Below are 67,722 nucleotides of genomic sequence, written 5' to 3' on the forward strand. Positions count from 1 at the left end.
TTTGGCCAGCAAACCAGCAATGGAGGGTTGGGAGCACAGTGCCATCTCTGGCTTGACAGATTTTCAACAGCTCAGTGTTGAAATGCAGCTGCTTGAAAGGAAGATCCAAGATGCACGTGTTGAATCCTCGGCTTTCAAGATGAGGGATCGAAAGTCTGTTGCAGTTGGAGATGACAGGAGCATCGATGAAGTTGTTGTCATTCATCAAGACAAATTAAACTTTTGTAAGGATGTTGCTGTTGATGCCAAACTTGAGACTCAGTCAGTGGCTGTCAGCGTCACTGAGACTATGCTCGGGGTGGTATCCAACAAGGAAGCAGAAACCGAGCTGCAGCAGCAAACCATTCAGTATTTAAGTGACCGGATTCAGATACTGGAGGCTGAGCTTAAAGAAGCAATGCTCCAGGCAGAAATGGGTCGGCTGAGGAGTGAACTGCGGGAAGCAGAAACGAGAAACCGTGCCGACAAGAGTTCCTCCGCGCACCCACAGGTAAACTGCACTGCCACCCAAACTGGGTCACAAACTCGGACTCTTGGGGTTGGAAACCACACCATCCTTGTGGATTCTGCTGTTGGAGGAGGACTAGAGCGGGTTTCCATTGGTGTTGGAGTTTCCTGCAAACCTGAGGTGAAGGTTGCATCGTCTGGCCCAGATACACCTATGGAAGAGTGGGAAATGCGCAAAAGAGTAGAGCAAAAAGATCAGTGTGTCGGAAGCAAGTGTGTGACAACACGCAGTCAAAGTGTTGGGACAACAACGTGCATGTGTGATGCTGCTACAATTACCTTAGAGACAATGGAGAACAAGAGAAGCATTTACAGCCAAACAGTGGGCTGCGGTTACTCCACTGTTTATGTGGATGTCAGGTCAGTTAAATCACTAATATCCCAAGGAACTGTCACTGACCTAGTACGAAAGGTTGACATGGGTGTAATGGCAATCCCACAGACTGTATCTCAGCGTACCAGCACAGCATTTTGCACCGTCTCGCGCAGCACCAGCACCTTGCAGGCCTGTATCTCTGAAGCCAGCACCAACACAAAGCACACACTCACCAGGGAAAGACATACCAACACAACACATGTAATGACCCGATCTCTGGCAGTTGGCGATAAGAAGGTTTGCAAATGTGTGGCTGCTGTTCAAATGCGCTCTGTTGGAACATCTGCATGCTTGGGTAGAAGTACAAGCACCCCTGCTGTTCCTAATGTTATGACACGTGACATGGGTGTTGGAATGGCAAATATCAATGAGAATCTCCTCATCGGACTCCATACACGCAATATTGCATGTGGTCCATCCCGTCTGCCAGATCCGGTCAAGACACGTAGCATTGGCGTAGAAGTGGGGGACGGGAGAATACGCAACTCCGAGGGAGAGATGTTTGTTCAGAACGAGCCTGGGCTTGACCATTATATAGATCGCATGCAAAAATTACTTAAAGAACAACAGGACCTGTTAACCGACAGTCACCCTGGGTCAAAACATGAGGTCATTCTTCAGTCCCATGGTGTTTTAGATGAACAAATTGGAGGTAATGATGTGTGTATTTTTGTTTCTACCTTTTGAAAGCTTTATGTGGTTTCAACTGATAACTTGCTTTCATTTTCTCGCTAATTCCCAGGCACTGCACAAAACCAAACATCAAATGAGACTTTAAGAGTTAAAGAAAAGAATCAAATGCAGTTGCAGATGTCTGCTGCTCTTCATGGTATGTATTTATTTGTGTCAAAGGCAGCTCAAGTCAGTTAGCAAGCAAAAGTATAGTATCCTGGTCTAAATTACTCCACCCAACGAAGAAATGCATGCAGGAAACTTTTCTTCCAGAGTAATCTTTTTGCAGTGGAATTTAAACGGGAGGTGAAAATAGCACTCTCTGGTTAGTTTTTTGGCTGAATAAACCCTACACTTAGAATTTTTGGGCCGCTGTTGGCTTGAGGAATGCTCTCATATCTTTTGGTATGTGGTCGACACAGGCATGAATACCATCCACACTGGAAGCCTACTCTGCGCATGGTTTCTGAAAGACAGGAATGTTTGCATTTCAGGACTCCTTATTACAGAACAAAAAGAGCCTTTAGCAGGTGTTTGTGGTTTATAAAGGAGGTGTGTGCATGTTTAGGAATAAGAAGGGATGTTTTCTGTGGTTTTTAAGCTTTTTTTCCCGAAAATATGAGGATTCCTTCACAAAGGACTTCATTTCTTATTATTTGTTATTTAAATAGTATGTTGCAAGGAAAGGGAGATTAACATAAACTGTATTTAGCCCAGATTTTATCTGTATGTAGATTTAAATGTAACTGAACTGCACAACCAAAAACAATTCCAAATATAGCTGCAAGCAGCAATTACGGGGCCAAGCACTGCAGCGGCAAATTTAGGAGCTAAGCATGGCATGGAGCATCACACAATGTCCAACAATGAGCAATTAAACCAATTTTAGGATGATTGTAATTGAAATGGCTGAAAAATCATAAATACAACCACTAGTAATAAGATTAAATGGCCTATCACTTTTGACCAACAGGTGGCACTGTAATCAAATAATTTTGGTGTGTTCTGTGTGAGATGACAATAACACACACAAAGTTTGGTGTCAATATGATAAAGCATTGCAAAGATACAACTTGAAGTGTCATTCTGGCATCATGGCTAGAATTCGTCGCTGTGGTATACAAATATAGTTTTGTCTATCGACACGAAATCCATAACATTTTGTCAGCACAGTCTGAAGATCATTTGATTCAAATTTGGTGAAAATCGGACGAACGGATGATGAGGAGTTCGAAAAAGAAGCTTTTCAACATAAATCAAAATGGCGGACCGGAAGTTCAGCTTAATCTGACATATTTGGTATCTATGTTGTCGGAATAAGCCAGGGAATATTTTGAGACCAGTTTCATTACAATAGGCTAAACCATTAAAACGCTATTAGCATTTTTATAAGTGTAATTATTCATGGTTAATGAATGGTTTATAACTCTTGACCAATAGGTGACGCTGTTATCAAATTTATGTGGCATGGTCAGTGTGAGGTGTGGATGACACATACAAAGTTTGGTTCAAATATGTTAAAGCATTGCATAGATACAGCCTCAAATGCATTTTGGCACCCTTCCAGCAAATTCGTTGATGCGCTAAATGAGAACCGTTTCGTATATCGACACGAAATCCATAACTTTTTGCCAGCATGGTCTGAAGATGATCCACGTCAAATTTGGTGAAAATCGGACTAATGGTCTAGGAGGAGTTCGAAAAAGTAGGTTTTCAACATTAATCAAAATGGCGGACAGGAAATATAGACAATTTTTGTATAATTGGCATCAATGCTCTTGGCATGACCCAGAGAATATATGTAGATGATTTTCATTTCAATAGTCTAATTTATTCAAAAGTTATTAGCATTTTTGTGATATTTCATTATAACTCTTGACCACAAGGTGGCGCTGCCACCAAACATTTTGAGTACCTTCATTTTGAGTACCTTGTGATTTTTGGCCAAACCATTCAGAAGTTATAAGCAAAAATATGCATTTTTCATATCTCCTGACCACTAGGTGGCACTGCGTCGAAACACTGCAGGTAGGCTCAGGACATGCTTGTTATAACACTCACCAAGATTGGTCTCAATATGCCAAACCGTTGCCAAGATATAGCCTCACATGCATTTTTGTGTGCTTTTCGTCAAATTTATTCACTTGTCATTCGAGAACGGTTGGACGAATCAATTTGAATTCCATAATTTTTGCCAGCATGGTCTGAAGATGATCTGAGCCAATTTTCGTGAAAATCGGACTAACCGTCTAGGACGAGTTTGAAAAAGAAGGTTTTTCGAAAAATTGAAAATAGCGAAAAAACTAAACCTTACGATTTTTGAATTTTGGGGCTCATTCGACTTGGCTTGAGCCAAGGATTCAGAGGAATTACGGTTCAAAAGTTATTAGCATACAAACATTGAAAGTTTGGACAAGTGGTGGCGCTAGAGAGTAGGAGTTAGAGACTTCAAATTTGCTATAGTTAATGTTGGGACTGTCCTCTATCAGTGTGCCAAATTATACAACTTTCCCGCAATCGGTTCTATGGGCTGCCATAGACTTGCGGCGGAAGAAGAATAATAATAACGCCAACGAAAACAATAGGTGCCTACGCACCTTCGGTGCTTGGCCCCTAATTAAAAAAAAAAAAAAGTCACACATTGTCACATCTTATTATTTTAATTGGAAATATGATATGTCATTTCTTTCAGGTTCACCCAGTGATGATCGCTGTCTCAGGTCCATCATGAAAAGGAAAAGCACCAATCTGAGGTCTATGGATAGCGTGAACCCTAAACCTGCTTCACATGGGTGAATAAAAGCTTTCATTATTTAATCATAACTAATAAATTCTGCTAAGTGTCCCATGATTTTGGGATGCTGAACTGAAAAGTTTAGTTTTTTTTTTACCAAATTGGTTGTGTAGTGCAGGTCTTTTTAGTTTTGGAATGTATGCATTGCTATTTATACATATGCATTTTACATTTAACTGAACCTCTCTCTCTCTCTCTCTCTCTCTCTCTCTCTCTGCATATACACAGAGGTGTGGACCCCCTGTCTCAGGGTGGTGATTCTGAGGATGAAGAGAAGAAAAAAAGAGAAAAGAGGGAGAAAGAGGGGATTATCAAAGATAAAGTGAAGATTTTCAAGAGAAAAGAAAGGTTCATGCTTCTAAGTTTTGTTTTATCAGTGCAAGATGAAACTGTTTAGCCAAAAGTGATCATGGTACGTTTGTTTTCTACTCTGTAGGTATAAATTTAGTGAGAGGATGCTTTCTGCCTGCCAGACTCTGGAGGTTCACCTCAATGGCAGCAAGGTCATATCTAACAGAGAACTGGTGAGTTTCAGAACCGTAACAAGAGATCTGTGTTGTAATGTCAGTTCTTTAATTGTTTCCATGTTTCTCTTCTTCAGTTACTAGTTACTGTATAGTAGATGCTTTCTGACTAGTCTTAGTCTAAAACATTTACAGGTGCTGGTCATATAATTAGAATATAATCACAAAGTTTATTTATTTCACTAATTCCATTAAAAAAGTGAAACTTGTATATTATATTCATTCATTACACATAGACTGATATATTTCAAATGTTTATTTCTTTTAATTTCTATGATTATAACTGATAAGAAAAATCCCAAATTCAGTATATCAGAAAATGTGAATATTGTGAAAAGGTTCAATATTGAAGACACCTGGTGCCACACTCTAATCAGCTAATTAACTCAAAACACCTGCAAAGCCTTTAAATGGTCTCTCAGTCTAGTTCTGTAGGCTACACAGTCATGGGGAAGACTGCTGACTTGACAGTTGTCCAAAAGATGACCATTGACACCTTGGAGGGCAAGACACAAAAGGTAATTGCAAAAGAGGCTGGCTCTTCACAGAGCTCTGTGTCCAAGCACAGTAATAGAGAGGTGAAGGGAAGGAAAAGATGTTGTAGAAAAAAAGTGTACAAGCAATAGGGATAACCGCACCCTGGAGAGGATTGTGAAACAAAACCCATTCAAAAATGTGGGGGAGATTCACAAAGAGTGGACTGCAGCTGGAGTCAGTGCTTCAAGAACCACTACGCACAGACATATGCAAAACATGGGTTTCAGCTGTCGCATTCCTTGTGTCAAGCCACTCTTGAACAACAGACAGCGTCAGAAGCGTCTCGCTTCAAAAAAGGACTGGACCTCTGCTGAGTGGTCATAGGCGTCGATTTCGGGGGGGACGGGGGGACGCGTCCCCCCCAGATTTCGTCATTAGTCATTTTGTACCCACCACTTTTTTTTTTTTTGAAAACCTCGAGTTCTGCTGCTGCGCTGGCTCCACGCTTTTCTGTTCATTAAAACTGCAACAACTGTAACATTGGGATACGTTCTAGGTTGGGGGAAGGGGAGGGGGAGTCATCGTGTCACTGTTATTTTTTTCTCTATATGACTATAGCGCTTCTTTTTTTTAAAGAATGTTTTTCAAATGAGTTGACAGTTTGGAATGAACAGTGAACGAGCGGGAACAAGGCTACCTAGTCTTTGCTGGGATTGGCCAGAATTTCTGGCGAATGTATCATAGACGAGCAAGTCATTTAGCCTTCATACAATATCACAAGGTTGCATCCTAGTGCCATGGACTATAACATATCAAAGTGATAACCTGTAGAACAAATGGATGTTGTTGTACACACAGCATGGGTCTGCAGACCATTGACACAAAGGTAAGACGCGATAACTTATGTTTATTACGATTTGCTGGTATTATGGCTAGGTCTTGTGCATTTGCACACAAGGGATCGGCTGTTTTAATTCTTCTCTTGCAATTAATGTTACGTTAGACTTCCTTAGCCACCAACTTAATTAGCTAGTTACGGTTTGCGTTCATACAGCAAGTATTGGGGGAGATGATTGTTGAGTAGTCAGTATCTTGTTTAATTATTGCTTGAATCTATTGCTGAATTCTGAAATAGTTGTGATGATGATGATGATGATGATGATGAGGAATGGATCAAGTTTTAGTCAAAATGCCTGATGTAGATTGGATGGATGCATGTTGTTGTGAATTGAGAGCAGTCAGATCATGGTGTGATAGTCAATAGTGTTCATGTGCTACACGTATTTTTGCTTTTTCAATCTTGATAAAATTTGTAGTGCTTAAGTTGTGTTGTGTGTAGATATGGTAAATTGTACTGGGAATTAAATCAAATTATTACATGGCTTGGTTGAATTCCACTGTAGAATGAAGTCTGTTATTTCTTGATGATAACACTGTTGCCATGAAAAACAGAGCGTTGCTATGTAGCGGCAGGATTCTAATCGTAGAGACGGAACTATTTTCTTTAGCGGAAGCAATACAATCGTGTTTAAATCAATAAACTCTTTTTTTAAATCAATATTTTGTGTCAAATTATTGATTTATTTGGTGGGTAGCCATGTAATAAGCGGGATAATGTAGAGCGAGGCCCGATTTTGGGTTAGATTTTTTCCCCCGTTTTCAGTGGTTATAACAAAGCAACATGAAGGAGAAATTTGGTAATCATTGTTTAGGTACATTAAACCACGTCATGGCCATGTCATATTGTCAACATGATACTTATATGATGATATGAAGCAGATTAGTGGGTCATATATCATATGTCTAATGCTTTGTACGGCTTTCTTCTTCATAAAACGAGTCGGACATCATCACATTTTTGTATACATTTTTATTTATTTACATTAATAAGATACAGGACGTCTTTCAAAACATGACCTGCGCGAAAGAGAAAAAAAAATGCATCATTGTACCCAGCACTTCTGAAAATGCACTTCTGAATGCGTCTCTGTCCCCACCACATTTCAAACCAAACTGACGCCCATGTGAGTGGTCCAAAGTTATGTTCTCTGATGAAAGTAAATTTTGCATTTCCTTTGGAAATCAGGGTCCCAGCGTCTGGAGGAAGAGATGAGAGGCACACAATCCACGTTGCTTGAGGTCCAGTGTAAAGTTTCCACGGTCAGTGATGGTTTGCGGTGCCCTGTCATCTGCTGGTGTTGGACCACTGTGTTTTCTGAGGTCCAAGGTCAACACAGCCGTATACCAGGAAGTTTTAGAGCACTTCATGCTTCCTGCTGTTGACCAATTTTATGGAGATGCAGATTTCATTTTCCAACAGGACTTGGCACCTGCACACAGTGCCAAAGCTTCCAGTACCTGGTTTAGGGACCATGGTATCCCTGTTCTTAATTTGCCAGCAAAGTCGCCTGACCTTAACCCCATAGAAAATCTATAGGTATTGTGAAGAGGAAGATGTGATATGCCAGACCCAACAATGCAGAAAAGCGGAAGGCCACTATCAGAGCAACCTGAGCTCTCATAACATCTGAGCAGTGCCACAGACTGATCGACTCCACGCCACGCCGCATTGCTGCAGTAATTCAGGCAAAAGGAGCCCCAACTAAGTATTGAGTGCTGTACATGCTCATACTTTTAATTTTCATACTTTTCAGTTGGCCAAGATTTCTAAAAATCCTTTCTTTGTATTGGTCTTAAGTAATATTCTAATTTTCTGAGATACTGAATTTGGATTTTCCTTAGTTGTCAGTTATAATCATCAAAATTAAAAGAAATAAACATTTTAAATATACCAGTCTGTGTGTAATGAATGCATATAAAGTTTCACTTTCTGAATGGAATTAGTGAAATAAATAAACTTTTTGATGATATTCTAAGTATATGACCAGCACCTGTAAAGCCTGTTGAATGAATGTGTTTTGTATATTCTTTATTATCAGAGATAGTTAAATAAGACTTTAAATAATTCTTTACTTAATAGATTGTAGAGGTTTCATTCTTCTTTTTTTTCCTTCTCTCTGGCTTTTGCGGAGTAATCTTTTAACCAACATTGTTAGTGGCTCCTAATGAGTTCAATTACTTTGTCTCCCACAACAACAACAACAGTGTTGAACCCTCTCAGACAGATCTAGCTTTAGTGAGGAAACATGTTTATGAAACTTGTGGGAATGAATTCTCAAGGTGCATAATATATAACTCAACAACAAGACAACAAAAGAAGGGCACACCAAACTTAATTTATGATGTATTGTGGAGCTTTTTCAGTCTGAAAAGCTCAGTTGTTGATGTGTTCTATGTTTACTCACTCTTACACTCATCCCATAATTACCCACTGGCATATAGATCAGATTGTTCAGTAGTCTGTGGGATTTAAAATTATAATGTTGCTGTATTTTATGTCTGTCTTAGAAGTCATTTAAGCCTGCTTCATTTATATGGTGTCATTGTGTTCTTGCTGTAGTATGTCTAAAAAGTGTCTGTGTGGTTTACACAGATACGCTCCTCGAAGCTTTGGCTTGATTTTTTTTTGTATTTGATCTGTTTTTCTTTGTAAAAGCGTTCCTGTGTGAGCACAGTTGAGCAGGAGTGGTTCTGTGTGTCCAGTCAGAAGAGGGCATGCCCACAGATTGTGGAGGACTTCCTCTTCGCTTGTCGCCCTGTCTCGCCAGAGGTCCTGTGCTATGTGGCCAACATGGCTGACCAAAATGGCAACACAGCCCTCCACTACAGTGTGTCACACTCTAACTTCAGTATCGTAAAGATTCTGCTTGCTGCAGGTACCCCTACACCTACAGTATTAACCTATAATCCTAGATTAATCTATTGTGAAGTAGAACACCAGATTAAACTTTTCTGTTAATTCTATTTACCTTTCTTTAGCTGTATTACTATGCTTTTTATATACTTTATGCCTGGTAAATCCATTAAATAAATGGTTTTCTTATAACCTTTTTATTTATCAAAGAATGAATACTTTTTTTCTGAGCACCAAATCAGCATATCTGAATGAATTATTTTCTATTAAAATAGAAAACTTATTGTAATAGAGACTAACTGAGACTTGTTATGGCACTTATATATCATTGCTCTTTTGTTGTTTTTGATTGCTTCCAATGTCCTCATTTGTAAGTCGCTTTGGATAAAGCATCTGCTAAATGACTACACAGTGTCTACACAGTATGTATATATGTGTATATATAGATGGATAGATAGATAGATAGATAGATAGATAGATATAGATGATATCAAGCGATTAAAAAGGGCTCCAATTGTGTTATTGTAGATAATTAATTTGGTCTTGACTGCTTCTCACGCAGGAGTATGTAATGTTGATCATCAGAATAAGGCCGGTTATACTCCCATAATGCTTGCCTCCCTGGCTGCCGTGGAAACGAAAGAAGACATGATGGCGGTGCAAGAACTCTTCAGTAGAGGAGATGTTAATGCCAAGGCCAGCCAGGTATCTGTCTGTCTGTGTTTTTGACTGAATATTGAACTATGGTTTTTCTTTTGAGTAACAGAGAAAACAGTTTCTGCCTAAGAGTATCTGTGTATCCTTTTTGTGTTTGCTGTACTGTTTGCTCAATAGGCTGGTCAGACAGCTCTCATGCTAGCAGTCAGTCATGGGCGTTTAGATATGGTCAGGGCTCTTCTGGCTGCTGGGGCAGAGGTCAACATCCAGGATGATGAGGGGTCAACTGCTCTAATGTGTGCTGGTGAACATGGCCATGCTGACATAGTCAAACTCTTACTGGCCCAGCCAGGCTGTGATGCCTCACTGACTGACAATGTGAGTAACCACATGACTATCTGAGAGAAAAGAAAAGGTTGAAATAATGATTTATTATTGTTTAAATTTGTCTGTGTGCTTTTGCTTGGTATGTTTTGTGTCTGTGTGCCGGTAGGATGAGAGCACTGCTCTGTCCATTGCTCTGGAGGCTGGACACAAAGACATCGCTATGCTTCTCTATGCCCATGTCAACTACTCAAAGGCCCAACCTTGGGTATGACTATTCCTTATCTACATCTGTACTCTCTTATAGCATTTTATTGACTTACTTCCCAAATAACATATTTTACCAATGGCTCACATTAGCTGCACAACAGTTTCTGTTTGTGTGTGTGTGAATGCTCATCCACAGGGATCCCCTCGAAGCAAGACTCCACCTGTTGCACGCATAAGCTCTTCTGACTGATATGACATTTTTTCCATGCTTTCCATCCATTCAGACATCCCATCTGAACTTCCTGTTCAATCATATGACTGAGATGAAGGTTATGTTTTCCATACGGTGTAATAAGAGGTGTAATATAAAAGAGAGCAATCATTTTAAAATTGCAGTGCACTCACTTTTGGCATTATGAGCTGCATCATCTGTTTTCTTCTTTACTGATAGCTACATTTCCCAGATATAAAAATACCAGCTACGCAGACTGAAAGTAATAAAGACTTGTATATTAACTCAAAACTTTTATACTATTATAGTAAACTGCATGTCAAAATAATTGTATGTATTAATTTTAGGTGATCTATAATTTTTTTTTATACATTTAAAAGATTGATTTAATTTCTTGTTATATATATATTTTATCAAGTATACACTATTCATGTCCAAAATCTAGATTTTAAGAACTCTTAATAAAAATGAATGATATGTAAATGTCATGTTCATATATACGTTAATAAATGTGATTAAATCACCACCTTGTTTATTGCAAATATTGCATTACTCTGCTCTCAAATTGTGAAGTATTCTACAGTCGTGGCCAAAAGTTTTGAGAATTACATAAATATTAGTTTCCAAAAAGTTTGCTGCTAAACTGCTTTTAGATCTTTGTTTCAGTTGTTTCTGTGATGTACTGAAATATAATTACAAGCACTTCATACGTTTCAAAGGCTTTTATCGACAATTACGTGACATTTATGCAAAGAGTCAGTATTTGCAGTGTTGGCCCTTCTTTTTCAGGACCTCTGCAATTCGACTGGGCATGCTCTCAATCAACTTCTGGGCCAAATCCTGACTGATAGCAACCCATTCTTTCATAATCACTTCTTGGAGTTTGTCAGAATTAGTGGGTTTTTGTTTGTCCACCCGCCTCTTGAGGATTGACCACAAGTTCTCAATGGGATTAAGATCTGGGGAGTTTCCAGGCCATGGACCCAAAATTTCAACATTCTGGTCCCCGAGCCACTTAGTTATCACTTTTGCCTTATGGCACGGTGCTCCATCGTGCTGGAAAATGCATTGTTCTTCACCAAACTGTTGTTGGAAGAAGTTGCTGTTGGAGGGTGTTTTGGTACCATTATTTATTCATGGCTGTGTTTTTGGGCAGAATTGTGAGTGAGCCCACTCCCTTGGATGAGAAGCAACCCCACACATGAATGGTGTCAGGATGCTTTACTGTTGGCATGACACAGGACTGATGGTAACGCTCACCTTTTCTTCTCCGGACAAGCCTTTTTCCAGATGCCCCAAACAATCGGAAAGGGGCTTCATCGGAGAATATGACTTTGCCCCAGTCCTCAGCAGTCCATTCACTATGCTTTCTGCAGAAGATCAATCTGTCCCTGATGGTTTTTTTTGGAGAGAAGTGGCTTCTTTGCTGCCCTTCTTGACACCAGGCCATCTTCCAAAAGTCTTGGCCTCACTGTGCGTGCAGATGTGCTCACACCTGCCTGCTGCCATTCCTGAGCAAGCTCTGCACTGGTGGCACTCCGATCCCGCAGCTGAATCCTCTTTAGGAGACGATCCTGGCGCTTGCTGGACTTTCTTGGACGCCCTGAAGCCTTCTTTACAAGAATTGAACCTCTTTCCTTGAAGTTCTTGATGATCCTATAAATTGTTGATTTAGGTGCAATCTTAGTAGCCACAATATCCTTGCCTGTGAAGCCATTTTTATGCAACGCAATGATGGCTGCACGCGTTTCTTTGCAGGTCACCATGGTTAACAATGGAAGAACAATGATTTCAAGCATCACCCGCCTTTTAACATGTCAAGTCTGCCATTCTAACCCAATCAGCCTGACATAATGATCTCCAGCCTTGTGCTCGTCAACATTCTCACCTGAGTTAACAAGACGATTACTGAAATGATCTCAGCAGGTCCTTTAATGACAGCAATGAAATGCAGTGGAAAGGTTTTTTTGTGGCAAAGAAGGACTATGCAATTCATCTGATCACTCTTCATAACATTCTGGAGTATATGCAAATTGCTATTATAAAAACTTAAGCAGCAACTTTTCCAATTTCCAATATTTATGTAATTCTCAAAACTTTTGGCCACGACTGTAGATCCGAATTCATATAGTTATAATGCCATCTAATGGTGAAAAGCTAGATTGCAGATGATCAGCAGACATGAAGAAGGTCGTGCTAGTTGCAACTCTGAGGACAAAAATCTTTAAAGGTAACATGAGCAGGGCCGGCCCAGGCTCTGTTGGTGCCCTAGGCGACATTTTAGATTAAAAAAAATCTGAAATTGCTGATTTTTCTAAACTTTACTATAATATAACATAACATAAATACTTGTAAGTATTAACATAAGTAGTAAATAAATTGTGATAATAAATAAAATGGAGATGTTTATGCGCTTTGTAGGTATGAGTGAATCTGTTAAAATTGCCTATTAAGGAGACCAGACATGAGCTTCTATCACAACTATGCCTACCGTGACAAGTATACTTCTTACAATATTGAGAAATATGAGCAATATGAAATGCCTAAAATAGTCTAACAGACAACAAAAGAAACATAATAAAGTCTACATTTTGTAATTTATTTGTACATGTTAGCCAGCAAGTTAGTCTAATTAACATTTCATTTAAATTTTGTGCGTAGGTCAGTGGAAAATGACATAGGCTACTTAGACTTAATTATTTCATTTTATGAATGCCTATGATTTATAGTTCTAGTCATGATCTTTTTCGAAAGACATTTAGACACTCTGGTGAATTAAAAGCAAGCAGTAATGTAACTGATGTTAAAACAACATTAGTGAAGCTTAAAGTTAAAATTAAATAGTAAGCAGTTAACTCAAGCTAAAACGTTTCCACAGTGTCAGTGTTGTCAGTTAAGATGTACTAAAAAGGCTATTTTAAAATACTACATAAACATCACGGGCTAATAACTTGATATCTTCTCGTTAACTTATGATTTTTATCTCTACAGTATATTGATATTTTTTCTGCTCCTCTTCTTTGCGTCACTTCCTGCCTTGTGCCCCTGATAATTTTTTTTTTTTCACTCATTTTTTAGAAATTGTACTTTTAAGAGCACATAAATGGCAAAACTATTTTAACTGTGTTCGCTATGCATAATTAATGCGTTATGATGATGTATTATAATTACATCATGATGCAGAAACTGTTTAAATTAGTCCGACATGATATGTCAAATCTTATGAATTTTTGTTTATTTTATTCTAACATTATTTTTATCAGTTTGATGATCGATCACTATGAAAGTCGTATACTGTCAGAAATTATTTTGCGTCATATATGGGTGTAGGAGCGCACGATGGTCACGAGGGCAATAAAAAAGCACCATGGTAACATGAATATAGTCATAATTAAGTACTTAAATTAAATTTTATCAATTTTACTAGAAGGCCTCTTTACGTTTAATTTTCTTCATGTCTGCTTGAGTCATATATTAATGCTAGAATACTTTCAATGAGGCATTTATAGAAACTGGTCTGGATATGTGAACATGCCATTTGACTGCTCTTCTTAACCCCATAGAGACAGATGGTTAATTACAACCCTGATAAGAAATGCCATGCAGTGTGAAGGGCATTTGATTGTTCAGACATCATCTGAATTTAGAACTTGTCTTGAAGAGGTTAACATTTTGAATTAATTTGTTACAACTGGATATGAAAACATGATGAAACTCCAAAGACTTGCATAGAGCACAAGTAGTAATGGACCACTTTCATGATCCTGCTTTTCAGTGGCTTATCACCAATCTTAGGAGAGGATCTCTTGAAAGCCATAATACATCATACAATTCAAAAATATATGCATCTATGTACATATGTATCAGATGGATGTCTTTCGCCATTGCATCTCGCTATTTTTTTCAGTTCCAAAAAAATACAAAATGTTAGACATCATATTTTGTTATGTAAATAACCACTGGCTAACCTTTTTTTTTTGTATTTTTTAAGCTTAAAAGCTACATTCACCATTCATTGTAAAGGCGCTGAAAAAAGAGCAGCCAGTACATTTTTCAATATTTTGTGTTCCAAAAGGGTCTTACGTTTGGAACGACTCGAGGGCGAGTACCTGATGACGGTTGTTTTCATTACACAAAAAAATTAATCTAATCTTTTAAATGAGATCTTGTTATATCATTACATTCTACTGCATAATGACAATCAGTCTGAGTCCATTCTTGAAGTTACACAATCATGTTTGCAGTTGTTAGCACGACAAAAGACATTCTTCACAAAATGAAGGACATTTTTATTTCAGAATAAGGAAAGCATAGCACATGTAAAGGACAACAGCTGACATTCAATACTTATGTAGAATCAGTGCAGCTGTACTGAAAAAGATGGCTATCAGATAAAAGACACAATATCTTGTGGTGAGAAATTGATTTTAAAGGCTGCATTCATTTAGATTAGCTTAGAAGAGTTGCTTTCTGTGTAGTTTTTATTTTTAAGTTACAGCTATATTTTTGTATTGGAATACTGGTACCTGACACAGTACCTATATAAGATGCATGCATGGACTTTATATTGACATTAAATTGAATAAATCTTCACTGATTATACTTCAGCATGTCTTTGAAATTTTAGCTCATCTTTATGTAGCTCATTGTGTTTGATAATGTTCAGCTCAGTGTGTCTGTACGACAAAATATGTGTCTGTGTTTTGTGATGGAATGCTATAGCATTACAGCTTTGTGCGGTCTGCATCCAGTAATAGGTGGTGTTGCCATGGAAACCGCCTGAGATGTTTTACCAAAATGCCCTTGTCGACCTGATAGCAAAACATGCATATGAAATGTAAAATTATGACAGCATGTAATCATACCACAACACAAGCATAGACTAAAAATTCTTCCGTAATAAAACAATATTGATACTTCTCAGAGGCTTGTCAGAAATATATGATTATTTGATGAAGCAAACAATGGCTTTTGTAATGAAGCTGTTGCCATAGTTAATTTACATGAATTATATTGCACCTTAAAACTGATTTTAAACAGACACTTAAGAGGCATAGTTCATTCATAACTTATGGAAAATATTGAAAGCAGAAATATGACTCATCACATGGATTTCTGATGACAGAAGGCAATTTAGCCTTGTAGAAAATTTTGGCAATTTATCAAACAATTTTCATAATGGATTTAAAACCAAGTTACATAATGCAAAAATAACGCATTACATTATATACATTATATATGATTTTAATTATCACAACCTCTTGTATGTTATTTTGCTGTTCACATGTAGAGGTATTATGGTTTATTGCTGAGATTACTTTTAAGTAGAAATATGATAAACACATGGCCAGTTTTATGTTTATTGGTGTATGTGTCCCTGACACACATTTTTCAGCTTTATCTCAATGTCTGTTTTGTCCATTCTGCTTTTTATTTATTTTAGTTATACAGCACATTTTCACACCTACTGTACACCAATTCAGCAACACGTTTCAAAATAAACGTGTCTCAGGTCTGCCATCATCTGCTCATATTTGAACAAGAATACATTCTACTGTAAATAATATCAGGACACCGCTGAGCCCTTACAATACAGCATAAGGATAATTAAGCATACACCACATCTGTGAGATACATGTGAAGCTACTTTATAAGTTAGTAGCCTAGTCTTAGTTCTCAAAGGGAAGCTGACATAAACTATATGTTTTGGACTATCCGGTAATAATGATTTCACCAGAATCTCTATGTAGACGCAGATACAAACATGCCAGTTTATGTGCATGTGCGTTTGAGTGTATGCAACACAACATTAACAACCCTGGAATCCTCTCAAGATGTCAGTAAAGCTTGCAAAAAAAAGAAAAAAAACCTGCATAGGCACAAAAATGTAGCCCGCTTCTTTTAACATGGGGCGGTTAAAAATACAGAACAAGAGTATAAAAGAGAGGGAGAAGGGGAAAAAAAAAGATTGCGACAGTCGATTTTAAAATATGCGGTGGGTTGGGGGGGGGGGGCTGCAGGCCTTTCCACAGGGATAAACTAGCAGGAAGGCATCTCGCAGCTATTCCTCTCTCTCTCTCTCAACATCCTAACGGCAATTGATTTGTATATGAAAAGCTGGGCGCTTTTCGCCCCCCTTCTGGGCTGTGAGTTTTGAGTGATCAGCTGATGAAGAGACTGGCTGCGCGCTGCAATGCTGGTTTGCTAATTCTCTCTCCTCCAGACTGGAGCCAGCCTGGAGACCACAGTCAGGTAAATCGCCCTCTTCCTCTCTCTCGCTCTTCCTTCTTCTCACTTGCTCTCTCTCCTGCGCATAGAGCTCGCAATCACACCAGGCTTCAGCACATGGGCACACCGACACAAAGTGAGAGAGGGGATGTGCGCGTGTGTGTGTGAGAGAGAGAGAACTGTGTCTGGTGAAGGAAAAGATTGCCCAGACAAATCGGTTTTGTGGAATCTGACACCTTTTTTTTCTTTTTTTTCTAGAGGTTACAGGAACAGACGTGTTTAGCGTAGCGGGTTTTGGCTTGCTGTACCATTTACAGACTCCTCTGAATGTGCTTTTTGCATATTTTGCGTGCAGCGGTTAAGTTTGCGTATGTGCATGCGAACGTATGCGTGTGTCAATGTACATTCCATTTTTATGCTTTTGATTATTAGGCCTCCTTCTTTCCACATGGTCCCATGGGGTAACGTTACGTGTGAATAAATGAATTGTCGTGCTTTCATATTTCTTTTACGCCCGTATAGATGATATTTGCATGAAATGTTTGCTTCTGTGGGGGCTGCTCTCTCACCTCAGTACATTTCGTCTTGTTTTGTCTGATTTCTTTGTGCATGTAAGTATATGAGACCGTATTGTACGCGCGCGCGCTTTTTATTTAGACAGAAATTTAGCCTGCATAGCGTCGTACTCGGAATTCATATTTTCATCCCTCTCTGCGGCAGGCATATCACTGCACTTTAACTGCGTTTGTGTAAAACACAGATTAGGCAGCGCACACACACACACACACACACACAAACACACACACACACACACAAACACACACAATGAATTCGACATTTGCTTATTCTCACACACGCTGCTAACCGCTACGTACAGTAAGTTACAGTGTTTTTGAAACACGTTTGGCGGACTGTATGGTGAACCGTACGTGCCTGAACCGTTATGCTAAGTGGTGTTGGCTGGAGATACATTCACAATGTGACTGAAGATTAGTATACCAGTGTCTCCTGCCTCCCCAGCAGCCCCCGTGTTGGACTATACAAAGCTCGTGGGATATTAAGTTATTCTTTATCAAATATTAAAAGGGAAGTGAAAGCAGCTGCTCGTTTTAGAGGGGACTGAAGACTGAAGGCAGATTGCCTGGTGAGACGCTTAACCAAGATGATGATTTGGACCTGGAAGTGTTCGAATGAAAGGCCAGAAAGTGCTTAGTAATTTAATGCTGACTATACTGTATTAGTATTATTATTTAAAATACATGGCAGATATCCTAAACACTGCAAACGATTACATGTTCATAGTGAATGAATTACCACAAAGTCTATTAGCTGTTATTTGAATAGAGAATGTTGATGATGGCACAAGAAGTTCTGCAATGGTTATTAATCCCTCCATATGGCTTAAGAAAATTACAGAAATGAGCAGAAAATTTGCATGCACTGTGCATTTAATACATTTTTTTGAAAGATGTCTCAAATAGCTCTTATACATTATAGAATATCGATTATAAGAAAAATAATTTTAGAAATTGTAACATAACACTGAAGAACTTATAACTCAGAAGAACAATAAAGTTTAAAGGGTTAGTTCACCCAGATAGCAAAATTATGTAATTAATAACTTACCCTCATGTTGTTCCAAACCCGTAAGACTTCCGTTTATCTTTGGAACACAGTTTAAGATATTTTAGATTTAGTCCGAGAGCTCTCAGTCCCTCCATTGAAGCTGTGTGTACTGTATACTGTCCATGTCCAGAAAGGTAAGAAAAACATCATCAAAGCAGTCCATGTGACATCAGAGGGTCAGTTAGAATTTTTTGAAGCATCGAAAATACATGTTACAGATACAGATACAAAATACAGTTCAAAACAAAGCAGTCTGGATATCCGGTTCGCGAACGAATCATTCAGTTCACCAAATCGAACTGAATCGTTTTAAACGGCTCGCATCTCTAATAATTATTAATCCACAAATGACTTAAGATGTTAACTTTTTTAATGTGGCTGACACTCCCTCTGAGTTCCAACAAACCAATATCCCGGAGTAGTGCATGCACTCAAACAGTACACTGACTGAACTGCTGTGAAGAGAGAACTGAAGATGAACACCAAGCCGAGCCAGATAACGAACAAAAGACTGACTCGTTCACGAGTCAAGAACCGGTTGCATCGGTTTTCGGATCACCAGTAGTAGTGATGTGTCGTTCTTGAACGATTCGTTCATTTTGAACGAATCTTTAATGTGACTCGGGAAGAACGAGTCGTCTCGGGGAGTGATTCGTTCAGTCGCGCATGCGCATTATTCTATAGGTTCTGTTCTAGTAGTTGTGATTCACCTGTCAGTCAATGCAGTCTTGAGCCGGAAAGAGAATTGATTAGTTCATAGTTCGGGTCTATCGGGTTTTTGACTCGTTCCTTAATCACGTGACAGCCCCATACGCTTACCCAATGCAGTCTTGAGCCGGAAAGAGAATTGATTAGTTCATAGTTCGGGTCTATCGGGTTTTTGACTCGTTCCTTAATCACGTGACAGCAACATACGCTAAAACCAATGCAATATGAGCCGGAAAGAGAATTGATTAGTTCTTCTCATGAGTCTTCGGGTCGGGTCGAGTCATTCCTTAATCACGTGACAGACCCATATGCTAAAACCATAGACAGTAAAAGAATGCAGTATTGAGCCGGAAAGAGAATTGATTAGTTAATCTTTCGGTTCTACGGGTTGTTCGTTCTTTTGTCCCGTGATGCGACAACATTGGCTAGAGTAATTATTAAATCAGATTGTCTGTATAAACCATACTTTTGTAACATATGACACTTTATAAACATTAAAAAACACTGTGTACATACTTTTGAATTGTTGTTTATTGTTTATTTTTGTGCCAGAAAAGCTTTGTAACAAAGAGGACAACTATTCCAAAATAAATCAAAATAATAAAAAAGTAAATAATTAAAAATAAAATTAAAATTAAAAGATAATAAAGCCACAGGGTCTAATAACCTTAACAAATGAACTTTAAAAGTACAATATAAAAAAAGAAAAACTAAATATTGCACAACAAGCTTTGCTTTTTTTATATAATAATTTAAAATGAATACATTTTAAAATAAATAACACTTTTGTGCCAAAATAAAAACTTTATATCAAAGAGGATAACTGTTCCCCAAATAATTTTAAACCATTTAAATAAAAATAAATGAAAATTAAGAGATACTAAAGCTACGGAGCCTTATAACAATAACAAATTACCTTTAAAATCACAACAACAAAAATATTGCACAACAAGCTAGTCTTTTTCTAAATAAATAAAAATAAATAAGCTTTAAAATAAATAACACACTGTGGCTATATTTTTAGGACTTGCTTTAAGGCATGTTTGCATTAAAAAAAAAAAAACAAGCTCCCTGACCTTGGATGGGCTGAGTCTGTTTCTTCTATCTGAGATAATCTGCCCAGTTTTAGAAAAAATTCTTTCAGATGGCACAGATGTGGCCACAATGCAAAGTCTTGTCTTGTGACTTCAGAAAGGCTTTTGTATACTGGTGAACATCTCCTCCACCAGGCCAGAGGGTCTGATGTGCGGGGTAAGAGTGTCTCTGCAAGGTAGGCCTGCACCTTTATAGCATCTGAGGTCTTAGAAGAGGGAGCAGAAGGCCTCAAGCTTGCTACCCTCTCGTCAAAGTCTTCCCAAAACATGGCCCCTGCACTGGCAGTCGCACCAGGATCTGAAGTATCCTCCTCACTTTGAGCTGGGTTAAAACTGTTAAAGCTGAAGTTATCATAACCTTAATGTTTTAAACTAACATTAATAATTCAAATTCAAAATTTTATTTGCTTTTAATGTATATGTCATTATGTCCTTTTTTGAGCAATCTTCTTATACATATATTACACCAATATGTCAAGTCTGCCTAGGAAAAGCAATTATTATACCAGCAAACTCAAAATTGGAGTAAAAATGAACAAACTAGAATAAATACTTTTTATTGTAAGCTTGAATTATTATATTATTATATAGCCTAGTGTTTATTTACCGATAGACAGTCAAAAAGACAAATTAATCAATATTTTATTTATAACAGGGTTTTATTTATTTATAAAATAATAACAAACCACAGATCCTCAACAAACAGTAACAAAAACACAGTGACAGAAAATGTCAGAAATAGCGCATGGGTCTGTCACGTGATTAAGGAAAAAGTCAAACTCGACCCAAGACCCGAAAGACTCACGAGATGAACTAATCAATTCTCTTTCCGGCTCAAGACTGCGTTAGTTTTGCGTATGGGGCTGTCACGTGATTAAGGAACGAGTCAAACTCGACCCGAGACCCGAAAGACTCATGAGATAAACTAATCAATTCTCTTTCCGGCTCAAGACTGCGTTAGTTTTGCGTATGGGGCTGTCACGTGATTAAGGAATGACTTAAACCCGAGGACTTCTTGTCAGATAAGAGGTGAGGTGAGCTAATCACAGACTGAAGACCCAGGTAAAGAATGAATTTTTTTCCCTGTATCTTATAGCATTTTAGTTTTGTATTGTTTTTAGTGTGATCAACGTTTGCGTAAGTACTAGATGTGTTGGGGAAGTAACACATAACATTTTCATTACATTTTGCTAAAATGAACGAAATGACTCGAAAAAAGATTCGTTCATTTTGCTGAACGAGACTCAAAAGTCCGAGTCGTTAAAATGATCCGAACTTCCCATCACTAACCAGTAGTTCTCTCGGACAGTTTGATTCAATAAACCAAAGAAAACGGTTATCCGGTTCTTTTGCGCTCGACGTAATGGCATCATTTGAGATGATTGCCCTTGATTCAAGCCTTCGGTTTACCCGCGCTCATAACACTACCACAGAATCAGTTCAGAATCAATCACCAAAAGAATCAGTTCGGTTCATGCGCTCTGTGTGTCAGTCTGCTTCACGCTGAATCACACATGCGCAGTATCATCAGCTCCTCGATTCTTCTTATCTGGCTCGGCTCGGTGTTCATCTTCATCTCTCTCTTCACAGGAGTTCAGTCAGTGTACTGTTTGAGTGCATGCATTACTCCGGGATATTGGTTTGTTTGAACTCAGAGGGAGTGTCAGCCACATTAAAAAAGTTAACAGCTTAAGTCATTTGTGGATTAATGCATATTAGAGATGCGAACCGTTTAAATAAATTAATTTCGATTTGGTGAACTGAATGATTCGTTCGCGAACCGGATATCCAGACTGCTTTGTTTTGAACTCTCTCACACAACAGACACGGAAGAGAAGACAATTCTGAATAAAGTCGTCGTTTTTGCTATTTTTGGATCAAAATGTATTTTCGATGCTTCAAAAAATTCTAACTGACCCTCTGATGTCACATGGACTACTTTGATGATGTTTTTCTTACATTTCTGGACATGGACAGTATACCGTACACACAGCTTCAATGGAGGGACTGAGAGCTCTCGGACTAAATCTAAAATATCTTAAACTGTGTTCCGAAGATAAACGGAGGTCTTACGGGTTTGAAACAACATGAGGGTAAGTTATTAATTACATAATTTTGCTATCTGGGTGAACTAACCCTTTAAATTGTTAAAGGAATAGTTACCCAAAAATGAAAATTTGCTGACAATGAACTCGCCCTCAGCCAATCCATGATGTTGATGTGTTTGTTTCTTCAGTGAAACAGATTAGAAGTTTGGCATTAAAACACTGGCATTAAACCCACTTGCAGAACAGACTCCAGGTAGTGCATGAGGGAGCCAGGGACTGACCAGGGAGCTGTGTCAGCCAAGCAGAAACAGGCGTACAATGTCCACAGTAACAAAAGAGACTTTGCAGCTGGGGACAGAGTTTGGGTTTAGTCCCCTAAAAGTAAAAAGGGCTTCTCTCCAAAGCAATATGACCTTTTGGAACATTTCAGCCTTGAAATTGTTTCCTTGATTACTGTGGATTTGCAAAAAATCTCTGCTAACAGTTTCTCTGCTTTTGTGGCTGCACTCTGGTCGGGTATTGCCTGTACCTCCGGCCACTTAGTGAAGTAGTCCATGGCAATAAGGACATAATGGTTCCCAGCCTCTAAGAATGGAAAAGGGCCCAGGATGTCGACCCCCACACGCTCCATGGGAGCCCCAACCAGGTACTGTTATAGTGGGACATGGGGTCGCCACGTGGGTCCCTTCTTGGCGGTGCATGCATCACAGCAGAGTACATAGAACTCAACCTCCAGCCGGGCTCGCGCCCAATAGAACCAGCCTCTCAATCTCCACTGAGTCTTTGCTACTCCAAAATGTCTGGTCCCCACTGAGCAATGCACTAGCCGTAGCACTTGACGCGGTAAGGAGCGGGGCACTAGCAGTTGCAATAAGGTGGCCTTGCCGTCGGGGTGTCTGCCACTGAGGGTGAAGCAGACCATCACAGAGGGTAAGGGTGGCCAATTGGGAGTAATAAGCTTTCACTTCTACTCAAAGCACCATTATCTCTGGCTGCCGACCTGCAATCAGCCACTGGTGTAGTCTCTTAAGGGCATGATCTGCTTAATGCTGCTGCCGCAACTCACAAGGTTGGTGGCGGGACAGGGTAACCACATTCCCATGCTGCCGGCCAGCCTGGCGCTGCACTTGAAAATTGTAGTTTTGGAGAATCTCCAACCACCAAGCCACCTGACCCTCTGGGTTTTGGAAATTTAATGGCCAGGTCGAGTCAGCATGATCTGTCTGCAGCTGGAACCTCTTCCTCTCAGCGGATCACACAATAGTTTCTCTTTGCTTTCTTCAGGGCCTGGCTTAAGTATGCAATTGGATGTTCTCCATCATCACTTTCTTGGGACAGCACTGCACCCACACCAACATTGCTGTAGGTCTTTCAAAATGGCTGAAAAACTAAATTCGAATTTTGAAATTAAATATTATCAAAATTAGAATTATATTCGAATTTAAAATGCATAATTTCAATTAGGGTGAAGAAGAGCTTTTGGCTTCTCTTCTAAGGCCACAAGAGGGCACAATGGGCAAAACATTACTAATACACGTTTATTCAAAGCATAAAAAAACATGACTGTGAAAAAAGTGCATAATATTTAAAATAATGTTTATAAACCAATTATAATTAAGTTGCTTAAAGAACTATGAACAAAACAGTATCATGTATGCATGCATATTTAATGCAAAGGGCGGAAAGCCAATCACACAGAGTACAGTCGTGGCCAAAAGTTTTGAGAATTACATAAATATTGGAAATTTGAAAAGTTGCTGCTTAAGTTTTTATAATAGCAATTTGCACATACTCCAGAATGTTATGAAGAGTGATCAGATGAATTGCATAGTCCTTCTTTGCCATGAAAATTAACTTGATCCCAAAAAAACCTTTCCACTGCATTTCATTGCTGTCATTAAAGGACCTGCTGAGATCATTTCAGTAATCGTCTTGTTAACTCAGGTGAGAATGTTGACGAGCACAAGGCTGGAGATCATTATGTCAGGCTGATTGGGTTAGAATGGCAGACTTGACATGTTAAAAGGAGGGTGATGCTTGAAATCATTGTTCTTCTATTGTTAACCATGGTGACCTGCAAAGAAACGCGTGCAGTCATCATTGCGTTGCATAAAAATGGCTTCACAGGGAAGGATATTGTGGCTACTAAGATTGCACCTAAATCAACAATTTATAGGATCATCAAGAACTTCAAGGAAAGAGGTTAAATTCTTGTAAAGAAGGCTTCAGGGCGTCCAAGACAGTCCAGCAAGCGCCAGGATCGTCTCCTAAAGAGGATTCAGCTGCGGGATCGGAGTGCCACCAGTGCAGAGCTTGCTCAGGAATGGCAGCAGGCAGGTGTGAGCGCATATGCACGCACAGTGAGGCGAAGACTTTTGGAAGATGGCCTGGTGTCAAGAAGGGCAGCAAAGAAGCCAAAAAAAAAACATCAGGGACAGATTGATCTTCTGCAGAAAGTATAGTGAATGGACTGCTGAGGACTGGGGCAAAGTCATATTCTCCGATGAAGCCCCTTTCTGATTGTTTTGGGCATCTGGAAAAAGGCTTGTCCAGAGAAGAAAAGGTGAGCACTACCATCAGTCCTGTGTCATGCCAACAGTAAAGCATCCTGACACCATTCATGTGTGGGGTTGCTTCTCATCCAAGGGAGTGGGCTCACTCACAATTCTGCCCAAAAACACAGCCATGAATAAAGAATGGTACCAAAACACCCTCCAACAGCAACTTCTTCCAACAATCCAACAACAGTTTGGTGAAGAACAATGCATTTTCCAGCACGATGGAGCACCGTGCCATAAGGCAAAGGTGATAACTAAGTGGCTCGGGGACCAGAATGTTGAAATTTTGGGTCCATGGCCTGGAAAATCCCCAGATCTTTATCCCATTGAGAACTTGTGGTCAATCCTCAAGAGGCGGGTGGACAAACAAAAACCCACTAATTCTGACAAACTCCAAGAAGTGATTATGAAAGAATGGGTTGCTATCAGTCAGGATTTGGCCCAGAAGTTGATTGAGAGCATGCCCAGTCGAATTGCAGAGGTCCTGAAAAAGAAGGGCCAACACTGCAAATACTGACTCTTTGCATAAATGTCATGTAACTCTCGATAAAAGCCTTTGAAACGTATGAATTGCTTGTAATTATATTTCAGTACATCACAGAAACAACTGAAACAAAGATCTAAAAGCAGTTTAGCAGCAAACTTTTTGAAAACTAATATTTATGTAATTCTCAAAACTTTTGGCCACGACTGTACATTTTTCATTTAAACATGAGATGTAGTGGGATGGAGGAAAACCCAACATAAAGTCTTGAGATAGGTTTTTAAAAAGTTGAACTCACCTTAATTTTACACAGCTTTCTAAACGTGGCTCTGTTGTGCGAGACGTGAGTGCAACGGTGATAGAAGATGAAATATGCATTCTGTGTGAATGGCTTGGTTTCAGTTTTGATGTAAACAAGATGTTCTCCACACTGATGTTCTCTTTTTCCGAAATATTTTGAATGAACATCGCAGCAGTGCTGCATCTAATTGCTTCAACTGGTTAGGCTAACAAAAACATTAGAATGCAATGACACTTATATTGTCGTCGCATCTCGTGCACCACTGATAAAGGCCAAAGTATAATTTGACCATCTGCATCCATGCACCGTCCACATCCACACACCGTCCGCATTATGTAATTTTTGTCATTAAGAGGGTTCGCGGACAGCTCGCAGACATGTGGACGGGGTGCGCGGCTGTCAACAGAGCATGCACGACATGAATGATGAGACAGAAGTGGTACTTCTTGTCAAGCTCGTCAGCCTTTTGAAGGTTGTGCGTATGAGGCTGTGTGTGAGACGGAAGAAAACGCAGATAAGAAATAAACGGCTGGTCTGCATCAGGGAATGCCAGTACTGGAGCATTTGTCAGTACCTCACGCACGTGGTTGAAGGCAGCCTCACATGCCTCATCCCAGATGTAAGATTGGCCCTTTCCATTAGCTGGTGGAGTGGGCTGGCGATAGTGGAAAAGTTCTGGACAAAGTACAGGTAGTACGATGCCAGGCCCAAGAAGCTCTGCAGTTCTGCACAATGTGACTTTGCTGCAGCCTGGAATTGAACTGCTGGTTTCGTCTGGCCAGAGGAGAACTGACCACCGACTGAGCATTGTTGCTCTCAAGGTTTTTTCTCCATTCTGTCACCGATGGAGTTTTGGTTCCTTAACGGTGTCGCCTCTGGCTTGCTTAGTTGGAGACACTTCATTTACAGCGATATCGTTAACTTGATTGCAAATTATTGCAAAGATACTATTTAAACTGAACTGAGCTGGATGATAAAATCACTGAATTCATGATTAACTGTCTTTAACTGTCATTTAGCATTATTGATGCACTGTTTTCCTAATTAATGTTGTTCAGTTGCTTTGTCACAATCGGTTTTGTTTAAAGTGTATATAAATAAAGGCGACTTGACTTCTGCGATGTTCTTTGGAACAGTCAATTTGTCCACCATCACTACCTTGGCCGGGTCAATTGCGACACATGCGACACTCACCACATGCCCCAGGTAGACAGTCGCTGTCCATAGTATGTGACACTTTTTAGGATTGAGTCGTAACCCAGCTTGGCGAATAGCAGCAAAGACCACCTGGAGATGCTCTAGTGGTCCGACAAATTCGGGTGCATGCACCAACAGGTTGTCATGATATACCACGCAGCAATGGCGGTGAGACACCTGCCAGGACCTGCTCCATCAACCAGGAGAAGGTGGCTGGAGCATTACACAGAACTGCGATAGCCCCTGGCCAATGGTGAAGGCATTCTTTGGTTTGGCATTCGGAGCCAACTTCACCGGCCAGTACCCACCTGCCAGTTTTGTTATAAGTATATATACAGTGAAGATAATCAAAGTATGTCCGCATTGTCTTAAAATTTTTGTGGCTATTAATAGCTTTTTTTAGCCACAAATATTGCAAAACGCTACAATATGTTTAAATGAGAAAGAAAAGAGGCAGTGGTGTTTGATGTTATATTTTGTCCAAAAAAGCGAAATGGCTAATGCTTACGCTTCTGGTTTGCCAGTACACGGGAAAGGAGACCCGGAGGCCATTTTTTTAATGGATGTCAATAGAGGAGAGGCTTCACTATGTTGAATAAATAGCTTTTTAGAGGAAACCGCTTATAATTTAATGAATCGACAGCCTATCAGCTAATCTCTAATAAAATAAATGTTTAACACTAAGCAATACTTTTTGATTGGACTATTTTTAGAGCTTACACCAATAAAAAAGACATTTTATAAGAGAAGTCACTTAATTTTTGTGACAGCTGGGATTCATCTTACGGCATTTCTCATTCATTCTTGTGGTATCCGTAAATGGTGATTCAGTGTTGCACAACTCTTGACTGAAATTCAGTGACGTCAAGGCTGTACTGTGATTGGTTATTAAGGCACACGTGATCCAAGTTGACCGTAACACTTTCTTTAATAGTAAGTAATACAGGTATCTCCCTATATTAATCTCTGGCCAGACTCTTTTCAGATATTTGCGCTACTGAGTGAAGTGCGTAAGTGAAGTGTGTCAGTGAATGAAATGTCAGTTTTACATATTTCTTTGAAACCAGCAGCACATAGTCTATAATTATGCTTTCAGTTTAAATGGAAATTTTATACTGTATTACAGTACAATTCTAGATCTAAAACAGTGAATGTGCATTAACAGCTGTCATCCATGTTGATATGCAACTGAGTCTGAACTTATTTACCCACGTTTTTTCTTTTGGTTGCACATGTGCACCTTGTACACCCATATATATGTATATATCCTTATTATGAAAGAGCATGAATTTACAATATACAATGGTTTATTTATAAATTAACATTAACCTTTATTAAATTAATTAACATGACAGGCTACCTGAAGTTAAGGGATTGAACCTTCTTGTAAAATGTTACTCCTAACTAATGTTTAAAATCAAGTACTAACAAAACATCACTTCTCTTTCTTGTTAATTAGTCAACAAGCAAGTTAAAGGCAGGGTAGGTAATACATGTATAAACAACTTTCTTCCAAATTTGTTTAAACTTTCTATATATATCAATGCATAATTAAAATGTAAGTACTCTAATAAAAAGAGTATAAAAATCGAGTGACTCTAGACCGCTTAATCTGTATTAAACACAGCTCATGATTTCCATTTCGGGACGAAACATAGGATTGGCTTAGGCGACTGTCACTCTCTCGCAACCATGGCAACCACCCTTTTGCCACACATGACCTGCCCACTTGCGCGTGCACGTTTGATTTGAGGAAACAGCACGTTTGATTCAACAGGCACGGATCCTAGGAATACCAAAACAATGGCAGAAAAACAGCAAGCAAAATTCACAGTACCATCCTATGCAGTTAGTGAAGGCAAACCAGGCAAAAAAAGGAAGACAGTAACAGTACAAGAAAAGGCAATGAACAAAAAGTCTTTGGATAAACAAAGAAATAAAACGCGAGTTAAAATCGGCGTGGCTTTCCAGCGATGGCGAGAACTGAGGGAACTCAAGGGGCTGAAAAGTGACTCCTTGATGGCTTTATTTCTGCTGGACAGGTAAATCTTTCTTTTTCTATTTTGATCATACATATTTTTTTCATGAAGCATGTGTCATTAGCACACGTAGCTGCGTAATATAGCTAACATAACATTACTTAGCGAGCCATAGTAGAGGCTTTGGAAGGAGCCCAGAAGGGAGGGGGTGGAGTGAATGGAAATAATGAGCTGTCTTTAAAACAGTCGTGAGAGGTCTACAGTCACTCGATTTTTATACTTTCTTTTTCAGAGTACTTACATTTTAATTATGTATTGATATATAAATAAAGTTTAAACAAATTTGGAAAAAAAGTTTTTTATACATTTTTTTTACCTACCCTGCCTTTAATGACGATGCAACAACAGAAAGAAATTTGTAGAACAATGACTATTCATAGTTTTAAATATTATTTTTGATCTTAAGTTGTCCACAATGAGCATAGGCTACTTTTCGGTTCCAGTTCATGATCACAGTTTTATGTTCATAAAACTACAAAATCCTTATTTATGTTAAATCCAGTACTGCTCATCACTCTTCCAATGGATCATGTCTTTTCCTCAGTCCCAGGCTATCCAAAACGGAGTGTCTGAGGTTATGGAGGAGGAAAGCAACTTGAAGAAACGAAAAAGCGATCAACAAGGCAACCAGGGCTCTGAGACTGGTCAAGAGGTGGTGGAGAAGGTCAAAAAGCGACGAGGTCGACCTCCTGCTGAGAAGCTGCCACCTAACCCTCTCAAGCTCACAAAACAGATGAACACTATCGTAGACATGGTCATCAACTACAAGGACACGTTCGTAGTTAAACATACAGACTTAACTGGTTGTTGTTGACTCTGTATTTTACTTCATGACATGATGTAAATGGTGACACTAAAACAATAGGATTTACATTGAACTGTTTGAGGTTAATACTCATTCCCTTTGTTTTTAAGTCAGGTCAGTGGGATGTGTGTTGTCAGACAGCACAATAAAATGCATAACAGTTTTTTTTGTACTCAATTATTATTCTTTTTTTTTTTTATGTATCACTGTCCTACAGGTTGGGGCGACAGATCAGTAAAGGTTTCGTTCAGCTGCCCTCAAGAAAAGAGGTGCCGGAGTACTACGAACTCATCCGGAAGCCAGTCGACTTCAGGAGGATCAGGGTGAACTTGAGTTGTTCTCAGCTACATTATATTTGATATCCTATTCTAACATGTTTATTCGAGATCCCATATTCCTGTCTTATTTTTTCTAAAATGAACAATCCTCACCCTCTGGTTTGTCACCCCTGAGCAGCAAACCTCTCTTAAGCCCATACAGAAACTGTAATTCTAAAACTGTAATTCATCGACTGGCCGCTTGAGGTTGGCTGCAAAAGGGAGTCAATCCCATAGACTCACCATGTTAAAATACTCAACTTTACAGCAGGAAAAAAACATGTTCATAGCCTGGTGCAAAAAATAATTTTGGTCTATATAGCTAATTTTGACCTTCATGACAACTGTGAGGGGGGTGAATTTTTTTATTACTCATCCTTTTTAATTATATTAAGCCTTAAAGTTCTGCATAATTAAGGGCGTGGTCACTAGAGTGACAGGTGGATTGCTGCTGCTGTCACAGCCGTCGCTCTAGGTGGGCGTGGCTTCAGCAACCAGCTCCCGCCTTTTTGCCTATTTTTGAGTACCCCAGAGTGACGCGCTGCCAAGATGGAGACAGCCCGCTCTGCCCACTTTTGGTTTCAAAAACTCTCTTCGGAAACCTATGGGTGACGTCACGGACACTACGTCCATATTTTTATACAGTCTATGGTCACCCCCTTTTCCACTAGACCGTTGTTATCTGCACTGACATGACTTCAGATCAATAAATGCATGGATTCTGCTTTAGTCACACAGGTTGTGTGTTTTTTGCTGGCTGTGTTTTAAAGTAATATATTTTATAGAGTAACAGATTTTTTTTTGCAGATTCAATGAAAATCTGTCATTACTTCAAATGTTTCACAGGAAATACATGTATGGCCCTTTATATAACTTTTTCACTGTTCTTGTATTGTTTTGTTTATGTAGGAGAGAGTTCGTAATCACAAATACAGGTGCATTCCAGACCTTGAAAAGGATATTATGCAGATGTGCCACAATGCTCAGACGTTTAATCTGGAAGGTTCTCAGGTGTGCCTTAAGAACATGTTCTTCTTGTAAAAATACATTCTAAAACAGAATTCAAATTTCTTTCGCATTCCCTGTTTTTGAATGTTTTATTTGCAGTTTCTTAACTTAAATGGGTATATGTAAACTTAGAGCCTGTCTAACATAAAAAAAACAGTCTACTCATATTTGCATTTAACATTAAAACAATTACTTTAGTACGTAAAGGGATAATTCACTCAAAGATTAAAACTCTGTCATCATTTACGTACAAGTTGTTTCAAGCCTGTTGACGGTAGCCATTGACTTTCATGGTATTTTTTTCCCATACTATTTTCATTTTGGGGTGAACTGTCCCTTTAGCGGGTGTGATAAATGGGTCTGAATATTTTCAAAAAGCTGTTTGTTTCAGTGAATATAGAAGGTGAATTGTAAAAACTCTTTTTATATCTTAGATTTTTGAGGACTCCATTGTTTTAAAGTCTGTTTTTGAGAGTGCAAGACAGCGAATTGTGGAACTCAGCGAGGAAGACAATGATGCCATTGGAAGCAGTGAAGCAGATGGTGGCCGTCTTTTAAACCTAAAGCGTAAGTCAAAATGCATCTTTGATTTGTCCCATTAGAAATGAAATGCATATTAAAATATGTGAAAATTTTATCCATGAATCAAATCCAGGCAAATTATTAATGATAAAGTGTGTAATTTATGTATTTTTTGAAAAATGTAAATAAAGTATCATGTAAAGAAAAACTTTTTTTTCTTCTTTTGTCTATTTTAGAGACAACAAAACCCAAGTTGGATGAAAAAAAGGAGAAAAATCAAACTAGTCCTAGTAATTCCAGCCCAAAGGAGGTCACAAACAGTGTCGAAGATATTGGAAAAGAATGTGAGAATTACACAAGAGGACTATTAAGTTAGACGCCAAATGACAGCTTCATATAACGAGCATTGTATGCCATTTTAAGAACATGGTATGGTCATTTCAGTCCAATTTCCTTGATGTTTCTTTCAAGGATTTGCTCAGAATGTGATTTCTCATAATGGTAGCTTAAAACACCTTTGTAAACCTTTGTATTCTAAAAACAACATTGTTAATGCAGTTTCCTTGCATTAATACATCTGAAATTGTCATTGTTTTCATGTATTTATAAAGTGTAAACAAGAACCAAATAATAGAACCAAAATTGATAATATCCTGGTGAAAAGGGTCTATAAATTCAGACTATCTGAAAACCTTCACTCTTTTTTCCGCAAGGATGGAAAAATTATAATATAACATATATTGTATAATCATTTAAATGGATTTAAATGCATTTAAGCTGTGCTAAATTTGCAAGCTATTATGTCTCTGTTTCAGAGAATTTTTAATCAGTGGTTTTTGTGACTATGAGCACTTGGTCATCCCCTCTTTGTACATTTCCCTTTCCTTCATTAACTGTCAACATCTTAAAAAAAATAAAAAAGGTAAATTTGTATCTAGTAGCTCTTAATCTTTCTTAAGTTATCACAGGATCTTAACTATCTATACGGAACTTGAGGCATGATGGCAATGTATTCTTTGGTGACAGATCAGATCCTGCCCTCAAAGAGAGGCACCTATTGATGATGCTGTCACGTTTGTGTGCTCAGCTTATGATGGATGGGGGATGTGGTGTGTTTGTGGACAGATTCTGGAATGTAAATGTATGTGGTTTATATGATGTGAACGGGAAAGAAGGTTTGAGACATCATCTTGCAAAAATAAAATAATTTATGAAATTGGAGGAACTCATGCGAATCAGTTTCCTCTTATGTGCTTTGTAGGTAATCAAAAGCTGTTGTGTGTTATATTTCTGATTTACATAAGGATATTTTGGCTTTTTAAAGCAGGTTTTATAAGCTCTGTACTCTAAGCAGCACAACTATAAGTAAGCTTCGAGTTCCTGTTAATTTAGTAATTTAGGCTGTCTAAATGCTTTATTTTACAGTGGGATAACTGATGTCTTGATACACTGATTCATGAATAGGACTTTTTTCGTAGAAAATTTTAAGTTTTAAGAGTTAAGTGTGTACATTAAAAGCATTTGTGGTAAGAAATAAGACCGATAACTTCAATGTCTTCAGCAATTTTAACTTTCAATGCAAACACTCTTCGTATTTTCATATGCTGCCAGTTAAAACAGTTCAAATGGTTTAGCCTGGTCTTCAGTTCTGGTTTACTCATTGTTGCACATGCAGTAGGAGGATGGCAAAAACACAGAGGATGGCCCTTTTTTTATCAGTGCATTATTATGTTTATTAGTGCAATGCCCAGAAACTGTGCAGTTAACGTGATACAAATTGTGACACACTGACAGTCTTGGCATTTCTTTGTGTGTGCAAAAATAGTGTGCAGTTAGGCTTTGTTTTCTGCATAGATAGTGCTATATGTAGGGTAGCCTAATTAAAGCCCATAAAAGTTGTTTTTAGGTTAAAAAACAGACTTTAATATGAAACTGTTTTAATAAATCATGGATCATCTTTACACCACAAAATTACCAAAACAGACCATGGATAATAAGGAAAGCCAAAAGGTGCAAGCAGAAAAATATGCAGAGACCAGGAAGTCATGTGAAAAAAAAAGACAAAAAAGTACTCTAATTTTGTTATCCTAAAGCATAAATGATAATTATTTTGTTGCAATTTCTTTATACTCATTAATAAAATAATTGTTCAATAATTTTGAAATTTGAAGCAAAAAGAGAATAGTCTGACTTTAGTTTTGTGAAACTATACTACATAAACATCAAAAATTAAACATTGTGAACTTGCATACTACAGTTAGCGGAAGCTAGAGATTACTGCTTTTAAAGTTTTAAATATAGATATTTTTCTTAAAAAAATGCATTGATTCGCTTCAGGAGACCTTTATTCACCCCCAGAGCCATGTGGGACACTTTTTATGATGGATGGATGTGCTTAATTGGACGACTATTGAAAAATAACACCCATTCACTGCCAGGCTGTTTGGTGGGGAAGTCGTGGCCTGGTGGTTAGAGAATCGGACTCCCAATCGAAAGGTTGTGAGTTCGAGTCCTGGGCAGGCAGGAATTGTGGGTGGGGGGAGTGCATGTGCAGTTCTCTCTCCACCCTCAATACCACGACTTAGGTGCCCTTGAGCAAGGCACCGAACCCCCAACTGCTCCCCGGGCGCCGCAGCATAAATGGCTGCCCACTGCTCCGGGTGTGTGTTCAAAGTGTGTGTGTGTGTTCACTGCTCTGTGTGTGTGCACTTTGGATGGGTTAAATGCAGAGCACAAATTCTGAGTATGGGTCACCATACTTGGCCGAATGTCACTTCACTTCACTTCACTTCATTATAAAGCTTGGAGGAGCCAAGACATGTATTCGTCTGAAAGAAGAAAGTCATATACACATAGGAGTAAATCATGGGCTAATTTTCTTTTTTGGGTAAACTATCCTTTTAAGTGGGTTCTAATTTAAAGCACCACGTATGGATGTGTAAAGAAACATAATCTTTTCTATGATATTATATGTACTTAAAGGTTTTTAGAAGTAGCAGAAATCATAAACGCTTTGAAACTTGACCTATAACCTACCTATACATTTTTGAAACCTTTATTTCTTAAGCATAACCAATGGCTGTTTTCCTAAAGACACATGTTCTGCACGTATGTATTCCACAAAACCACAAGATGGCGCCAAAAACTAAAGCTCCATGTGGAGAAGGGGGAAAATATCAAAAACGTACAGATTTTTGAATACATCTACTCAATTCTTTGAGACACCCATCAGTTTATCTCCAGTAAGCACATAAAAATACACACGTAAAAACTAAACACACTAAATAGAACCAGTCACAACCCTTACCTCCACAATTTACTTCCATTCTGTTCACAAGGCAAATAGGCAAATCACACAGCCTTGAAACATGCCACACAGTTTCTCCTACTTAGCACATGGTACCACAAAAGAAAAATAATTTAGTTTTTATATGACAATTCAGTTTCTTTACTCCTTAAATGTTTTTGGACACAACTCTATTGTTAATAAACGTAATAGGCCTGTTTTTCACTTAAAAGCCCAGATAACAATATTGTAATAAATGGCTATAACTTGCTTGGGGAATGTTATATGTAAACAATATTTTTTTTGGAAGTGTAAAACACCCAGATACAACTTTCTAAAGAAAAATATCCAAACTTTAGGAGTTTCTGTTTGAGTACGCAGTAAAAAACGTTTGCGTTTTTCTTAAAATTCTGTAATTTCATTCATTCTTAGAGAAAACAAAAAGAAAATTTAGACTTTCAATTAGTTAAACTTAAACTTTAAGTTCTCCTGTTTATAATGATATATGGCAATTGATGCTGACTGCTAGAATAGGTCTGAAAAACAAAGAAAAGTGCAGGTGTGTCAGGCGCCCCAAAAATGGCACCCCTAAATAATAGCAATCATTTTCATACAGAAAATAATTTTTAGTAAGAATCAGTCTTGCCATATATAACAATACAGCAGTTGGAGAGTTCCTGTCTTCACAACGATCTAAATAAAACCTCAAAGACTCCAAACCTGTTCATGTGGGATGGTTGTACATAAGCTAACCACATCCAAAGAAAACTAAATAGGTATTTGGTCATTTAGGTAGTTGTACTGACAATAAAAGATTTATAAAGTAGCTTGTGTCTTGTAAATTCGATCGAATATTAACCACTAAAGGACACAAATATACATCAACAAACTCAGATAAAGGTTCTGCCAACAAATGTATTCACCTCAACAATTGGTCTTCCTGTTATGATTGTGAACTTTGGGAAGAATGTATAGGGTCATCATGAAATGTGCTCCACTGATCAGCCAGCACACTATGTAGTGGGTGAGAAGTGCTCAATTTTCATGAAGCATGTCCGGCAAGCCATGCCGCTCTCAGGCCACAAATTATCATGTTCAAACGCAGTAAAAAATACATTGCAGAGCAAAGAAGACACTGACAATGCGCGGACAGACAAGACAGAGCAGGTAACTTCTGGTATGAAACAGATTAATTCAAACAACTAATACTGTTTTGTGGCTGTTTAGTGTGTCGTGACAGATCGCTGTAGCACCTCAGTTCAAGCACCAAATGAAAAGATAATCTCTTCCTCTTTACTAGTCATAGCACGAAATAAACATGAATGAACATCAGAAGGTGTCTTGTTTGACATCAATTGAATGACGTCAATATGCATGATTTTTCAAGTCAAGTCCACCAACGTTAATTAACTCTCTTGTGTGGTTTGTTTGTCAGAAAAAACATTTGGCATTTAATAGATCAGATCACCTGAACCAAAACATAAAATGAGGAGAACTTATGCAATTTCTTTGCTTTGCTCTTATGCATTATCCAGCAGAACAAAGAAACATAGTTCCACTTTCGACAGGCTTCAGTATTTACACATATAAAAAGAGAACTCTTTTCCTTTGCTTAGATTTCACATTAAGACCATAATGCAATGCACGCTACTGTCAAACAGAAAAGAAGGGAGGAGGAGAACAAGATTATAACCAAAACCATTCCAAACTATTCAAAATTATTTAGCTTGAAAGCTTCTAATCACCCTGCATTTTTGTGCGGAATTTCTCAACTTTTTTGTACTTTAACAGCACTATTCAAGAAAAGTCAGAGCAGGCACTATTTTCTGAGGAGGCTCAAGTCTTTTAACGTCTGCAACACTATGCTGCGGATGTTTTATGAGTCTGTGGTGTCTAGTGTCCTTTTCTATGCTGTAGTCTTTTGGGGATTAGTATGAAGGTGGCGGACAGAAATAAACTGAACAAATTAATTAGGAGGGCTGGCTCTATACTTGACATGGAGCTGGACCCTGTTCATGTTGTGGCTGAGAGAAGGGTGTTGTCAAAACTTAATTCAATCATGGACAATACTTCTCACCCACTACATAGTGTGCTGGCCGATCAGTGGAGCACATTCAGCCAGAGACTGATCACTGTCCAGTGTTCCACTGAACGCTTCAGAGGATCCTTTATACCTGTGGCCATTAGGCTGTATAACTCCTCTCTATAAGTGCTGGGACATTTATGAGTAATGCATGTGCAATGCATGTTCAATTTCTCTTGTGCAATGCAAATTTCAATTTATTTGCAATAAGGGATTTTCATGTGCAATACAATTTATTATTATTATTATTATTGCTTATTTATTAATACTAGATTAGTGTGCAATATATACTATATAACTATACTGTACTTAATTATTATTATCACACTGGACTTAATATACATAACATTTGTTATGTTATTGCACCTAATCAATTTTATATTTGATCTAAACTACCATTTTTATTGGAATAGTCTTATATTATTATTTGTATGTCTTATTAATTTTTAATTTATCGATGGGTATATATATATTTATCCATTTGTTTTTCTTGTTTTCTTTTTCTTCTTTCTTTCTTTTTGACAGCAATTGTAACATGGAAAGCAATTTCCCCCTGGGATTAATAAAGTTCTTTGACTTGACTTGACTTGACTTAATTTGGATATAAGAAATTCAACAATGATAACTTGTATAATGGCCAGCTGGTTCAGCTCTAACAAAAGACTTCCTGCATTTTTTTAATGAATGAATTAATATATAATAATAATAAATAAATAATTAAACAATACACTAGATTTAGATAAACCCTAGATTTATAAACCTTTTTAACTAGTGAGGACCAGTGGGTTGTTTAAGTATTTCACAATATACCGGTGCATCTCAATAAACTAGAATGTTGTGGAAAAGTTCATTTATTTCAGTAATTCAACTCAAATTGTGAAACTCCTGTATTAAATAAATTCAGTGCACACAGGCTGAAGTAGTTCAAGTCTTTGGTTTTTGTAATTGTGATGATTTTGGCTCACATTTAACAAAAACCCACCAATTCACTTGGTGAAGGTATTTGAAGGTATTTTTGGTGCAAAACAACTGAGCACCTGTGACAGTGGAATTTGTAGTTGTAGAGGATAGTCCCACATGTGTATCAGTCAATTTGAAGTCACAGGATAGGATTTATGCACCTGCATTGAAGGAATCGAGAAGGAGAAACTGTTGTGTTGTGTTTGTGGGAAAGCAAAAAATCTACAAGTGTGCAACTTTTGTCTTTTTGTCTTCAAATTTACTGGTACACATGTGTACACTACAACTACAAATTCCACTGTTACAGGCGCTTAGCATAGTTGTTTATTCCCAAAAAATACCTTTTTATTACCCCACTCTGATAGAAACTAATCACTATATAGCTAATTAGTTAAGAACAAATAATCTTTCACTTATTTAAGGCATAAAATATTCTTCACCTGATTAGTTTCAGTTTAACTTTTCATAAGATAACGTAACTCTGTCATAGCAACACCTAACTTTTGTTAATAACATTTCTTTTATTACAGTAGTGTCTTATTTGTGTTGTGCAAGGAACCACACAGAAGTCAGTGTTCATTAATTTATAATCTGCCTCATATAATGAAGTATATGTGAAATATTACTATGAAAAATAATAAAAGTTGCTGGTGTTTACAGCTGAAAACTGCAGTGAATTGTTTAAAAGTACAGGTAAAAAAAAATTTTTTAGTTTTGCCCAAATGTTGGTAGTGGCACGTTTTTCCAATGACCCTTTTGTAATATGCCTAAATCCATAAAAGGACTGTGGAAACACCTCAGAGATACACGAAGCAACCTATCTACAAAATATAAATTGAAAAGGATATAAATAACCTTAAAACCAATTTTTTTTGTCAAACATCTAAGGTGCCAAAGACTTTAACATAGTACTTTCATAGTATATTGTAATGAGCACATGTATATCCCACTGCACCACAGCTCAGACACATAAGGTTTGTGGGATTTTTTGAATGGTTTTTACATGTTTGTGACTCTAAAACCATTCAAAACCACTCATTTGTAACAAAATTACCTGTATCTGATTGAGAAATTGTGGTTTGCATTATGAATACTCACTGTGGGTGACAAATGGAACAAAAAAAGTCTGGAAACAAACACAAGAGAGGAAGTGCTATCGCAGCATGCAAGTGTAAGGACAACACTGAAAGAGAGAAAATGGCAGGAGTGAACATGAGCTGAAGAAACTAAATGTCACATGATTGAACAAGTCAGAACTTTGTTCTCCTGTTCTTAACAGAATTCAATTAGTCTGTGATAATGATGATGAGAGTTAATGTGTGTGCTGTATGTGTGTGCAATTCAGTAAACCTGAAAAAATGTGGGCCTGTGTGTAGTGTCATCAGAGTGCTCTTTCCTGGAGGGCGTTCAATCACTTGACAGATACAGGTTATACAGTACATAGATTTCTCAGTTTGTCGGCAAAGTACAGGGAAGGAGAGGAAGAGAAATACAGTCAGTGTTCATAGACAAAAAATTCTGCTTCAAGGAGACTACAGGACAGGTATGTATGCATTTTAAGTATGATTGCTAGTAAAACTAACTGTATAATGTTGCCTAATGGTTTTTTATTTTTTACATATGACACTAATTAAAAATGTATGTATCCAAAAGTGCACCGCTGATGCTTTAAGCACAATAGATGAAAAGAACATAGCTTTTATTCATACAACATTTATGTTATTTGAATTGAAGAGAACATTTGGAGACTCTTCAGCAGATGCATTTTTGTCTCAAACCGTGTTTGTTGCAGTAATGCTTTTCCGCCAATCTTCAAACTATGCAAATTCACTGTAATGGTATGCCATCAAACCTGTTTCACTCTAAAAAACAAACCAGATTAAAAACAAAATACAAACAAGACAGACAAATACAAACATGCTCACTGCTTTAAGGCAAGTGTTTAGTGTTCCTGTCCTGTAAGAAGTTTAATATCAAAAGAATAACAGTCTTGCAAAAGTAACATTTTTGCTCTTTCATTGACTGACTGTGCAACAACAGCAAAAAAAAAAGCTCACACGTGGACACCTTCCCATAAAAAAAAACAGAAATTAAACATTTTCATGTGCAAACCCTTAGAGTATCTAAAGGTTAAATTCAGTCAAAAGTTAAACAAAAATGGTCCATATACCTGACAGTTTCCTATAATCACAAGGAGCCAAGTGTAGTGTTCTATTATGTTAAACATATGAATACTTGTGTAGAGATCTAATCAATAAGAAAATGGATTATAACACTCTTAATATCAGGCAGTGAGGGCCATCATAAGATCAGAGCAACAATACTATAAATTTGGAGAGAAGGCATGTAAGGTAATGGCATGGTAGCTTAAGGCAGACCAAAACAGGCAAATTATAAATTCTATAGATAGTGGTAACAACATTTCCAATAACCCTACAGATATAAACAATGCTTTTAAAGAATTTTATTAAGCACTTTACACATCCCAATTGAATGAAGATCTTAACCAAATGTAAGCTTTTGTCTCCTCTGTCGACCTACCATCCTTATCTGAAGAGAATAGATTTAACTTGGATAACCACCAGGAGAGGATGGCTTACCCCCTGAATTCTATAAGAAATTTAGCTTAAATTTGCTTAAACCATTTTTCGTGGATGTTTTGGACCAATCCAGAGAGGATAAATGCTTCCCAAATACTTTTTCTAATGCAATCATTTCAGCTATTTATAGAAAAGGTAAAGACCCGTTACAATGTATTCACTTCTTAATACAGACTAAAATAGTAACTAAAGTGATTGTTAAGAAAACAAAAGTTGATACCTGTAAGACTCTGCCACACCCCTCTAAAACTGCTCATTCAAACACGTCCCACATGTCTACGTCACTATGTTGAAATATTTGCGTAATGCAGCCCAAATGTTCACACAAAGAAAGAAGGCGTGACAAGATGCGCATGAAAATCGCATTGGATTTTTTGCACAGCCCTAATGCCCTTATGACAAATAAACCCCCACATATACCAACTCTAGGTACATACGTGTATTGCAATGAAGTAGAAATCTGATATGGTCATTCCAAATAAATCTGTGGTCATCTGAGGTTAATAATTGTATACCTACAGAAATGCTAACATACTGGTTAAGAAATAAAGGTAAAACATTTTACAGAGTTTGGCAACCCTTCCTTTTTTATATGGATAATTTGAATTAAATGCATTTTTCAGTATTTTAGAAGAGCAACACACTACCATTTCAATATCTTCTCCATTGCTCTCATTCCAACAGATGCACTGGGAGTGGCCCAGATATTCTGTTGTGATGTGTTTAACAGTTTGAAAATTATCACTGTGGTTTATGTAACTGCCATGTTGGTATGTTTATTTTGCAGTCTGTCACATAGCCTTATGCATGGCGGGTGAGTCTAGATTATTTTACCTATTAGTTCTCACTTGGGTTTTCTTCCTTTTTATTTATTTATTTATGTGTTTATTTTGTTATTAATATTTTAGTACCATTTATCCAGTTTTAAAGGAAGTATTAAGTTTAAAATTTAATTAATCCAAACTCATTCAAAGCTAATGATGAATACTATCTAGCATCGTATGAGTAAGAGTAGTTGAAATAAACCTTTATAACAAAATATCACTTGATTTGCTTTTATTCCAGCACATTGTCAAACTCTGCTCTCTTGTTCCAGGCAGCAGCTTTGAGGCTGAGTTCCTACAGAGTCACAATGCGTACCGCAGACAGCATGGAGCCCCGCCCCTCATCATAAACAAAAACCTGTGCCGCTCTGCACAGGCATGGGCGGAGCATCTGCTGTCAATCAGGAGCCTCAAACACAGCAACAAGGACTACGGAGAAAATCTGTATTATGCTTACAGTTCAGCTACCAAAAAACTCACAGGTTAGCTTTCTGCTCGAAAACAACAGACAAAGTCGTCAAATTCTTTTATGAGGCAAATCAAGGATAAACGCTATATCAGTCATTGTTTTGAACGAGGACAGTCAAATCCAGTTAGACCACTCTGGTTAAAGTTGAATGCATTAGAATTAGAAGCCATTGCAGGTATCATGCAGAGTGTCAGAACTTTGCAACTTCAAGACATTAAACTGGAGATATATGAAGCATTTGTGTTTTTATAAACGTCATTTGTATTGCACACTGTCAACTCATTTCTTCTAGAAACAATAACATACCTTATGTCTCCACTTTCTACAGGACGCGAGGCAGTGGAAAGCTGGTACAGTGAAATTAAAGATTACAATTTCAGCAAGCCTGGATTTTCCTCCAAAACAGGTTAATCCACCTGAAAACACTCTGATGTGGGCTAAACGTTGTACTAGTATCTTTTACATCACTGACTTCTAGTGGTTTCTCCAGGTCACTTCACACAGGTGGTCTGGAAAGACACTAAAGAGGTGGGGGTTGGACTGGCCACTGATGGGAAAACAACTTTTGTTGTGGGTCAGTACCTCCCATCTGGAAACATCACTAATGCAGGTTATTTTGAAAAAAATGTCCTACCGGCAGGCACCAAAGTAGACTCAAAGTCCACTGGTACAAGTGAGTAAACTTTCTAGTGGAATATATATATATATATATATATATATATATATATATATATACTTTTTTATTTTCATATGTTTTTATTAAACTTTCTTATAAATATTTTAAAATAAATTATTACTTAATTATTAATAAAAATGATAGAGAGTAGTTCTAATTGAAGATATGGAATAGTGAATATTGTAAAAGATTGTATTGTAAAAGAGGTTTTAATCATTATAGTATAGTAAATATTTGATATATCTGTCAACATTCAGCTGACAAAGTGGAACAAGTGCATGGTGCATCAGGCATTCATTCAAAGCAAGCACCTTCAGTTCCTCGTGGTACTGAAATATCAGCACCCGGGGGCCGAGGAGGACATTATGTGGGAAGCAGCTTAAAGGGTAAATTGAGTTAATGTTATTTGTTTCATGTAAATACTTTATAATGATAAATAAATGGACATTAAATGTATTTTAAATTGTGCAGCTTTTCTTTCAGCACTTTTTCAGGTTGGGTCATCTTGTTTATTCAAATGCAAACTTGGACTGTGTTTAAAAACTCACCATTCATCACAAGTATCTGTCTAGCCTTAATGCAAATAAAATATGATAGTCCATTCTTTGTACTGATGCTTTATGGCCTCTGAAATGGAGCATGTGTGCCGCGATACATTAAAAAGAAAAACAAATAATTGAGAATTGTCTTTATTCTTTCAGTCAACATGGGATGTGCTTTGTGCACATCAAATAACTCTTTATGTTTGTCTGTAGCAGATAGCAGCTTTGAGGCTGAATTCCTGCAGACTCACAATACATATCGCAGACAGCATGGAGCCCCTCCCCTCACCATAAACAAAAACCTGTGTCGCTCCTCACAGGAGTGGGCCGAACACCTGCTGTCAATCAGGAAACTCATGCATAGTAGTGGGGAGTATGGAGAGAATGTGTATTACGCTTGGAGCTCAGCTGACAAAAAACTCACAGGTCAGAGTTTAGTAGCGACTATATCTGTAACAATTGCTTATGTTTCACTTGCTCACTTTTAGCCAGGCATCTTAGATGTAAAGTCTTTACATATATTACAGAGCTTGGGGATTAACACATGATCTTGTCTGCATGTTTTCAATATCGCATTTTTGTCATTTACACAGGACGTGAGGCAGTGGAAAGCTGGTACAGTGAAATTAAAGACTACAACTTCAGCAGGCCTGGCTTCACCTCCAAAACAGGTGAATCCATCTGTAAACACTCAATGGTGGTTAGACATTGGCTCTAGTCACTAGTCTGACACCTGTTGGTTTCTCCAGGTCACTTCACACAGGTGGTGTGGAAAGACACTAAAGAGGTGGGGGTTGGACTGGCCACTGATGGGAAAACAACTTTTGTGGTGGGTCAGTACCTCCCAGCAGGAAATATCAGCAATGCTGGATATTTTGAAAGAAATGTTCTACCAGCAGGCTCCAAAGGAGACTTCAAATCCACCCCATCAGGTGAGTCTGGTATGACTAAGTGTGCATGGGTATAATACTGATTAAACTGAAAGTGTGACCATATATAAACACAAGTGTATATATATATATATATATATATATATATATATATATATATATATATAATAAGACACTTATTGTACAATATACAATATTCACAGTTTTGAACATTTGTATTTGATGTTCAGCTGGCAGTGTTGGACAAGCAATTTCTGCTCTCAGCATCAAGTCAAACCAATTGCCTTCATCATCTCACAGTTCTGGACCAGCACCACGTAAGAGTCAGTGTCCACAGAGCAGCAGTTCAGAAGGTAAGCACTCAAAACTGAGACCATGAAAGCTTATTTAGACCATGTTAGAAAAAAGCAAGCTTTGATAAATCAGCATTATGATGCATTTGCACCCATTTAACATCAACGTAATTGCAGAATATTTTTTTTTTTAGATAAAGACATTTTAATTGGTCTTTGCCAGTATGTCCTTATTCAGAAACTGTTAGTGATTTTAAAGTGCCCCTATTATGCCATTTTTAAAGTTCCTAATATTGTATTGGAAGTCTCCTACAATAGGATTACATGCATGCTAGGTCAAAAATATGCTTCTCAAAATATGCATTTAATATCACCTTATTTTCCAAAATTTCTCAAACGATTTGTTCCAAGCAGTATAAAACAGATTAAGTCTCAGTTAGTTAGGCCAGTCGGTTGTGATTGGTCTACCATGCACATTGCGTGCAGGAAACCATATGGCCATTGCCATAGTTCTTTATTTTGAATGCTAGATAGAAAATATAAACATCTATTATTTATTATACTTACAGGTTGTGATTCAGTGGAGCCAGCCAGTCCAAATAAACTGGGTACTGAGCCATCTTTCAAGAGCAAGTGTTTTGTTAATCCAGCATTGAACTCCCCAAGATTAGAGAAGCAGTCATCAGTAAAATGATGTTTGTGGGCGGGGTCAAGTTGTTCATAGCTGGCCAACCGGGTGTGCCTCACACTTGCTGAAAAGTGAATTTGATCGCCACCTGGTGGCTGGCTGCAGTACAGGTCATAATCCCCACCCTCTCCATGTAAACGAATGGGACGTGGGTCAAAATAAAAAAATGTATTACCCTTCCAATAAAAATTAAGTTAATTGTTATCATGCTGATATATGTTAAATTTTTTTTTTTTTTTTTTGAGAAAAGTTTGAATTAAGTTAGTAATTTGATGCTATAAAAAGGGGGGGGGGGTCGTTACGGGTCTGTGGCAGTTTGGGCAAGAGTTTGATACCGCGGCTCCACCTCATGACACTACTGCACAGACTCTGGCTCAAAATGATGTTATTTACTCAAAATGGCAGCACTTTCGTGCACTTTTAGCTGTACAGTTTTGATGATTGTTTACCTTCACATACAGCTACATTACACGCTGCATGAAAGGCAAGAAATGGCATAATAGGGGCACTTTAATTAGTGTAGTAGTTACTAGTAATTCATCTCCCAAAAAGACTACTTTTTGGAAACAGCACCATTTGATGTATAGGCAGTATGTGCACAAAATGATTTGAAATGACGTTAAAAGTGAAGCATTCCACTGACATGCCTCTTCAGGATTTACAGCTCTTTCTTTTCCTGTGATGAAGGTGAGAACTTGTCCCAGTTTTGTCAGTCTCTTCTTGAAGCACAAAATAAATACAGACGGCAACATGGAGCACGGCCTCTGTCACTGTGCCCTATCCTCAGTAAAGAGGCTCAGGATTGGGCAGAACACCTGATTAGCATTAACACCCTAAAGAACAACAGCAAAGGTTATGGGGAGACTATGAAATACAAATGGACATCCACCATGGTGCCTCCCACAGGTAAATTGGTTATTACTTATTATTTAAGGAACTGTAGAACACTATATTATAACTTAAAACTGATTATTTTTGAACTGTAGGAAAAGAGGTTGCTGAATCATGGTACAAGGAAAATGAGAAGTACAACTTTGCAGCACCTGGCTTTCAGAATGGAACTGGTAGGCTAAATTTGCACTCATATCAGTTGAAGAGTTGAAACAGTTAAATCTGTTAAATAAAATGGGAAATATTAAGGGCATATGTAAGAAATGTTTTACATATTTACATATCAAAGTCAATACAATCAAAGTACAATCAAAGTCTTATCACAAACCATAACTGAAAATGTAACATGTGCACAGGCAACTTCACCCAGATGATCTGGGGGTCTACAGAGCAGGTCGGGGTTGGCCTGGCATCAGATGGAAAGGGCAAATTCATCACTGTGGCCTTTTACAAACCTACTGGCAACATCACTAACCCTGGCTACTTCCAGGATAATGTCAAACCTGCTGGGAGGTGAACTGCTGAATAAGAAAAATGATTCAGTCAGTTATACAGTCTTATGCGTTTTATCAATGTTTATATAAATATTTTTAATGATCAAAGATATTAATTGTATGTTAACAGAAAGTCAATCATCTGAATATATGTGACCCTGACCACAAAACCAGTCTTAAGTGTCATTTTTCGAAATTGAGATTTATACATCTGAAAGCTGAATAAATAAGCTTTCTATTGATGTATGGTTTGTTAGGATCGGACAATGTTTTTTCAAGACACAACTATTTGAAAATCTGGAATCTGGATCTGAGGGTGCAAAAAAATCTAAATATTGAGAAAATTGCCTTTAAAGTTGTCCAAATTAAGTTCTTAGCAAAGCATATTACTAATCAAAAATAAAGTTTTGATATATTTATGGTAGGTAATTTACAAAATATCTTCATGGAGCATGATCTTTAGTTAATATCCTAATGATTTTTGGCATAAAAGAAAAATCAATAATTTTGATCCAGTGTTTTTTTGGCTATTGCTAAAAATATACCCCAGTGACTTAAGACTGGTTTTGTGGTCCAGGGTCACATATTTTATATACAAAAACTCAGTTCACAATTGACAGTTTTACCTTTGACGATATGCTTGTTTTATTTTTCACTTTTTTTTTTTTTGCTTGGTTCTGGTATTTTTATGTTCTCATTTTTATGTTCTTAATTCTGAGGTGGTATTCATTCCTTCATTGTGATAAGAGATGGTGACTTGTATAAAATGATGATGAATCCTAATAAAATATCAAAATGTTTTTGACTAAATAAAACATTATATGAATGCAAATGTTCTGTACATGTAGTTATTTATCTTAATTCTGTGGTGTGACTGGTAAACACAACTTCTATGCTAGTGACACAATATTTATTTTTATAAAAAAAAAACATTTTAATATTTCATCTCATACGTCTCATACGTCAACTTTCATCAGATATATAAATTTACTGAAATTCTTTTATCTCTTTAATTCACTTATAAAAATGCATATGCATCTAGATGTGAACACTAACCTTGCACAGCCACAAAGAGCTTGGGTGGGAATGCAAACCTGAAATGGCAAGGTGTTATGTTGCATGAACATCTCATCACATTGTGTTGCTGGCGATACATAAGATGCTCTTATCTTTATTTTTACATGCTCTCCTTAATGAATACTCACCCTGAATAACATAAAGGTCGAAATCTTGTTTGATAAACTGAAATGTATATACCTTTGCTGGAGTTGAGGTTTTGTGGAAATATAGTGCCTGTTAGTTAAAAAGAAAAAAAAGCTTCCTTATTAAAGAAACCTGTAAAAACAGCCTCATCAGTAATATAAATGGCCTTTAAGATAAAATTCTGATTTTAAAACTAACATGAGAGCATTGCATTGTAAAACAGGAGTATGCAAAAGAGTGTAAAGTGTCAAAATCCAAGGAAGGATATATAAAGGAGGTTTTCAGACCCATGCATTTGTTAATAAAATTTTGACTTGAATTTTTGGGTTTGTTCCAACTTCAAATGAACAAGGAAATGAACTTAGAATGAACAAAGGTTTTTTGTTTTATTTGGTATATGTTGGATAGCAAACAAAGGGAAAAATTTGCTTTGTTTTGCATTTCCTTGGCCATGAATGACATGACACACAGCAGACCTATATCACTCTGTATGAGTCTGAAAATAGGCCTCTGTGTGGGGAGAGTTTCTATAGCAGCACTGATGTTTCTATAGAGATGTTTTTTCTGTGTCTTTGGACAGTGGAAGATGTTTTTCAGCTAGGTTAGCTTTCCTCATAGGGATCACCAGCAACAGAAGTGAAAAGAAAACACAAAATAAATAAATAAAATAAGACCTTTAAACCAAAGTGTGTGGAACACAAGCCTAAAACATTTTATATTTATGTGTCTAGTCAACTTAAACTAAACTGAAGAAGGTGAAATCATAGTTTCAGGTCAAAAGCTATAGGGAGTGTGCATGATGTCCCATTTTGCCTATTCAAAGTTTTTCTTTTTTGTCTTGTTTAAAAAGACGTGTGTGTGTGTGTGTGTGTGTGTGTGTGTGTGTGTGTGTGTGTGTGTGTGTGTTTGTGTGTGTGTGTGTGTGTGTGTGTGTGTGTGTGTTCAAGGCAGCTGCTGCCAGTGTTGTTACACTTTGAGTGTTAATCAATAATGCAGTGCATGTTTTGCCTTACACTCCTCTCTCTCACACATACACACACACACATACAGTATATACAGCCTCTCAAGTTCAGACTTTGCCGGGCCCTCATTCACACATCAGCACCCTAGTTTCGATTAATATAAAGTATTAACAACTAATATCTTGAAAACACAGTACCTTCAAACGTTTCGGGTTGGTGATCATTTTTAATGTATTTCAGTGTCTCTTATGCTCGCTAAGGCTGCATTTATTTTAACAAAAACATAGTAAACAGTCATATTGAGAAATTTAATTAAAATGTAAAACAACTGTTATAGTTTTAATACTTGTATATTAATAAATGTGATTTATTCCTGTGATGTCAAAATGTCAGATTTGTTTTTTGTTTTTTTTACAATCAGATATTGCTCAAGTCTTTAGTGTCACATGATCCTTCAGAAATGATTCTGATGAAATGCTGATTTGGTGCTGAAGAAACATTTCGTTGTATTAATATCAAAGTTGAAAACAGTACTGTCAAATGTTTTTATTCAAATAGAAATCTTTTCTCATTGAAATGGAATAGGAATCTTTGTAGCAATCAAACTGTCTTCACTGTCCCATTTGATCAATTTAATGCATGCTTGGAGAAGGAAAAGTATCATCATTATTATTATTTTTAATCTTACTGACCCCAAACTTTTGAAAAGTATGTTTGAGAGTATTGTGTTTAATAGTTGATACCGTTGCTCTGTTGAGCTTACAATAGTCACATAGTTCTGACAACTAAACCAGTATTTAATCAGAGTTAGGCTTAGTAGTAAACTGTCCTCTTACATGTCATAAAATCTTGGATCTTTTGGTCTAAAAACACCCTTTTGGTCTTGTTTGTGGTCTGACAAGGTGGTGATAAGTAGACCTGATTATTATAATACATAGCATGTTGTATGTCAACAACCAACAACAACTGGCATAACGCAACATATGTCCTGCTGTAGAAATTCATTCCAGCCTTGTCATTAATCATATTTCATTATGTGCTTGCTCAGATTACGTGTGCTTCTGTCATAGCATGCATGAACTGAATCCTGACACCTGTAATACTCATAAATAATGAACCGATATCGTACATCCCACTTGTGCCCAGCACTTTAGGGATGGCAGCACAATACAGGCCTATACAAATACTTCTTAATGCTATTATTTTTCTCATAAAAGTGGGCTTGGCCATTTGTCTACAAATTTCATACAATTTATGTGGTCTGACTTCTGGTTTAATCTGCTTCCAGCTATTTTTAGCTATTTCAGTATATTTGAGTATGTTATTTATGTTATTTAGCATTTGTATGTATGTTTGTGAGTGTGTGTTTCTGTCTGTACCTGTGTATATTTACAAGTTTGTGTCACATTAAATAAAGAGGTGCTGAAACAGGGTCAAAGATATTAATTTCAAAACCACAGGGTACTATAACTATTTTCTCATGCTCTCATTCATTTGTTATTTACATCAACAGCGAAAGATCGTTATCATAATGGGTCTAAATGGAGGTCCTACACAAAAAGAAAATACAAAGACTCAGTGGAGGAAGTAGCCTACATATTTTTGTGATCTCTATCGCAGGCAGTGTTGGGAGTAACGGCGTTTAATAACGGCGTTACTAACGGAGTTTAATTTTCAGTAACGGAGTAATCTAATGAATTACTTTTCCCATCGTTGCAACGCCGTTATCTTTACTGAGAATTTAAAGTGTCGCGTTAGTTACTACAATTTGGTTGAATAAACAAGTTACTAACTCAATTACATTTTGGGAGAAGTAATTTGTAACTGTAACTAATTACTTTTTCAAGTAAGATGACCAACACTGATCGCAGGATAGTTTACTACTAAACCTTCATACAGAACAGAATTATTTAGTTATTGGTACTATATGACTATTGTAAACGAAACAGATTAACACATACAGTATCTTAAAAAATGAACTGATTACGGCCTGAGCTACAGTGTTACTTGCTCTACAGCAAAAGAAGACCCAAAATAGTGAATGTCAAGTAGATAACCCCTGACATAACTTTGAAAAGTCAACGCAATCTCATGGCATTTTGGTTACTATTTTAAAAATGTTGCAAATCTGTGGTTAATTTAGGTTTTCTGTGGCCTAAGGTTTAGCGGTGGACATTCATGTTTATTAATTTTCTAAAGATTGTATGTTTCCACACATATCACATTGTACAAATGAATAAAATCACCACTTCGTAAAATATTTACATTTTCTCATGAGCTCAAGAGACATGAGGCAAACATAAACTTACAGGTAATAGATACAGATCTCTGGTTCTCAAATGGTGTTGCTTTATGACTCAGAATTTACACTGAGCTTCTAAATGTCAGCCATAGATGTTTAATTAGTAATATTTGAGTTTTTCAAGTGCATGTCTTTACTAGCAACACCTCCAGCCATGACATACAACTGATGCTATACCACACGTGTACATTTCAAATACCAGCAAACTGAAAATTTAATTCTAATATTGTCAAGTGTGCCAAAAGTTAGGCTAATGCATTCAGTTTACGAACGCATGTAAAGTTAGCAAGTCCAAACGTGCCATATCACTGTTTGGTGAAGGTGGTGCTTGGTAACATGATGCTCAATGAGAAAATAGGTCTATTCAATGATAGAAGCTGGTCTATATGCCTATCTGGTTACCACAAACGGTTTCTGGGAGACCTCGCAGTGTTGTAACCACTGACAACAGATTAAACATCTCTAATCCAATCAAAAACAGAAGCGACATGAGCGCGCGAGCACCTCAACCAATCAAACGCGGGCAGAGAATGATTGACGTTTCGTTCATCCACCCGTGTTTAAATGCGAAGGCTGGCGTTATTTATAACTGAAAACCGTTCACCTTGCTCACGCAGTGTCGACGCGCGGTGGAAGACAGATCAATACAGCTGGTTTTGAACAAAAAAGTGCTTTTTCCTTAACGATTCAACATGAGGGAAATTGTTCACCTGCAAGCTGGTCAATGTGGAAACCAAATCGGTGCTAAAGTGAGTAAAGTAACGTTATTGATTACGATATTATCCACACAAAAAAGTCCGGTCGCGAGGGGCATAGTTTAAAGTATATGTTGTGTAACGTTAGTTATTTTATTTCTATTACCAATTATAGTTGACTAGTTATATTTTTGTGCTATTTCTTGATCACAACTTTTAACATTAATCCCCTGTAAACTTTCGTTTGTGGTTTGTAGTTGCCATGACAACAGTGCTAAAGAGGACGTTATTTGACGTGATGTTACTTAAGTGAAAAGTTTTTACGTCAATATCGACAAATTTTCCTCTGTACGATCAGTTTTGGGAGGTGATTAGTGATGAGCACGGAATCGACCCGACGGGGACTTACCACGGCGACAGTGATCTGCAGCTGGAGCGGATTAATGTGTACTACAACGAAGCCACTGGTCAGTTTGCATTCGCAGCATAATAAAACACAAATACCTGGCAAGGAAGGCTATTTATTTCTTTTCTTTTTTTTAGATGTTTAAATGTGCTCTTTTCTATAACAGGTGGAAAGTATGTACCTCGTGCTGTTCTTGTCGACCTGGAGCCTGGCACCATGGATTCAGTGAGATCTGGACCATTTGGGCAGATCTTCCGTCCAGATAACTTTGTCTTTGGTAAGTCTGGTTTCGTGTCATTTAATTAGAGGTTAAATTCTAGAGCAAAATGAGCCAGGTATGATCTGTATTTCTTCAATCGTAGGACAGAGCGGTGCAGGAAACAACTGGGCCAAGGGTCACTACACAGAAGGGGCTGAGCTTGTGGATTCAGTTCTCGATGTAGTCCGTAAGGAAGCAGAAAGCTGTGATTGCCTGCAAGGCTTCCAGCTCACCCACTCCCTTGGAGGTGGCACCGGGTCAGGCATGGGCACACTCCTCATCAGCAAAATCCGTGAGGAGTACCCAGATCGCATCATGAACACCTTTAGCGTGGTGCCCTCACCCAAAGTCTCAGACACTGTTGTGGAGCCTTACAACGCCACGCTGTCCATCCATCAACTGGTGGAGAACACAGATGAAACCTATTGCATCGACAACGAGGCACTGTATGACATTTGCTTCCGTACGCTCAAACTCACTACACCAACCTATGGAGACCTTAACCACCTCGTGTCTGCCACAATGAGCGGGGTCACCACCTGTCTGCGCTTCCCCGGCCAGCTCAACGCTGATCTCCGCAAACTGGCCGTCAACATGGTGCCTTTCCCCCGTCTGCATTTCTTCATGCCTGGCTTCGCCCCTCTCACCAGCAGGGGGAGTCAGCAATACCGGGCTCTTACGGTGCCCGAGCTCACCCAGCAGATGTTTGATGCCAAGAACATGATGGCTGCTTGTGACCCCCGCCACGGCCGTTATCTCACCGTGGCCGCTATTTTCCGAGGCCGCATGTCCATGAAGGAAGTGGATGAGCAGATGTTGAATGTCCAGAACAAGAACAGCAGCTATTTTGTGGAGTGGATCCCTAACAACGTCAAGACCGCTGTGTGTGACATCCCGCCTCGAGGTCTCAAAATGGCAGCCACTTTCATTGGCAACAGCACTGCCATCCAGGAGCTGTTCAAGCGCATCTCTGAGCAGTTCACTGCTATGTTTAGGCGCAAGGCTTTCTTGCATTGGTACACAGGTGAGGGGATGGATGAGATGGAGTTCACAGAGGCCGAGAGCAACATGAATGACTTGGTGTCAGAGTACCAGCAGTACCAAGATGCCACTGCGGAAGAGGAGGGAGAATTCGAAGAAGAGGGAGAAGAGGAGCTTGCATAAAGAGTTGAATGCTCAAGTTCTTGTTCACTGCTGTTCTATTCAGTTTCTAATCGGTTTGACCTTTTGTTCTGTTCTTTCTTTCATGAGTAGCTAAAAGGTATAAATGTACACAAATGTCTATTAAAGCTCTACATCTTCTAGCAGTCTGTTGGGTCTAGTCTTTGGCCTTTTTCCTTGCACATGTATTAATGTGGATTATAGATGAAACTCTGTACAACTTTACATTACTAATGTTTTATTATAAAAAATTTTGTATAACAACATAGAAAATCAAAGTAAGATTAGTGGCTTCTTTCAATAACAACAAACAAAAAACATCCCATTTTAAAACTTAAGTCAACAGTAGTGCAAGCTAGATGAAATCATGTCTTCGGTGTGCAGATCATTCAGTGATGCAAGACTGCGATCTAGCGTTCAAAAAGACTGCTAGTTTCTTCTGGCCAGAGTAGAACTGGCCCCCTGACTGAGCCTGGTTTCTCCCAAGGTTTTTTTTATTTTTATTTTTGGTTCTGAGCTGAACTGGATGATGACATCACTCAATCATCATGAACTGACTTTAGCTGAAAAATGTAGTGTTTCAAATATTGAGATTAACTCAAATGTTGAAATTTATAATTACATGCATTCTTTTGGCAGACGCTTTTATCAACAAAGTGACTTAAATTGATTTTAAATAGTACTGATTTTTAACAGTTGAGATTTTTAACCTCAAAATCAAACCCATGACCTTTGCATTGCTAGTGCCAAGCTCTACTGTTGGAGCTACAACGATGAACATGAAAAGCTTCAGACTGCAAATATAAGAAAGAGTTAATCGATGCAAAAATATTATTTTGATTACTGCTGTTATTTTAAGGGCATTTATATTGTGTCGATATTCAGTTCTCGCCAGCAGGTGGCGATAATAAGTTACTGGAAAGGTCGCTTGTGTAGAGATGCTGTGTCTTTAAACCGGAGAGGTATGTGACCCAGAGTTACACAGAATACACAACTGCTGTAAGTTACACATGCACAAACACAATTAGGTATGATACGCTACATACAGTTTTGCACTCTGCTGGATCGCTGCCACATCTTTCTCAGATAAAAAATGTTGAGCTTTACTAAAATATAATATACAGCCTTGTCATCAAAGCAGATCTAATTATTAACCCGAAGCTCTTTCAGTGCTACGAGGATTACATTAATTAACGTGACACAACAATCTGGCCCAATTTCATGGAACATTGAAAGAAGCTTCAAGTTGAATTGCTTTCAGTAGACACCAGAGCAGAAGGGGAAGGGACATTAATTGAATCAACTAGCTGTGTGTGTTGAAGATCGAAGAGGAGGGCTTCATTTATTGAGTAATGGTGTCTTAAGTTAGAAGCGTTTAGAAGTTTCCAGTGACTAACGTTATTTGCATTGCCTTTCTCTAATTAACATACTGTAGATTGACAGTACATCATCATATGGCATACTTATAGGCTGTGCTTTAATGTTCATAATAACTGTCAATTGTTTTATATTTAATATTATTAAATATTAATATTTAATGATTATTTTTTAATTATATATATTTAATATATTAATATATTTTAAAATATCACTTATAGGCCAATATTGGATATTTTATTTTGCAAGTCTTCATGTTTTTAATAGTGTTACATTAAGATTACATTAGCTGTAATTTTATCACATTAAGTTTGTCTTTTAAAACAATAATAATTTAATAACAGAGCTTAATGTAAAGTTTTTCATGCTGTATATTATAATCTGTTGATCCGTATTAAATTGATTGAACAATGACTATGTACAGGTCCTTCTCAAAAAATTAGCATATTGTGATAAAGTTCATTATTTTCCATAATGTAATGATAAAAATTAAACTTTCATATATTTTAGATTCATTGCACACCAACTGAAATATTTCAGGTCTTTTATTGTTTTAATACTGATGATTTTGGCATACAGCTCATTAAAACCCAAAATTCCTATCTCAAAAAATTAGCATATCATGAAAAGGTTCTCTAAACGAGCTATTAACCTAATCATCTGAATCAACTAATTAACTCTAAACACCTACAAAATATTCCTGAGGCTTTTAAAAACTCCCAGCCTGGTTCATTACTCAAAACCGCAATCATGGGTAAGACTGCCGACCTGACTGCTGTCCAGAAGGCCATCATTGACACCGTCAAGCGAGAGGGTAAGACACAGAAAGACATTTCTGAACGAATAGGCTGTTCCCAGAGTGCTGTATCAAGGCACCTAAGTGGGAAGTCTGTGGGAAGGAAAAAGTGTGGCAAAAAACGCTGCACAACGAGAAGAGGTGACCGGACCCTGAGGAAGATTGTGGAGAAGGACCGAGTCCAGACCTTTGGGGACCTGCGGAAGCAGTGGACTGAGTCTGGAGTAGAAACATCCAGAGCCACCGTGCACAGGCATGTGCAGGAAATGGGCTACAGAGAAGCAGCACTGGACTGTTGCTCAGTGGTCCAAAGTACTTTTTTCGGATGAAAGCAAATTTTGCATGTCATTCGGAAATCAAGGTGCCAGAGTCTGGAGGAAGACTGGGGAGAAGGAAATGCCAAAATACCTGAAGTCCAGTGTAAAGTACCCACAGTCAGTGATGGTCTGGGGTGTCATGTCAGCTGCTGGTGTTGGTCCACTGTGTTTTATCAAGGGCAGGGTCAATGCAGCTAGCTATCAGGAGATTTTGGAGCACTTCATGCTTCCATCTGCTGAAAAGCTTTATGGAGATGAAGATTTCGTTTTTCAGCATGAACTGGCACCTGCTCACAGTGCCAAAACCACTGGTAAATGGTTTACTGACCATGGTATAACTGTGCTCAATTGGCCTGCCAACTCTCCTGACCTGAACCCCATAGAGAATCTGTGGGATATTGTGAAGAGAAAGTTGATAGACGCAAGACCCAACACTCTGGATGAGCTTAAGGCCGCTATCGAAGCATCCTGGGCCTCCATAACACCTCAGCAGTGCCACAGGCTGATTGCCTTCATGGCATTTCTGCAAAAGGATTCCCGACCAAGTATTGAGTGCATAACTGAACATAATTATTTGAAGGTTGACTTTTTTTGTATTAAAAACACTTTTCTTTTATTGGTCGGATGAAATATGCTAATTTTTTGAGATAGGAATTTTGGGTTTTAATGAGCTGTATGCCAAAATCATCAGTATAAAAACAATAAAAGACCTGAAATATTTCAGTTGGTGTGCAATGAATCTAAAATGTATGAAAGTTTAATTTTTTTCATTACATTATGGAAAATAATGAACTTTTATCACAATATGCTAATTTTTTTGAGAAGGACCTGTATATATATACTAATTTAGAAATAACATTATCTTCAGATTTTTTATACTAGTGCATCCCAAATTCTTTTTTTTTTGGCAAATGTTTTGACAATAATTTGACAAGTCCTTCTGAACAGTGAAATCCGGCATGTACTGCAGTATATTTATTAAATAGTTAAAAGAAAGAAATAATTAAATAATAATAATAAAAAATAATAAAGAAATTCTGAACATGATGCACTACCATTATTTTTATGTACTATGAACATGGAAGTATGGTAAAGTACCACAGCTGTTTCTTGTAAGGACTCAGTTCTATTTTAGAGTCTCAGTAATCCATATCTTGCTAGAAAAGTGGCAATACAAGTAAAATACGATAAAATGAAACAATCCAAAAGTATACAGCAAAGAATAAGAACTGGTCTTGTAAAAGATTTGAAACAGATTGTAGTCTGATACTGTGAGCACAAGCTCATGTAAGAGCCACTAATGTGATCTTTTGTTGTCTCAGCTTTCACAACCTAATGCATGCATGTTATTCCTTTTAATTGGTTTTTGTGATTGTATTCCTCATCCATATGGCACTAGAAAAAGCCTCTGTCTGAGCAGCATAAATCCTCTCTGTTTTAGCACTGCTATGTACACAATGTTGATGAAGCGCTCTAAACAGATGATGGATTGCTCTTTAACAGCCAAAGCAACTTCATTGTCACTGTCACTGAAAAGAGAGAGAGAGAGAGAGAGAGTATGTGCTATGAGATGCAAAGTGTGGTGGCAGCAAGAGGTGTGAAACATAAATTAGGATGGTTTTAGGCTGCACAGATGGGCCTCTGCCACTCTATATACTGCATACAAATGCTTAGAGCCTGAGAAGCACCTCTTCATATAAACAGAATGAACGAGCCAACCCTATAAACCAGTCCACAATGACTCTGACTGTACATACAGACACAGACAGTTGGCAGGACAGATTTAAAGAATATGTGCTTCACGAATATCACAAATTCAATAATGTTTTCTGCATAGTTTTTTTTTTTAACCTTCTAAAATTTCTTCCTGTTATTTTTTTTTTCCGGCTTTGACAAGGGCCTTTTTGGAAACCCATCCAAAAGCTTTTAACGCCATATGTGCTAAGTTTATCAAGTAAAAATGATCTGGCAAAAATAATGAATATGAATAATAAAATATAGGAATGAGAAATAAGAAGCAGGCTGAACTGCAGACTTCTAATAAAGGTAATATAAATGACTTTATAAGTACATGAAACAAAAGGCAACTTATAGATTCATTGTTTTCAAAATGAAAACAATTACATACCTCATTAAATAAAAGTGCTTAGGTAATGAAGTGTTGTTTAACTACATTTTGTTTATATATACTGTACAGTACTGGTCAAAAGTTTGGGGTCAGTAAGATTTTTGAAATCATTTTTTGAAAGAAGTCTCTTAAGTTGCAGTCGTGCACGTTTACCAGTGCTTGGCGAAACATTGTGAGTGAAATACAGTGATTTCAACAGGAATCTACGTGATCAGGAGGTTCGGGTGAGAGCAAAAAAAGCTCCCCAGTGTAGATTGTACTTGAATTTAAGTTGGTTACAGATTTGTTGTGTTGACCATAAGAAATTAGCTTGTTTTAAAAACGTCATAAATCTAATATGCTGATTTGGTGCTCAGCTCAAGTAATGCTGCTAATTATTATCAGTGCAGAAAACTGTCCATAAGGTCAATAAACCTTCCAACTTCAAGGCTTTTTAAAGCTAAAAAGCAAGCCTTTTTCAAGCCAACATTCATAGTTTGCCTCAAAAAGCTTTGCTTTTCTCCCTAAAACTGCAGCTGTGTGAATTTTTTTATTCATTTTAAATCTACTTCTTAAATTCAAATCTGAAATGCAAATTCTGCATCCCGTTTGCTACATCATTTCAATACAATTCAAGTGAATCGTCATGAATTGAAGTGGAACTCAATTCCAAATTCAGCTCTGAATGTCACACAACCCTGTGTCACAAGGCTCCAAATGCTCCTCTACCCAAACTGCTTTGAAAAATATCACATTGCCCTACTTTCTTTGTTCTTGACAGTTCACTTTGACGTGAGAAGATTGGGCAAGCGGCACTTCTTCCCTATTTCCTCCCTCTCTCCAGTCACTCTCCTCCTTGCCTGAGGCGCGTGTGTGGTTGTACGCGTGTCTATGTGCGGAGCTGATGGCTTCCGTCGCGCAGGGTGCCACACACGCAAAAGGGGTCCTGTCACTCACTCAGAGCGGCCATATGTGTGCCTGCGTGAGCTCAATGCCAGCGGCAGAGGCTCCCGACAGAAGACATTAGGGGAGCAGTGGGGCGTCATTACCCAGGCACCATGATTGATTAACCGTGAATCAGGAGCACCAGGGCCCCTGGAAAGCCCCATACCGATGGGCGGAGGGAGCCCCCTGCAGATGTGGGGGTGTAATTGCATCAAGGCTTGGCAGGAGGAAAAGTAGGCAGGGGAGACAAACACACAGATGAGTGCCCTCATTAGTGCGTGAATCAGATCAGTGTTTCTCCTGATGGAGTCTGTCGGGTATGTAGCAGGGATAGTTTAAATATAGCTTTAGATGGGTGAGCTGAGTCTTGGGGGTCTCTGCACAGCAAAATCATTAAATTAAATAAGCAAATAGCAACTGAGGCCTTTGAAAAAAACTTAATTATTTCACGTGTATCTACATTTTGGCTCAGATTCATGTGGTGTTGCAGTGAGCAGCAGAGTTGATCAGAAACTACTGGAGAATAAGAACATTTCCTTCTAACACTTTGATCCTTAGCGGTGGGGAAGCTCGGATGAGATGATGATCCCTTAATGGCCCCCTGCCCTTCCTCTCCCTCTCTGCCCCTCTCTCTTCTCCATGTCCCGGAGCCATGCAGCGCATTTGTGTGCTGTGGAGGGGTGACTAATGAAATCCAGTGAGAGGCAGCCAGCCCTGGGAATCCGACGCTAATGTTTTGTTTGGTATTAAGATGCGCAAAGGCAACTCAAACTCCCACTGACTTGGACACGAAAACATTTGGAATGGGCTCATCAATCAAGCCCCTCCACGCTGGAATTGTCTAATCCTGGGGTGCGTCACGCGCCGTGGCGACACATCGTACGCTGCATGCACACACATTAGATGTCATTCACACATTTATGAATTCAAAGTTGAAAAAGTGACTTACAAACTGACATTAGCGGAAAAGTCTTTTGGTGCTTGGATTTGCCTCTGGAGTTGAGTTTGTGCTCTCCTGATATGCCGGGATTATTTCAGTCAATTTGTATATTATGGTCAATTTATCAGATGATGGTAGCTATGTGGTGCTCCAGACAGTAAGCTATCTGAAGTGTGTCTGTATAGATTTTTATTTTATTTCTTTGTTCTTCATGGCACAGTATACTGTAAGGAAGGTCCTAAAACAGGAGGCATGCAGATTATAATATAACATCTTTGATATATAAATAAATAATAAACACCAGTCAATAAGAATAGTAGGTTCTGGCAACCAATCACTCTTAACTGACACATTTGGCTGTGAATATTACATGTTTATGCTTGTATTGGAGGTCAAATGAATGTAAACTGTCAAAATATCACAGCAGTCTAACTTAACCATATTTAATGCTTCTTTAAGTAAGCGACTATATTGCACCCCAACAGACATGACTATAAAATATAATTGTTTAATTATTATTATTTAATTATTTTATTCATTCATTTATTATTATTATTATTATTATTATTATTACTGTTAACAATATAATACATAATTATTATTATAAATAATAATTATAATTATACATTTTAATGAAAAGCCATATAAAATATACATGATGCAATGTAAAATTGTGCAATATTATACAACCCGAATTCCGGAAAGGTTGGGACGTTTTTTAAATTTTAATAAAATGAAAACTAAAAGACTTTCAAATCACATGAGCCAATATTTTATTCACAATAGAACATAGATAACATAGCAAATGTTTAAACTGAGAAAGTTTACAATTTTATGCACAAAATGAGCTCATTTCAATTTTGATTCCTGCTACAGGTCTCAAAATAGTTGGGACGGGGCATGTTTACCATGGTGTAGCATCTCCTTTTCTTTTCAAAACAGTTTGAAGACGTCTGGGCATTGAGGCTATGAGTTGCTGGAGTTTTGCTGTTGGAATTTGGTCCCATTCTTGCCTTATATAGATTTCCAGCTGCTGAAGAGTTTGTGGTCGTCTTTGACGTATTTTTCATTTAATGATGCGCCAAAGGTTCTCTATAGGTGAAAGATCTGGACTGCAGGCAGGCCAGGTTAGCACCCGGACTCTTCTACGACGAAGCCATGCTGTTGTTATAGCTGCAGTATGTGGTTTTACATTGTCCTGCTGAAATAAACAAGGCCTTCCCTGAAATAGACGTTGTTTGGAGGGAAGCATATGTTGCTCTAAAACCTTTATATACCTTTCAGCATTCACAGAGCCTTCCAAAACATGCAAGCTGCCCATACCGTATGCACTTATGCACCCCCATACCATCAGAGATTCTGGCTTTTGAACTGAACGCTGATAACATGCTGGAAGGTCTCCCTCCTCTTTAGCCCGGAGGACACGGCGTCCGTGATTTCCAACAAGAATGTCAAATTTGGACTCTGCTGACCATAAAACACTATTCCACTTTGAAATAGTCCATTTTAAATGAGCCTTGGCCCACAGGACACGACGGCGCTTCTGGACCATGTTCACATATGGCTTCCTTTTTGCATGATAGAGCTTTAGTTGGCATCTGCTGATGGCACGGCGGATTGTGTTTACCGACAGTGGTTTCTGAAAGTATTCCTGGGCCCATTTAGTAATGTCATTGACACAATCATGCCGATGAGTGATGCAGTGTCGTCTGAGAGCCCGAAGACCACGGGCATCCAATAAAGGTCTCCGGCCTTGTCCCTTACGCACAGAGATTTCTCCAGTTTCTCTGAATCTTTTGATGATGTTATGCACTGTAGATGATGAGATTTGCAAAGCCTTTGCAATTTGACGTTGAGGAACATTGTTTTTAAAGTTTTCCACAAATTTTTTACGCAGTCTTTCACAGATTGGAGAGCCTCTGCCCATCTTTACTTCTGAGAGACTCTGCTTCTCTAAGACAAAGCTTTTATAGCTAATAATGTTACAGACCTGATATCAATTAACTTAATTAATCACTAGATGTTCTCCCAGCTGAATCTTTTCAAAACTGCTTGCTTTTTTAGCCATTTGTTGCCCCCGTGCCAACTTTTTTGAGACCTGTAGCAGGCATTAAATTTTAAATGAGCTAATTAAGTGGATAAAAGTGTAAAATTTCTCAGTTTAAACATTTGCTACGTTATCTATGTTATATTGTGAATAAAATATTGGCTCATGTGATTTGAAATTCCTTTAGTTTTCATTTTATTAAAATTTAAAAAACGTCCCAACTTTTCCGGAATTCGGGTTGTATTTGAACTGAACTGTAGGCTACATTTTTAATAAATTAACTGAATTTATTTAAAATTTATTTAACGTTTATTGGTCTGGGACCATCCTATTATTTGCCTGTAACCTTAATGCAATTAATATCCAGAAAGGAAGGGATTTTTTCATACCTATGAAACTATGTATTTATTAGTATTACAGTATATTGCATACAGGGTTGTATATGTGTATTTTATATTGTGTAAAAAAAAATTAAAATGAAAGGAATTATTGTCTTTATTGTACATTCTTCCTATTTGTGAATGCATTAATGTTTGTGGAATTCCTCAAAGCAATCAGTCTCTCAACGGTTAGTGATCGAGGGCTGGCGCTTCCTTGAGGCTCAGTCAGCTGAGATAGGGGCCGTGATGACAGAGATTTAGGTAGACTGGAGCACACACTGTCATGCCTCTCTGTGGTGGGCTTTAATCAGAACAGTACACATCACTAATGCCATACTTTGATGAGTTAACGTTCTCTGGGGGCTTTTCCTCCTGATTGTGACTTGCAATACAAAACTGACTAGAAACGTTTCACAATCTAGTCCACTTTCTTTCACAATATGGTGTAACGAGGACATGATTACAGCGAAATTTCAGTTCACTTTTTTTTTTTTTTAAGTAAAGTGGTAGTGGACTTCTTTGGTTGGTGTCTGTGGTGTGGATCTTTTTTAATTCCACAACCTCATCATTGTTTGTCTTTACAGGCTTATTGCTATTTGTATTTTTGATCATTCAATTTAATTTATAATTCTGATAAATTTATTAGAAAAACAAAAGTAAATGCCTAATGGACCTTGATGGCAGATACGACTTGGTCGCATGATTTTAACCACCAGGAGGCAGCGGCAGGCAACCACTGGAGCAGATTGAGACTCAGTTTTTGCTGTAAATTAGCCAGTGCTAAACACACTTGGAAAATGATCTGTTATGGGTTGTTTCTCTTTAGCATGCCCGTTTCATAGCAGGGGAAAATGGATATATCTGCAAACCAAAAATACAAAATTGTAAAAAGCACACAAAAGCACATCAATGCCTTTTTTTAAAAAAATGGGTTCAAAGGCTTGTAGGAATGCTAACTGTTTGGGAAATGACACAGTTCATTGTTTTAAAGATTAAATTTAAAGCCAACTTAAATAAATTTACCCTATTTAGTTTTTTTTAATGCACTTTCAAGTATACCTTGGAAGTTCTTACTTGAGAGATTCAAACAGAATTAGGCACATTAGGTGTGTAATCCTTTATAAATATACATATAGTAATACTAATCATGCTAGAGACATGCAGGAGACATGCTAGCCGCATGCTAATCATGCTAGAAACATGCTTGAAACATGCTAGCGACATGTTAATCATGCTAGAAACAGACTAACAACATGCTAATCATGCCAGCAACATGCTAGTCACATGATAATCATGCTATAAACATGTTAGCAACATACTAGGAACATGCTAATCATGGTAGAAACATGCTAGCAACATACTAGAAACATGCTAACAACATGCTAATCATGCTAACAACTTGCTAATCATGCTAGAGACATGTTAAACGCATGCTAATCATGCTAGAAACATGCTAGCGACATGCTAATCATGCTAGAAACATGCTAGCGACATGTTAATCATGCTAGAAACATGCTAGCAACATGCTAATAATGCTACGAAACATGCTAGTAACATGCTAGCGACATGCTAGTCACTTGCTAATCATGCTACAAACATGCTAGCGACATGCTAGTAACTTGCTAATCATGCTAGCGACATGCTAGTCACCTGTTAATCATGCTAGCAAACATGCTAGCAACTTTGCTAATCATGCTAATGACATGGTAGTCACTTGCTTTTAATGCTAGCAATATGTTAATCACTTTCTTTTTTAAACTTCTTAACTTTTCAGACTTTTAAATCTTTTTAAACTTTTTAAACTTTTCAAACTTTCTAAATTTTTCAAACTTTCTGGCCTGGCTTTTTCAAGCCAACTTAAAGTTTGACCACAAACTTTACTATCTAATTTCAATTATTACCGTTTCTATTTTTAATATATTATAAAATGTAATTTATTCCTGCCATTAATACAGTTCCACATAATCCTTCTGAAATTATTCTAATATGCTGATTGTCTGCTCAGGAAACTGCTTATTGCCATCGATGATAATTTCCTTATTTGCTGCTTATTATCATCATGTTGAAAACAGTTGTGCTGCTTAATATTTTTGTGGAAACCATGGCACATTTTGTGTCATTGGTCATTAGAAAGAACAGCATTTAATGAAATATAAAATCATTTGTAGAATTATAATTGTTTTATAATCCTGTCACTTTTGCTCACTTTAATGCACCCTTGCTCAATAAAAGTAATTTCTTTAAAATAAAATAAAAACTTGCTGACCCAAACTTTTTTTACTCTGTAACATGTCTAATCATTTGTGAATAGTATTTCACATTGACATGTACTTTAACATAAAACTAAATGTATGCATTTAATAAATGTAAATTTCATGTAATATAAATATGTATGTTGTATGTATACTGCTCTTACCACATCAGAATTCAACACATTTATTCTGATAGCCTCAGTGTTTCACTGTTTCAAGGGTCCTTTTTATATGGACAAGTCTCATCGAAGTCTGAGGCGTCTGATTTCTCGTGTATACTGCCTTCAGACTGTCCAGGGAGAGTGAGAGCCTCACTGGTGAAAACAGAATAATGAAAAGGTGGGATTTTGGCCATTTGAGTTCAGTGGTAGCCTTTAAGATATTGCACCAAAGAAATGTCAAACCAGACCTTATCAGTGTGGTTATAAGAGGACAGCGCCCCCTAGGTGGCACTTTTTACTGAAGGTCAGATCGGGGTCAGGGTGGCAAGGCAAAGGGAGATCCAGGACTGGCCACCCACTGTGTAATATCCAGTTTCCATTGCGGGAAGGGAATACAGAAGACACAGACGGGAGAGAAAGAGTCAGAGTGTGAGGGGGAGAGCAGAAAAATCTGAAATCATGGAGCATCTCTGTCCTGTATCCATCCACAGCACTCTATCTCTTTCTGGCTTGTCTCTCTCTTTCTCCCACGCTGATTATTTCCTGGTCTCAAGCCCCTGTGGATTTCCAAATGATTTTAAAATGGATTTCATTTCCTGTTGGGGGGAAGGGGGTAGCGATAGTAGTAGGACAAACCTGAATGCTAGTTGTGTGGGAGAGAGATGAGGAAGGGAGATGTAGAGGAAAGGATGTGAGAGAAATAAAGAGAGAGGGGGCTTCTTTTCCTGGATATGAGGTTTTGAGTTTTGCCTTCAGGCCTCAACACCACGCAGCATTCAGTTACAACGCTCATTTCCTCTCACAGACCCTGGAAGACTTCTTTTCTTTGGCACCATTATTATTTCTTATTTCTTCCTTGCAGTTGACTCGTTTGAAGAAGAAGAAACTTGGCAGGTTTGATATTCCTCTGCTGCTTACAGTTTGTAAAATCACTTCACACACTTCACCCACAAAAGATAAGCCTGTCATCATTTATTCACCCTCATGGCATTCGAAACCTGTATGACTTACTTTCAATTTTTTTGTGTAAAAAGACAATATTTAGATTTTAATCCACAGTTCTTCAATCTTCATTCTTGGAAAAAAATACCTTCATTTTTGTTCTCAGAAGTGATAATATCACATGGGTGAATAATTAATGACAAGATTTTTTGCTTTTTGGTGAATTATCTGTTTAAGCAAGAAGCCAGAATGAGGATTCTTTTCATTCTTTGAGAATCGCCATGAAGATAAAGTTACAAACAGCAATGCATGCACCTTTTCCCATTTCTCTCTCAATGTATTTCTTTCATTCCTTCTCCCACAAGGCCCGGGGAAGGTCCCACAGGTCGGAAGACAGAAGGAGAAGAGGAAGGAGGAAGCGAGAGAGACTGTTCTCGATAAGTGCCGCTATCAGAACGCACCCAAACACAGCGTCCGGCTGTTCTCCCTTGTGCAGGCGGAGGAAAACAGATACCCTTAGCAGGTTTGGGCACTTTTCCATGCTGTCTCTTCCCTCTTTTGTCACCCATTTCAATAGGTAGGACTCAAAGAGGATGTCTGTTAGGATGTTCGTGACAAAGAATAAATACAGCAATTGTCTTCTGCACAAGAGGTTTTATTGTGTCTAAAACTCTCCGAAGTAAGCTGAGGGATTAAAGGCTTGTTCAGTGTATGTTGTTGGCTGATTTAATGAATTTGAAATTTGTTAAAGAAAGTTAGTAAAAACAGAGAATAATAATCAAGCATTTGAGAAAACACAGCTGTCATCAAATATTTCTTCAGCTTCAAATCCAACCATCTTATATCGGCTCATCCTGTATTCCCCAACTGAGCCATCACTTTCCTGATCTCTCCATCTCTCCTAATGAGCAGACATTCTCTCTTAACCTGTGCCGCCATCAACTAACGTCTTATAGCTAATTACGCAGCTCACTCATTCCCCTCATGTTCAATATAGCACCTCTCACCAACTAGTGTGAAACCAGGCAATGAACCTAATTTTGATGGATCTTTGAGATAGTTTTACCAAAAGATAGAGTACTTGTTTACCAAGTTTAAAATGTTCCACACAGAATGGATGCAGAACAAAACAGGCAAAAATGACAAATGATGCATGTATGTACAAATTAAAGAGTGTAAATAAATTAAATATGTTAAAAGCATTTAAAAGCAAGGGATAATTCTCTCAAAAAAAAAATTAAATTCTGTCATCTACCCACCCTCACACTATTCCATATAGAAGAAATAAAATGTAAAAAAAAAAATCCACATATAAACAAAAGCCATACAGTTTTAAAACATCATAAAGGTTAGGTAAATGATGACAGAACTAGCATTTCTGGGTGAACTGTCCCTTTAAGAACAATTAAGAAATTGTTCATAGTTGAATAAAAAAAAAATGCACAGTAAACACAATATACCTAACAGACATAGTCCTACATTACTCCACATGATGAACCCTGGCATTAATTATTGTTTCAGATTTGACAGTGGGACATGTGTGTGTCACCCTGAGAAATTTGCCTCTGCGATGGCCAAAATCTTAATTTGAAACAGAATGTATAGCATCTAACCCAATTGGGCATCATACAGAAATGGAGAGAAGCCTTAAGAGAGAGAGAGAGAGAGAGAGAGAGAGCTAATGTGTGACCTTGAACACCATTATAAACAGTTGCATCCTGTGAAACCGGATTGCATTCACAAACCGGATTGCATCAGTGGTCAGCAGGTAACCAACAGAAGATTCTTAGGTTCAGCTTTGTTTATGAAAAATTTAAGGAAAGCAACACCTTTCCTCTCTTGTGATCTATGCCTTATGTCCACTCCTTGTCAACAGAGATAATGAACAAGTGAGTATGTGAGTAGAAGAACACAAATAATTCAGTCAGTTAGTAGGAGGTTTCTGGGATGGATGAAGCCAGTCTGGGGTGTGTGGGGGTGTGTGAGTGAGCGGAGGGAGGGATGGGGTTGGCCTTGGCTGTGCTCGGCAGGGTTTGATCAGCCTGGCTCAGGGCTAATCACACTCGCGTTGATTAACAAGCTGCGCAAACACACAGGGCATGATTGAGCTGCCGGGGTAAAGAAAATAACCAGCAATCTACGAGAAGCCCAGGACACACATACCTTTCACTCGTCTCTACTCAACCCCAAACAGCCTAATAGATACACACACACTCTATCCTGCCTTTAGTTCCTCTAGTCAGAAATCTTTCTGTCTTTCCCAATCATTTTTCACCCCCACTGTTTTGCTTTGCTTAAATGTGCAGTGCACA

At 37.9% G+C, this 67,722-nt stretch overlaps 4 protein-coding genes and 1 long non-coding RNA gene across 9 annotated transcripts in view; 4 read left to right on the top strand and 1 right to left on the bottom strand.

Moving 5' to 3' along the window:
- LOC132139630 (KN motif and ankyrin repeat domain-containing protein 1-like) overlaps window positions 1-11,053 on the top strand; it is a 14,986-nt gene extending 3,933 nt beyond the window's left edge. Inside the window, exons 3-12 of the mRNA XM_059548128.1 lie at window positions 1-1,535; window positions 1,626-1,712; window positions 4,248-4,347; window positions 4,578-4,697; window positions 4,786-4,873; window positions 8,907-9,126; window positions 9,667-9,809; window positions 9,939-10,139; window positions 10,255-10,353; window positions 10,492-11,053. The exon at window positions 1-1,535 is cut by the window's left edge and continues 910 nt beyond it. Coding sequence (XP_059404111.1) covers window positions 1-1,535; window positions 1,626-1,712; window positions 4,248-4,347; window positions 4,578-4,697; window positions 4,786-4,873; window positions 8,907-9,126; window positions 9,667-9,809; window positions 9,939-10,139; window positions 10,255-10,353; window positions 10,492-10,545 — 2,647 coding nt within the window. The 3' untranslated portion in view covers window positions 10,546-11,053. The remainder of the gene's footprint in view (window positions 1,536-1,625; window positions 1,713-4,247; window positions 4,348-4,577; window positions 4,698-4,785; window positions 4,874-8,906; window positions 9,127-9,666; window positions 9,810-9,938; window positions 10,140-10,254; window positions 10,354-10,491) is intronic.
- Window positions 11,054-16,574: 5,521 nt separating this feature from the next.
- On the top strand, window positions 16,575-32,683 carry LOC132139631 (probable global transcription activator SNF2L2). 2 transcript variants are annotated; one of them, XM_059548129.1, is made up of 6 exons: window positions 16,575-16,779; window positions 29,355-29,584; window positions 29,833-29,938; window positions 30,842-30,943; window positions 31,375-31,507; window positions 31,699-32,683. In XM_059548129.1, the coding sequence occupies exons 1-6, from the start codon at window positions 16,696-16,698 to the stop codon at window positions 31,836-31,838; spliced, it is 795 nt and encodes a 264-aa protein (XP_059404112.1). In that variant the 5' UTR covers window positions 16,575-16,695; the 3' UTR covers window positions 31,839-32,683. The 2 variants fall into 2 exon arrangements, with proteins under 2 accessions (XP_059404112.1, XP_059404113.1); XM_059548130.1 differs by lacking the exon at window positions 16,575-16,779 and adding an exon at window positions 17,634-17,899.
- A 6,264-nt stretch (window positions 32,684-38,947) lies between these two features.
- LOC132139634 (uncharacterized) lies at window positions 38,948-46,731 on the top strand. 4 transcript variants are annotated; one of them, XM_059548135.1, is made up of 13 exons: window positions 38,948-39,334; window positions 41,179-41,205; window positions 41,488-41,697; window positions 42,013-42,090; window positions 42,175-42,351; window positions 42,618-42,746; window positions 43,116-43,328; window positions 43,496-43,573; window positions 43,652-43,834; window positions 44,023-44,145; window positions 45,461-45,679; window positions 45,760-45,837; window positions 46,021-46,731. In XM_059548135.1, exons 2-13 carry the CDS (start codon window positions 41,199-41,201, stop codon window positions 46,179-46,181), a joined length of 1,656 nt encoding a protein of 551 aa, XP_059404118.1. In that variant the 5' UTR covers window positions 38,948-39,334; window positions 41,179-41,198; the 3' UTR covers window positions 46,182-46,731. The 4 variants fall into 4 exon arrangements, with proteins under 4 accessions (XP_059404118.1, XP_059404120.1, XP_059404116.1 ...); XM_059548137.1 differs by having other exon boundaries at window positions 43,119-43,328; XM_059548133.1 differs by having other exon boundaries at window positions 38,955-39,334; window positions 42,175-42,357.
- On the bottom strand, window positions 41,431-42,257 carry LOC132139637 (uncharacterized). Its single transcript, XR_009433646.1, has 2 exons — window positions 41,991-42,257; window positions 41,431-41,644 (listed from the first exon to the last, which is right to left on the bottom strand). It is a non-coding gene; the product is annotated as an uncharacterized LOC132139637 (long non-coding RNA).
- A 4,477-nt stretch (window positions 46,732-51,208) lies between the features above and the next one.
- On the top strand, window positions 51,209-53,292 carry LOC132139635 (tubulin beta-4B chain-like). Its single transcript, XM_059548138.1, has 4 exons — window positions 51,209-51,374; window positions 51,679-51,787; window positions 51,893-52,003; window positions 52,089-53,292. Exons 1-4 carry the CDS (start codon window positions 51,318-51,320, stop codon window positions 53,147-53,149), a joined length of 1,338 nt encoding a protein of 445 aa, XP_059404121.1. The 5' UTR covers window positions 51,209-51,317; the 3' UTR covers window positions 53,150-53,292.
- The last annotated feature ends 14,430 nt before the right edge of the window (window positions 53,293-67,722 follow it).

The sequence above is a fragment of the Carassius carassius genome, chromosome 4, assembly GCF_963082965.1.
Source record: "Carassius carassius chromosome 4, fCarCar2.1, whole genome shotgun sequence".
Taxonomy (NCBI): Eukaryota; Metazoa; Chordata; class Actinopteri; order Cypriniformes; family Cyprinidae; genus Carassius; species Carassius carassius.

Bases quoted from the DNA above. Each gene is read 5' to 3' on its own strand.
- LOC132139631 (XM_059548129.1), top strand. From the start codon at position 16,696: ATGAAGAGACTGGCTGCGCGCTGCAATGCTGGTTTGCTAATTCTCTCT. The intron at 29,585-29,832 runs GTTCGTAGTTAA...ACTGTCCTACAG, and splicing joins GTCATCAACTACAAGGACAC to GTTGGGGCGACAGATCAGTA. The intron at 31,508-31,698 runs GTAAGTCAAAAT...TGTCTATTTTAG, and splicing joins CCGTCTTTTAAACCTAAAGC to AGACAACAAAACCCAAGTTG.
- LOC132139634 (XM_059548133.1), top strand. The intron at 42,091-42,174 runs GTTAATCCACCT...TGGTTTCTCCAG, and splicing joins TGGATTTTCCTCCAAAACAG to GTCACTTCACACAGGTGGTC. The intron at 43,329-43,495 runs GTCAGAGTTTAG...TCATTTACACAG, and splicing joins AGCTGACAAAAAACTCACAG to GACGTGAGGCAGTGGAAAGC.
- LOC132139635 (XM_059548138.1), top strand. From the start codon at position 51,318: ATGAGGGAAATTGTTCACCTGCAAGCTGGTCAATGTGGAAACCAAATC. The intron at 51,375-51,678 runs GTGAGTAAAGTA...CTGTACGATCAG, and splicing joins GAAACCAAATCGGTGCTAAA to TTTTGGGAGGTGATTAGTGA. The intron at 52,004-52,088 runs GTAAGTCTGGTT...CTTCAATCGTAG, and splicing joins TCCAGATAACTTTGTCTTTG to GACAGAGCGGTGCAGGAAAC.